The sequence below is a fragment of the Channa argus genome, chromosome 2 (assembly GCF_033026475.1).
Source record: "Channa argus isolate prfri chromosome 2, Channa argus male v1.0, whole genome shotgun sequence".
Taxonomy (NCBI): domain Eukaryota; kingdom Metazoa; phylum Chordata; class Actinopteri; order Anabantiformes; family Channidae; genus Channa; species Channa argus.
In genome coordinates, this window is record NC_090198.1 from 16,531,767 (window position 1) to 16,592,714 (window position 60,948).

Genomic DNA, 60,948 nt, shown 5'->3' on the forward strand with positions numbered 1-60,948 from the left:
GCAGTTCATAATGGCAGCGAGTTGTTCTGCAGTGCAGTCACTGTAGACCACACAGACACTGCCAAACAGGAAAATTGCATGCAGGTACAGTCCAGAAAATGGATTTTGAAGGTTCCATGTCAGCATCCATTTGAGCATTATAATACAATGCAGTAGGGATCAATGAACAACATACTGAAATGTGAGATAGAGATCGGAGTGCTATCCCTCAGCCAAGCGACCCCCTAACCTCTGACTTTTGTGACCTCCAGGTCCCTGTCACAAAGCTGGGATTCCTAGAGGGACGCTGAAACAGGGTGACAGTGGAGGATTCTCTGTGTTGCTGGTTGGGGTTGACTGAAGATGGAGAGCAGTCTGAAGACCAAGACGAGTGGCAGGATTACAAGATGACTCTCTTTAGTCCTCAGTGATGTTGCACATTTGCCGCACCATCTTCTCAAAACCATAATCCAACAAAGGACAATTTCATCCAGTCCAGGAAATGTTATGGAGGATGTCACTAAAAACAGAAGACTTGTTTGATTCTTGTTTGATTCCTTTTGTAGAGCCCCAACACATTTTCAAACTAACAGGAGTTTATGCAAATAGATGTATATAGCACATAAACGGCAATAAATAAAAATGTGTGCACCTTGGATGCATACAGTATGTCATCCTGTCATTGACTCAGAACAGTAAAGCATTGTAAAGATTTCCTATTGTCTATTGTCTGCCTTCTCTCCCGTTTCTCTATATACACATTTAGCAGTTTAAAACTAACAAATTATGCAACAAAGTTAAAAATGTATAATTTAATGACTTACATGCGCTCTCGATGATGAGTTGTCACAGTTGCGTCTCTTTCAGCAAGAATTTCGATTAAAGCCTCTGTAGTTCTAAAGCTGTAGTCTCTGTTGTATACCAAGGCCAGTGGTGCATCAAAGCTAAGCAAGAACTGGGAGCTTCTGTCACTTCCCATGGATGCCTCCCTGATTCTTGCAGACTGACTCTGTGCATCTTCCTCTGCCACAATGCACTCTGCTTAGATAAATGCCTCCTGCTGACCTCACTTGAGAGCAATTAGATCCCAACCAGTCAGCTGTCCGTGGCCGAGATGCAATAGAGATACACCCTCTGACTGCCTCTTGCAGTCACTCACACATCAGGCATGAGGGGGAGCTATAAACTCTTAGAACAACAGGCTCCCTTTGGAATGCGCTCCTAAATATTTTAAGAAGATTTGTAAGGACGCTCAGTCAGAACTTACTACAACCTCTTTTCCAAGAAAAATCTTGCAATTAAATAGATTTGTGCTGTGCAGGTTCAACACAGATCTCATAGTGAGTTATATTTACTTTAACTGCTGGTTAAGATATGTGCAATGACAATGCTTTCAAGAATTTCTTCCCTATGATTTTAAATGTAACTCTTAAGTAGTGTCACTGAGCTGCACTGAATCATTGGTAAAGGTTTATTGACTCGAGTAAAAAAAAAACGTCAAAGAAATCCTTTAAATCTTATTTTTATTGAGAACAGTGAGATAGCATTAGTGTGAAGCAGTAATTTATGGCTGGCAGGTATCCATCAAGAAGGAGAAAAACAGAACATGTAACTGCTCAGAAATAGTCATCTTTATGTCAAGGGTCATGCACTGTTTCACGTATTGTGTTTATATTTATGGTCACAAGTTATCACCGTACATACCTTGCCCCTCTTTGGACGCACTACTTCAAACATTTATATGGGGCCTAATGACATGCTCCATGAAGACGCCACTGTTGTGAGCCTGAAAGAGAATGACTTCTCAACTGGTGGTTGTAAAGACCTGGAGTGTCACTTGGCCCTGTTCTATTGCCCTTCTGTCCCCTCAGAAACAATTCATACGCTGGTCTTTTGAACGTATGGAAAAAAAAAAAAGAAAATTCACTCAACAGGTCACTTCAGCTATCCACCATATTACAAATACCAGGCAAATCTCAGGTTCACCTGCCCTTAGAGCACCCACTGCTGACAGCAAGGGAGAATAAACATTTTCCAAAGTGCACTGCAGTCAGAAAAACATTTTACCTGCAGTCAGTGCCTCAGAAGGGAATTCAGTTGGAGAGACTAATGTGAGCATCAGGTAATTACAACTAATTAGCACAAGGAGCATGCTTGTTGGAGCACAGCAGAGAACAAAGACAGAGAGATGAAGGAGGAAGGGAAAAAGAATGGTTACATGAGAAATTAGTCTGTGTAAGTAGTTTTGAAACAGTAGATTTACAGGACGGTAGTGAGACCACCCATGTTGTACAGCGTAGAGACTAAAAAGACAAGAGGCAAACCTGGAGGTGGCAGAGTAGAAGATGGTGTGATTTTCATGAGGAGTGAAAAGGGTGGATAATTTTAGGAATTATTATATTACAGGGACGGCACATGTAGGACCACTTGGAGACAAAGTGAGAGAAGCGAGACTTGGTGGCTTGAAGCTTTGGGCATGTGCACAGAAGGGACCCAGGGTATATTGGGAAAAGAATGTTTAGGATGGAGTTGTGAGAAGTTGTTGTGACAGAGAAAGATGCAGAGAACAGAATGAGATTTCACCAGCTGTGGCGACCCTAAAGGAAGCACCCAAAAGTAGAAGAAGTGTTCAAGTTGTTGAAAATGTCACATTAGTTAAGCCACCCTGTGTGTTTGGAAAACACAGAATTTTTCACTTGATTTTATTAAAATTGTCATTCTGAATTGTCGGAATCAAGAGTACATCTAAATATTTAAATATCTACAAAATTTGTTTAATACTTTTTAACCTTAGGTGTCCAACACTGTACAAGCATTTGTTAGTACAATTTCAATTACTATTTCTTGGACTTCTTTTTTTCTAAAGTAATCGATTTGCATGTTTCCCCCCATTGAGTGTTAAGAGTCATCCAGAGAAGAAGAGGGTTCCGTCATGCATCTACACGTTGCAGATGGCAGGGTCTTTATCTGTTGGGCATTAAGAGACACACATGGAGGTCAGTAACAGAACAAATCTTTAGATCTTCACATTGGTGGGTTTGATCCGCGAAGCCCTTATCAGTATCGCTACATTCTGACCCTCACCTACCAATGTGGCAGTCAGAATACTAGATATGCATACTAGATATGCAAGTGTTCATCCAGTGACCACTAGGCCGGCCCATGTAGGGATGGAAATCATTTCTAAGGAAACTACTTGAAATGCCAGCTTTGGTGCTGTAGTCATCCTGTGAAAATGTAAAATACTTGCTAGCTTAAAACATCATTTTGTTTGTTTTAATAAAAGTATTTGAAAATTTCGCATTCTACAAAGTATTTGCTGTCCCACTCCTAATTTTAGTCACGTGCATCCTATGAGCTTTGACAGGAATCAAACAGAGCTGGCTCTGAGACCAGAGGGCCCTGGTTAGGGAGGTGACTAAAAAACCAAGTGGTCATAGTCCTGTGCAGAGATGGGAGAAACTGCTAGAAGGATAACCACATCAGGTCTTTATAGTTGATTGACTGAACAGAAACCGATTTCAGTATTATGTGACAGACTAAAAAGAGTTTCTGGTACTGATGAGTACTGATGAGAATTAAACTCACTGGGCAGAACTCCTAGCACGGTCTGGCAAAGACGAGCCACTGCTCATCATCTGCCTGATTCCAACAGAAACCTCACATTCAATCTGATGAGAAGATCTGCTTAGAGAATGGGATAAACTGGCAGAATTAGAATATACATGTGTACGTACACACACACACACACACACACACACACACACACACACACATATATATATATATATATGTGTGTGTGTGTGTGTGTGTGTGTGTCTGTGTGTGTACGTATATATATATATATATATATATATATATATATATGTGTGTGTGTGTGTGTGTGTGTGTGTGTGCAGTAGTGTGTGTCTAGATCTACAGATGCTGTTGTTTGGTTGTTCACTGTCATTTAAGGATCATTTATTTATTTAAGGATTATTTTAAAAAAATAAGGATCAAAGGCCTATCTCTGTCTAGTTTACAGTAGCATAGGAAGTGCAGTGGCTTTGAGGCACTCTAGACCTGCGTGAGTTAGCCTCTTTATTTCTCTTTAAGGTCAGCTTTTCAATGACTGCACGCTTCTTTTCTCTCAACAACTACTTATCTCTTTCTCTTGTTCTCTTGCTCTGTCTGAGATATTTGCTGTTTTGACGAGTGGAGGTCGGCATTTAAAATCTTACAACTCCGTTTAATTGATTTGCATTGTTGAATGCTATGTTGACTGTTGTTGAAGCCAGTAAAGAGTCTGTGAGGGTTTAGATGATTGCAGTTTAACACGCAATCATGCAAGCTCACCATGAACTCAAATCCTGTTCCAACTCTAAAGTTAGAGGAACCTCCCATTCCACTCTCAGAGCATTGTTGTGTGTCTGCCTGCTTCATAAAGTAACAGTGACATTATTGTCTGACAAAATGTTTGTGTTATGTATAACCACTTAGTGTGTTAGCACATGAATCCAGAATTTATGATATTTTCCATTATTACTGCAGAGACATCTGCCTGCACACTGTGTCTGCTCTCATCACTCTAAAAGCATTCCTGGAGGGAGAAGAGCCTCTGTGTCTGTATGCATGTGTATGTTTTTTGCCCTCTCTTCTGGTGATATGCAATATGCTGGGAGAATGGATTATGTCTAAGGTCAGTCTGTTCTTAGCACTGTTGTAGACTGTTTGGGCTCAGCGTTTGCTTTCTAAATTCCACAATAATTGGGGATCTCTAGGGACCTTACAACTTTACCTCCAACTATAAATAACTGAAGCTTACAAACACACTGATGCAGTACTCCACTCAACACACACACACACACACACACACACACACACACAGACTGTCTCTCTCTCTCTCTCTCTCTCTTTCTCTCTCTCTCTCTCTCTCTCTTTCTACAAGAGCAGCATCCAAGTTAAAATCACTGGGTCAGAAATTCAATACCTCAGTCAATTATATGTATTGCTGTGCTTTAGCAGTCAATGCAATGTCTCTGCCAAGCCCAAATCTACTTCTGTCAATCATACAAAGCCTAGTCATAAGGCCGATGGATTAGAACAAAACTAAAAAGCGTCTTCATGAATAACAGAATCTGATCGAAGATGTATTTAGTAAAGCATTTTTCACAAGTTACAGTATCTTGCTGCACTAAAACAAAAGCATCAGGACTGTACTCGCCATTTAAAGTAGTGTATGAAGAAATGTAGTAAAGCTTTGTCTGTGACAGTGGGCTTTGTAGTACTCTTTTAAAACAAAATGCATTCACCCAGTGTCACACATACACGCAGTTCTGCCATTTGACAGGTCTTTCCCTGAAGCTGCTGAGTGCAGTAAAAGGTGACACATGGACCCACTTCTTGCTGTTTTTCCTATTTCCCGAATGCAAGAAAATGAAAAAACAGACTGAATATTTTTAGTCAAACTGAAGTTATCACCAAGCTGATTGCATGGTTTGCTTTTGAAATGTTGAGTTAGCCTGTACCTACTGGTTATGTAGCTACACTGGATCAGAGTGACCAATCTATACTGATTTGTCAGAAGATAAACTTCATAATGTTATAGGCAGTTTCAGTACATTCGGTATTATTGGCCTTGTTAGAGAATGTGAACCAGTGTTGTGCTTCACTGGGGAATACTCTAATCCTATCTAATGCAGGAACAGCTGGTAGGGATCACAGTCTTAACTGCTCACCATTTCTGTTCATGTATTAGAAAAAGAAAGCCTTGCTTATAAAAACACACTGTGCCTTAGAGGCTTTAAGGAGAAAGAGGTTTTAAAATAAGCACAAGCTGAGTCAGAACAGTTGATAGTTTATGTAGAAGCCTTAAATTCAGTTTGGATTTATTAAATCAAAATGTTTGCATGAAGAAAACATTCTGCACAGTAAATTCTGATTAGTCATCCTTAAAAAAAAAGCTTGCTAATCGATTGCCTTGAAAAAAAAAAAGTTGGAATTGTATTTCTACTCACAGTCCAAATGCTTATTAAGAGTTGTACACTTACAATTTAGTTTGCACAACTAAAAGAACAGTGTACAGTATTTACTTGTGGTGTTCTTGTCAGCATGGAGTACTCTGAATTATTATTTTAAACAGTGTACTGTTTGCTGTCTTTCAAACGACACACTTATTTAAGTTGGGCCACTAACGTGACATTACCTACAACTTGGAATGTCTGAGTGGCAGTCACTTTTACAGCAGTCTGATTTACTTGTTAAAACCTTGCAAACCCATTACCTTAAAAAGATTCAGAATTGGTTACGTGTGTAACTTTAGTGTTCCAAACTTCTGTCACACATAACTTTCTACTTTGATCACATTGTCTTCAGTGATGGTTTGTTAACCATGCGCATTCCTAATGTACGTGTAGTACTATTGTAACAATATGGAGGCACATTGCAATAGGAATATTGCATTAGATAGGAATTATGAGATACAGATCTCGTAAAAACGAGTTACAGAACTATGGATCTAATAATAAAGAGATCTGTATATCACATTTACGAGTTATGTTTCTCGTAATTACGAAATATGGGACTTATGAAATATGAGAACGTTTCAGAACCTGCCTTAAGTTAATCGAGTTTTTAGGACGTCTTCACTATCAGAGTAGTTCTGTGATAGTTTTCAGTGCTTCCAAAACTCTAGTTAAACAGAACTGTGGATTTAGCTTTTCAAAATGTCAAAAATGCAAACGTTTTAATGTATAATTTGTTGAGGAAAGATGAAAGTTGACTGAAGGTAAGAAGGAAAAGAAGAAAAAAAGTTGATAAAAGTTGAAGCTGAGAAGTTAAGAGTGTGTGTGATGTCACCCACTCTAGATTGACCAACATTCTGCAATACACACTAATGGAGAAATTGAAAACCTACCAAAAAGTACCTCAAACTAGTGATAGGAAGTCCGGCTCTTTTCAAAGATTTCGCTCTTTTGGCTTGAAACTGGTTTGAAACTGGCTCTCAATTTATATATGTATGATTCGGAGCCTTATAGTGGCTACAGTAGCTGAAGATTTGGCTGTAACCGATTGGAGGCAGCTCTTCTCGTTCACTTCAAAGAATCAGATCTTAGACCCGGCTCGTTGGCAAACAGCGCATCACTACCTCAAACTGAAACTGCAATAAAAGATATTAAAAAGCAGAATACAAGGTTGTCTTAGGTTAAAGGAAACCAGATGATCTGAACAAGTTATTTCTATTGTTGTTTAAAGTTGTTTCTATTTATAACTTCTAAATTAAAAAAAAAATCACATCATTTTGAAATCACCTAAGATGCCAAAATGCAAACCATGACATCACCAATTAAGTCACACATCCAGAATAGGACTACAATGACAATATGTCACATTACACTTTCTTATTATGACTTGCTTTTGTTTTAGTTTTTATTAAAAAATGTCATCTATTAATAGTTACAAGTTAGGAACTGTATCATACGTGGATTTTCCAAATATGTAACCATAATCACTTGCAGCAACCATGTGTTATGTAAAGATAAAGCAGCTTTTTTTAAAGAAATTTCTGAAATTAATATGTGAGATCCCATTCTGTACTGGGAGATTGTTGTCATGAGATACAGTTGCTTGCCTCTTTTTGACACAAGATACTTCCAGATGAATGTCTCGTATGTATATATGCCCCATGTCCTGTTTTTCTCACCTTTGTGTACATACTTGTTAAGTTAGGTGCTATCCAGCTGGGTTGCAGGTTGTTATAACAAAATAATATTTTAAACCCCCTGCACAATATGCTTTTAAAAACCCACTAACAAATAGCACGCCAATAAAATGCCACATCTGATCTAGGACCAGATTCAAACAGCAGGGTGTGATAATAACGATGTGTGAGGTTAAAACACACTAACGGTTGACATGATTAAAAGAGCCAGGTATGGGCCCCACTGCGCTAAATGGGGCAACTCATGAACCTGGCATGATTGGGCTGTTGAGGGCTGTGGGGGACAAAACTGTTTACACTGTATTTCTGTGTAAGTATTGGAATCCGAAAATAAAACATGCGCCTTCAATGTAGATTTGCTCAAAATAAGAACAAAATCAAACCCCCAGAATAAACAAGGAAAGTGAGTGCTCTGTGAATTGAGTCGTGGTGTGGTTTGGACTTGTTACAGACCTACAGTCAGCAGGAGAGGCCACTGAAGGAGGCACTCAGTGAAAACACCTCGGCCAGTCATACGGCGCACACTTCTCAAGTACACACACCTGCACATACTAATAAGCTGACCTTCACTCTTGTTACTGTGACGTTAATTAGTGAAAATAATAAACAGTGAAAAAGAACTTCTGATCAATATAAATCTCCATCATATGAAAGGCCAAATACAATTTCTTCTGAGGCACAGCTTGTTTTGGATCCATCTGAAGTCCTCCTTAATCTTCTAATAGCTACTGGCTTTAGTGGAGCCATAACCATAACACTGAGTCACTCAACTGTTCATTGGCTTCTGAGAGGAATGTCTATGTCATGTGTTATGACAGAAGTTAATAAGAGCCAGTTTTATGTGTTTTATTTTCATAACCCTTATTACCAAAGGCCGACAAGTTCATGGATTCATCAGTTATTTTGTATACACACACACACAAACACAAGCGCACACACACACACACACATACACACACACACACAGACACACACACACAGGAATTATCAAAACGTGGAGCAAAACAAATCTTTTAAGTTTACATCTATTGGTTTCAACACTAAACCTAATCTCATTAGTACTTATACATTTATTTATTTGCATTGATAAGCTTTCATTCATCATCAGTCACTCATTCAGAGTTTTGTTCAACAGGATCATATATGCAGATGTGACAGTGTTTGTTTTTGAATGTATACAAACACTGATGTGTGATGTGCCTACATGGTTGTATTTTGGACAAGTGAAGCAGTGCCTATCAGTCTCCACCATGCTTTTGCCTCTCTGTGTTTCACTATAAGAATGAACGTCTTTTTAAATGATGTAGTTTGGAGGAGCAGAACAGAGCTGGTGAACAGGAGATGATGTTGGAAACAGAACAGACACATTATCCCTGAGAATTTCTGATAGAAGTTAATTTGCCAGGAGCTTTCTTTCAGTCTCTTCTGATGGGCCTTGAGCTTAGGTGACGATGTATATCATGGCATCATACTGGGTTTTTCCATATTTAACTTGACTGTTATTCCATCCACTTTGTTTATTTCTGGCATTGTTCAGCATCAGTTGCTGGACATTATAAAAGCAAAAAGTCATGTATTCAGTTTTTAGTGTTTCTGTAAAGCTCTTTATCACCTGGAAAGTCAATATTTGCCACAAGGAGAAGAGGGTCTGTTTTTGTGGAGAACAGGGGGTGGGTAGAGGAAGGAACCTCTGTTGTGCGTGTGTATGTGTTTGGATGCCTGTGTTCAACAGAGCCCCATATGAGGCAACATGCATGCGAGACGCCAGGCCACAAGCCAGAGGAAATAACTTTTGTGAACAGTTAAGTCCTGAACTTATAACTAAAGGTGTCCTGCTGTCGTCTGCTTGAACAAAACTGCTAAACCTACAAGGGTGACATGTGTTTCTGTTTACCTGCAGCATCTGTTGAAGGGAATTAGTCATAAAAAGAACCCGAGACATTTAGTTGACTGCCATTCTGCTTAGTAACAAGGCACGCATAGTGAAAACAGTCAACACTATTAGGGAAACAAATGGTTTGTGCTGCTGCCTCACAGCTAGAAGGTCCAGAGTTTGTGTCCCTGACCGACTGTGGCCTTTCTGCGTGGAATTTAGCATGTTGTCCCTGTGCTTGCGTGGGTTACCTCTGGGTACTCAGGGTTCCTCCCACAGACCAAAGTTAGGTTAATTGGATACTCTAAATTGCTCGTAGGTGTGAATGGCTTTATGTCTGTGTATGTCTCTCTGAGATAGAATGGCGACCTGCCCAGGATATACCCTGCCCCCATTATAGCTAGCATAGGCCTTTCAAAGGTAAAAAAAAAATAAAAATGTAATTTGCCATTGTGGCCTAACTTTGATCTACTTTGGCTAGTGTGCCTTGTATTATAAGATCAGGAGTAATATTAAATCAAAAGTGCAACGTATACTCTTTTAGCAGAAAGCATATTTTAATCATATTTTTATTTTTTACAAAAATATTTATAGATCCCTTAACCTTTATTTCACCCACTACAAAAAGATATTTTCAAGATTACACCCCTGAATAGTCTGTGTTTCATGTTTTTGTTATTATCCAAACCGGACATTTTTTCCCTATTTGAGAACATGCCAGGCTGAAAAGTTGAAAACACTGAATAAATAGTCTAGGCCAAATGGAGGGATAGCATGAGTTTACAGATTAGTCCTTCCCATGGGGCAGAGGGGCCTGTTTTACAATGTGCTTTCACTCAGCTCATATCTTGAGTTGCGTGAGAGATTTCCATATCTCACACACTCTTGTAAATCACAGTTGAACAGTAGTAACTCAGAGAATGAAGTCCAAACACGTCTGCTTTTTATTTGGGCCCAGGGGTCCTGCCAACTGGGAGACCACCCCTCAGTGCAGTTACTGACCTCATCACTTCGTAGGTCTGTAGGAAGGCCCACCGACTGCCATTGCACTGGGAGGGACACCTGCCACCTCACCCCAGTGGGTGAGGTGGCAAGAAGTGTGGGGTGGAGGAAGCCTCACATAGTGGAAAATGTGAAAAAACACACACATTGATGACAAGCATACAGAAAAGAAAGGAATGTTGAAAAATTCAATAATCTTTATCTTTAATCTTGTCTGACACAAATGATGTAAATATATTTTACATTCTTAAAGACTGTAAAAGTTTAGAAGTTATAATTAACATCATTGAGAGGTCTTGTGCTGCATAATGTCTTTCATGAAAAATACAGCAATCTCGGGTGCACTGCGCAAACTTAATAATGCTGGCTCTATTTGATATTAATAATTTCACAGTTTCTGCAAGTCTAGACAGCTTAGCCCTCTGCTGGCGTTACTCAGCAATTGGGCTATAGTTCATTCTTTGAAGGTTAAACCAAGTTTCAAAGCCCCTCAATAAACTCATGGGCCACAGTGCACAAGATCGATGTTGCCAGACCTTCAGAAGTTTAGGAACCCTGCAAAGTTCATTATGGTGCTGGTAAAGCAAAAGGGCAACAGGATATACATTGGAATTTTAAATGGGACAGCTGCAGTTCACTTTGTGGAAGTCATATTCCATCGTTTTGCTGGTGCAAAAATTATGAATTCTCTATATCACCTCAGGCTGAACTCAGTGTGCTGAATCACCAATGATTGATTTAAAGAGGCTGACCATAACCCTATACCATGTATGCACAAATTTGTGATTATAACATAAACAGTCATTGTGCAATAACTCTTCAAAAGATAAGTGGTTGCTGAGTTGTTAACTTCAAAAATTGTGTTTCAATTGTTTTTTTTACTGAATAGGTTTTAAGTTTTTTGCGGAACAGTTTAAACCAGTATAAGACATAGTATATAAAGTATATTTAACATCAAAGACTTAACTTTCACGTGTTTTGATTATTAGGCAATATTTTGCATGTGTGTTGCAATGGTGATATAATTGCTTAGTAAACACTACAAAGATAGCAACAAGACATCTTTGTTGTAATTTTCTCCTCCGCTATCAAACATAGTTTTAAATGTTCCGTGCTAACCCCCCAAACAAACCAGAGATGTTGGTCTTAGCCTAGACATCCACACTTGGCTTCAAAAAATAGAAACAGCCCCTGCCATCAAATGGTTGCATGCCCACCAGGACCTCACATGGCTGATATGTCATTGATCTGACTGAGTCATTGGTGGTTTCATAACAAATTCCAAAGTAATGAAAGATATCACAAAGGCATTAAATATTTAATTTCATTTTTCCTGTTGTCCAGTAGTAACACCATGGTTGAATCATAAATTGATAGACAAGTCTAGGGTAGCTCCAAAACCACAATGATTGGTTGAGTAAATATAGTGCTGTGGTCAGGGGAAATCACACAGAAAAGCTATAAGGGTTGTGAGCAGACCTTGTTAAAGCAGCCAAAATAGTGCACGCAAGACTGTGAACTCTGTGTTTACTGATCCACAGACAACCTGCTACAGCTAACCTCATCATACTGACCTGGCTCACACATGTGAAGGTTTTATAAGGATGTACTCTAACACCTTTCTTGAAGCATTTCCATTGATGCAAAACTAATGACTGACTCTCTGTAGCTGACTGTATTACACTAAGACAGGCAGTAATAAAACTCACGCTCTGTCTGCAAGGCCATTGAGGGATCGGAGTCTTACATGAAAAAGCATGACAGAGTTTTCTAAGAACCTGAATAATCAGCTTATATTGGACCTAAGTAGGAACAGAGGGTGGTGGACTCATGTTTGTTTTCCATTTTCAGCTCGGGCACAGTTTCAGGCCACCTTGAAGGATCTGAAAACTATTATACGGAGCTGTTGGTCAAAAGTGCAGACTGTATAGGATATCCCAGTGGGCCTCAGAGAGAAAGAGAGAGAGATAGTGTGATGAGAATAAAGATGGAGCGGGAGAGAGAGATTGGGAAAGGAAGGTATCATGCATGACATATCGTGCAAGAAGGAGAGAAACTGAGACTAACAGAGGTTCAACACGCCTTCGTGTGTCGACATCTCAATTACAGCCCGCTCACCGTGTCATTCATGTGGATGTGTTTGGTTTCACAGAAACAAAGGCATCCTCGCAAAGTGATGTAATTCAGAATGGCCGTTTGTCCATCTGAAGTTACCTTCATGGTTGTCTGACGCACCACCTTTCACATGCAACAGCAGAAGTTAGAGACAGGCCTGCAGACAGGTCTTCCCCTGCTATTGTCTCTTCGACAAGCATTCACTGAACATGCATAAAGACAGGTCACGCACATGAAGACAACGTCAATCTTTCGCTCACATGGCTTTGAGTGAGCTGCGGATCGATGACTCTTAAATGGAGCCAGTAATAAATACAGGGGGGTGTAAATGTACACACTGATGCTCTACACTGTGTTTTGTAATTGCCAGTTTAAGATAATTTAACAATTAAAGAACAGTTCAATTGTATGTGCAGCTTTTATCTTACTTTGCCTACAAGCTTCTAAATGGAAAAACATATTGACTTTATGTAATTTCCAATAAATCGCTATTTCAGTACAAAATAAAAAAACCAACAAGTTAAGTAAAACTATGACAGAATGGAGTATGACAGATAGAGTCTCACATCCAATGGATATAAACTCACCTCTCACACACACATCTTTCTTTGGTATTTTTCTTTCTTTATTTATCTTTCACACTGAAAGGCATAATAATAAGATTAAACATAATAATTTACATGGACTTTTGTTATTTTATTTTATTTTTGATCCGTTTCAGGTTTATATATAGTAAATGTCGGGCACAGGGTTCTCTGTAGAGTCTTGTTGTTTGTAGACAATCACTTTTGCAGTGAACCTTGCTTTATGAGTTTCATAACAATGACATACAAAGCTTGTATAATAGTTTTTCATAAAATAAACATGATTTTTCATATCAAAGGAAATAATTGAAGTAGCTACGAAGAATTATTGAACTGAAAGGTACTGAAATTGTTATTTTGTTTAAAACCTGCAGGGAGAGATTTGGTCTGATTTTAAATGGAAGGTATTTCTGTAAAAGTGTCAGTATCTAAAAATAAACAGCTGACTTATTTCTACAGAAATGGAGAATATATTATGGCATAGGAATGGTATACTGTTCAAACGGTAAACCATTCAGTGCAGTACTGGCCAGATTAGTATTGTTTCTTTATGTTAGCTTTAGTAACAGATTATTTGCGAATGTTTTCAATTTCAATTGGCTATATTCTCTGGAAATCCTCCAAAAAGCAACGACACTGTCCAGGAAATCTCAAAGTAGTCCAGGTTGATTTCACAATGCAAATTATCCCCATTTAATGATAGGAGAATAGGATGATATCCTTTAAAATATTAGATCATTAAATGAGATCACCTTAAAGTAATCATCCTGACAGCAATCATGACAGATCCTCCACAGTCTAGCTCTGACTCTCACGCTAACACACTGATGTAAATTAAAACCTTCGCTGCTAAAAGGGTTTTTGTTTTTGAACACCATAGGTATAAACAACGTTCATCATTGGTATTGGTTCCGAGATTAAGCAGTAATAAAAACAGAAGAAACAAATGCACGATGTTAGTTAACTAAGTGACTCAATACTATAAATGAGAAATTCACATTGCATTTGACAAGGGATGATTCCCTCTCCCCTCAGAGTGCAGAGCAGTCTTCAATATGCTTTCATTCTTTTCTTTTTCATTGTTTGACCACCTGCAACTTGCATATGTCATGGTAGTGCCAGTTAAGACATAAAGTAAATGAATGCCAGACCTGTGCTTTTGGGTCTAGTGAGTTGTAAGGGGGACGTGTAATGGGAAAGCAGCACACTCCCTCTGCACTGTACACAACAGTCATTAGGCAACCCATCTGCTCAATGCTTGCATGCTAAGCTGTAATTTTCAGGCTCTGGTGTGTGTGTCTGGGTTGCTTTGTGTGTATGTGTGTGTGAGAGAGGCCAGTGGTGGTGGGCTTAGAGCAGAAGAGATGCTTGAGCATGTGTATCTGTTGTGTGTGTGTGTGTGTGTCTACTATTATCTGGATGTCATCATAACCACAGAAATCAGGGCCTGATAGTATCTTCCCCACCCCCTGCTCCTATCCTCATCCAGAGTCACGAGAGCCGAGGGTCCCCTTTGACTACACACACCCACTCACGCACACACACTGACGCTGGCACATAGACACTGCATCGTGCTCCCACATTTTGTAGGTAAACATCTCCAGATTTGTGAAGTGGGATGGAATTCCCGCCTTCGTGGGAAATGTGCCCAGAACCATTTGTAAACCCTCTTCACCGCCGCCTCCTAACTCTTTACAGATTGTAAAACTCTGGATTTCTATATTAGGTTACTCTGCTGAGGTTCTTGACCCTTCTTTCTGTGGGTCATAACACACACACACAAATAAGAAACCTCACAGGTTAGGTCACACGTATTCATTCCCATGGTGTTTCCACGCTACGCTATAGTCTGTTGCTTCTGTGTAAATATATGGTTAGCAGACTTCAACATAACATAGACAGTTTACATGTAGACAACACTGTGAATGATTTTACTGTAACATTTTGAATGTTACACATTAAGCCCGTGAGTTTACTCCAGGGGGAAAGTGTTTCCCTGTTTCCCTTTTACAAGCATAAAGCTCTAAAGTCACATAGACGCTTTGGCAGTCAGCCAGACTTTACTGTGGTCACGACTAAACCTGGGCCATATGCCTCATCTGAATCAGTAAAAAACTGGGATACGTGTAATAACATCTGCTTTGTTATACTTAGCACAAATCGTGCTCATAAATATGAAATATTTTGGCAACCTGAATTTCAGTTCATGAAGTGTCTGCACGCAAAGTGTCATCTGATGCAGTGCTGGCAGTTGTATCCTAAACAATTGCACCCTCCTAAGACACACCCCATGCTTTGGTCTCAGATTTAGCTTTTTCCCAAACTTTTCTCTGTTCTTTAGCTTTAACTTGGGTTCAAAGGCTCTGACTCACATTGAATGGCAGAACAATAAAAATACTGAATGCTTGGTATTTGTCGTTTTCCATCTATTCCTTGCGGGACTTCCGAAATTAATGTTATCCACACATTCATCTGCCGTGGTTTATGATGTTTTGATGAGGCTTTGATTGTGCTTCTTGTTAAATGTCTCTGTTTATTGTGATCTGCGATGATTGGACTTACTTCTGTGACTTAATATTTGCATAACTTACAGCAGTGGCCAGTATTTTGACAGCTATGTGGTCCACCTCTGCAGCAGCTTGGTTATCGTGTGTGAGTACTGATTTCATCAAGTGTGGGAAATGAAAGATCATAATGCATCATTCATCTCCGGGGAGGTTGCGCAACAGGGCCAGACATAACTTACATCCAGACACCAGTGCAGTACTATGAAAAGTGTGCTCTAACAGGCAGGAATGAATGTAAACAAGACTTAAGCCAATGAATGACCATCAATCCACAATGCAAAGTTTTTTCACCACGTAAATGCTCTCTGCCTTTCCTACTGTAGTAATATGATGCCAGTTAACATTAAGGGTACTCAGAGACAGATAAAGCACATCAAAGTAATCTTTCAGCATAGACCCTTGGTGGTGGATGAAATGTTATTCTTGGTGACTGACAGTGGAAAATCTCATATGTCACACTAGTAGTAGACCACCAGACTCAACTCAGAATACTGGTGGGGAAATAAACATTGTAGATCCTAATGGATGAATGTGAAGGCTTTTGACTGATCCCAGAGATGCTCATATACTTTAGCCGCAGACAACAGAACCTGCTTTGATAACGACAGACACATAAGGTTACATCAGCCTTTCTGCCAGGCACACACTGTACATTCAGTCACTCTGATGTGTGTGATTTTGCAATAGCTCTAAGCTGAGTTTTGACAATGCTTTGGGGTCTTTTATTGCTTTGTCCTTTTAAAGACCTTTCATTTTCCTCCGGTTTAACAGGCCCAAGGAAAGTTTGCAACACACAGGTTTGTGTGCAGTATTATTTAAAAAACAAAAGGTTGAAACATCTGTTGCAAAACTAAATGAGGTTTCACCCAGGATAAATTTTACTGTCTCCAATTTCTGCAGAATTTTACCAAAGAATTTTACAAACACCAGGGGCTGGATCACACAGAAGCAATTACTCATTGATCGTAGCCCTGTATTGATATTCAGTGGCACATTGGGAGTCAACTATTCTAGTACTATTTCGTCCAAACTAGTAACCAAACTAGTAATTTAACAACATTTTGCAGTATTTTGCTTTTGTTTAACTGCATTTATGTTTGCATAGTGACTCTAGTGCCTAAACCACTTTTTTTTTGCCAATTATTGTCATTATCTACTGAAAGTATTTAGGGCCATTAAAGAAAGGTTTTTCCATTGCCGTTTTACTATTGCTTCCTTATAGGTGCAAATAAAAATTGTAGATGTTAAAGTTGTTAAGTCAACTGTTACAAAAATGAAGAAAAGACAACAGGCCCTTATTTTGGACCAGTCCTTAAATAATTAATAGTTTAATTAAATAATTAAAAGTTTAAATTGTTTTTATTTGTAGTCAGATAATACAAAATCTGTCCGTATGAAGATAACCTGTATGCTAACGTACCAAGCTAACTGAATAATCCTGCTTGGTGCAGTATATCTTCACTTGCCTCTAGTTTGTGGAAGGCAGGTAGTAAATAATTAATAAATAGATACTTTTTTCAATAAACTTTGTTGAGTGCCATTATTTGTAGGCATGTACAGTATATTATATTTTGTTACCACTTCATATGAGATGTAAATTGTGAAATAAAGCACTTTTATAAAGCAGCTTAAATTATTTTTTCTAAATACATAGCTTTAATGAACCAAACTACATTTCTGACTTACTTACAAGCAAGGCTATTGCTCAAACAGGCTACAACACATGGTGGCATTACAAGCAAAACACAATTGGAACTGTACTGAAAGTCACAAAACATAAATTATTAATTACTAGTGTATGGAAACACAGAAGTCACAACACTAAAAACACAGGCAGGCAAACTGAATAACATCATCTCCTTACAAAACCACCTGTCAAGGAGTAGGATATATTAAGCAGCAAGAGAACAGTTAGTTATTAAGGTTTATGTGTTGGAAGTAGGAAACTTTGACAAGAATTTTGGCAAGAGCCAAATTGTCATGACTAGGCGACTAGTAATGTGTAATGGGCAAGCGAACATCAAAGCGTGAGGGTTGGACCATGGAGCAATGGTAGGATCAGTCCTATATGGGAGTCAGATCCATGGAAGCCCCACCTTGTAAATTACTGTGTGTTGCTGATGTCTGATGCCAGACACCAGAGGACACTTTCATGGGTCTTGTGGACTTCATACCTCATGGATTAGAGCTGTTTCGGTGGCAGAGGGGGACATACAGTACACAATGTTAGACAGTTGATTTTATTGTTGAGATCAATGTTTAATAACTAACCAACAACATAACCCTCAGCTTGCATTTATGCACCTGGTGAACCACACAGCTAGAGGTGAGGTGTTTTCATTCTTTATACAAAATGTAAAGTGTAAAACTACACTAAGGCTTGTAAGATGATCGCTGTAGGTTTTGGGTGGAAGGTTTTCCTATACCAAATTTAGCAATAGGTACAGTATTTGATCTACAATTACAATATGTGAAAGCTGAGGACACATGCAAGCCTTTCAACAGCAGAAGAGTTATGCACTAGTGCACTAGGTTTTATAACTCAACTTCTGACATACAGTTTCACAGCCATGGCTCCATTGAGCTTGACTGTCAGCTAAGGGCATAATTCACTCTGCTTTCTCAGAAAGGTCAGCTCCGTGACAACAGCGGGTAAGTTCATGGCTGCAGAAATATCCTGTGTACACAAGCATTATGTCTGCCAAAGAATTTGACACTGTCTCGTCTTAACGAAAGCATGTGAAGGGACAAATATTTCCTGTCAGACTGGCAATGAATGCCTTCCTTTTGCTTTGCATGAACATGAAGTTGGAAACCACCAACCCCATAGCCTCAGCTTTGGCATTTGAAATATGTAAGGCCATCTAAATATACCCAGCCTAATGCTTTGATTTTCTAAACCTAGCTCACAATGACAAGTGGTCCAAGAGAGTTGGAGAGGACTTAAAGCAAGAAAGGTGGAGAGGAACAGAGTCCCATCCAGCACTCTGCATCCTGGGCCTCACCTCAAAGCTGGACCTCTTATTAGTTCTTTTTATTTTCATCTGCAATAAAAATATAAACAGAAAGTTGTTATAAAACAACAGCAAACCGTTACCATTCTCCCCTGTACTTGAATCTTGGAATTTCATAAACCCTAAAACTGTGTAATCGTTGTGTAATCAATTCAAATTTTGGGAAGTTTAGTTGAAACTATATATGTATATGTCTGATGTTATATTTGTTCTATTTGATTTTTAATGGGTGTGTGGCCATCATTAAAAGAGTAGTTCAAAATAATAGTAAAATAAAAGTTGCTGTCATAGTTGCTGTGGCGGACCAATGAACAGCCCACTATAGCTGATTGTTGTAATTATTGTGTTGTTGGGAAGCATTTTTCTAACCCCATGCATCTGTAAAACATATTCGAACACCTTTAAACTGCAATTCTGCTAAAACACATACCACCGTACGGTAGCGTGTGGTGCAGAGCGGATGTGTGGAATGACTACAAAGGCTGTTTCAGGTTTTTGGAAGTTGGATATCATCTGTTATTACAGCCCCGCTTGGTAGAACTTGTTGCATAAAATTGAGACACGCTTCTACATACCTTGTAAAAATGAAAACACCAACCAACAAATAAATAAATAAAAAGAGAAAAACAAACCGGCTAGTCACGCATCTTGCACGAGTTGAGAAGTGAAAGAACTATGATGACCCTAGGCTAGGCAGCAAAAGTTTGGCAGCTGAGCAGGTTTTAAAGGCATTTAAAAGTTATGTGCATGCAGAGACACATATGATTAAGCATGTATTTACATTGTATTAGACCATATACAGTATTATAAGCAGAATATCTGTGTGAGACTGTGTGAATTAATGTGCCTGTATTACTAATGATCTAGAACGAAGTTGGCAGCAGTATAGTGGGGCTTACCACCCTCGTGTGAGCACTTTTGTGATGAGAGCCATTTGTGTAGGGTATGCAAGCAGGCAACCTGCTGAGAGAGTTACATGGGATATTTCTGCCAGATGCCATGCTGGAGGTATATTAAAGACTCCTCTCTCAAGTTTAAGAAACTGTCAAAAACGATAGAATTTGATCTCTATTAAGGTTGTTAGGTTCGACATAAAACCATTTTTGGCAACCAAAAATTAAACGGCTTTAAAACCTATTGTACACATTGATGGCAAAGGAATAATATCAGTGTACTATTTTTATCATGTGAGTCATAAAAGATTATCCGGAAGGAGAAAGGCTGCTTGGAGTTGTTTATAATACTTAATACCACATTTTGGGATCTCTAAATAAGGTTAGTAGGTTTACATGGCAAGGTTAAACATGATGAAACTTGGTTTATCGCACCATCCCTCTGAGTTATGTCCTATTGGTGCACAAGATAGAATTGTATGATTAAACTTGGGTCTGGGGCGTCGTCTTCAAGTACTGCCGAATTCTCCCACCACATCTGGGAAATGTGTTGACAGATCATTCAGTCTGTGCTCACAATGCTGTATTTCAGGTATGTGGACAACCCTAATGCCTTACAATTTAAAGAGATTTCATGTGCCTTCTGATGACAAATCAGGGTGTATTAGCATCGATTTGTCTCAGATCTTTTTTTGGCATTGTGCATTCCACCTAAGAAGTGCTCTTCATCCTATGTGTAGATGACAAAAGACACATAGGATGACACACTGCAATTAATGAAATGTTGACAGGCACTAAATACGCACCCCTAGTGCTACAATTATGCATCTCACGCATGTGACTACAGGGTGTTGATGTACTGTATTGTATTGCTACACATACACACACACACACACAAGTCCCCGGCCCAGTGTTGAGTTTGAAACTCGAAGAAAGCTACAGGTTGGCTTTATGTAAGTTAAACAATAACTCTGTCGTGCACAAATGAAATATAATGTGGCTAAGGAAAGTGTACTGTCTATGAAAAATTTGTATGCACATGTTTGCTTAAGTAATATGCTCTGGACACTCTTAATGCTCTAATAAGTCACTGTGAAAACATTCTTTACTGTAATATTGGTTGTAGTGATTCATACATGGATATTGTAAATATTATGGCTAAACTGACTTTGTAGGATGATGGAGTAGTTTTTCACTCACACTCATCAGCTTTTTGAAATAAACTTAAGACACATAACTCGATGACAAACAAGTTGATTGCACATATTTTCAGAAAGATAGTCTTCAGTAATAATATGTTCAAGATACAAGTTACATGGTTCAAGATGGAGTGGCCCTCTGAGGGAGCCCGGAAGAGTATGCTGCCAGTGGTCTGTCTGTGTGTCAGCCAAGACTGTTCATGAGTCACAAAATCTATTTGACATGAACCTGGCTTACTGAAATCTGACACACAACTTGAGTTTGTAGGATATTTGGAGTAGTGGAAATTGAAAGGTAAAGTAACCTACATTTACTTAACTAGTTTATAATACAAAAGCTATTAATATATTAGATTTAAAGCCCACAAAAACTTAGCCTACTATTCATGTATAAAGAAATTAATGTATAATAAATGCTGTACTTCTAAACAGTATTGTTATAGTTAGTTTTCTGAGCAAACAAATAATGATATAATGCAAAACATATAATTATTTAGTAAGATATCCTCATTTTTCCCTATTTATGGTCATGTAACCTTTGCTGTTGTTCTTTAATTAGCTTTGTAAAACCTTTCACACAACCACAGTGATTCTGAGTTCCCCATGAATGTGAGCATGAACGGTTTTGTTTCTATAACTGTTCCTATGCACTTAAATCTAAAAAAAAAAAAAAAAAAAGTCTTTCTGCAGTTTCTTTCATTTGCCTCTTATGAAATGTAAACACTTCTAATAGGAATTTTCTTTGATGTTTTCTGCTTGATCTAGGTTTTTGCTTGCCTTGTACTTCACTTGTAAGTCGCTTTGTATAAAAACATCTGCCAAATTACTAAATGTAAATGTAAATATATATTTGTGGCCCTGAGAGGTACTGATGACCTGTCCAGAGTGTACCCTGCTTCTTGCCCAGATGCGATAGGCTCTAGTATCCCCACAATTTATAAAGCAGGCGAAGCAGTTTTGTGAATGGATGAATGCATGACATGTAGGCTGTTTTACTTTTGGAATTTTAGATATATTTTCATCAAAAAACGTATGCTTATATTCTACTTGATTCTACTACTAAAAAGTATTCTATTTTTTAAATCTTGTAACAGAGTTAGCCAATTGTACACTGTGCTATTAATTTTACTTAAGTAAAAGATCTAATTAATCTTTCTACCACTGTCACAGTCCTTAATTTACAATTCATCAAACATTTTCTCAAACGTTACTAAATTAATACTTTACAGCATTATAGTATAGTTCATATTACACAAAGAAAGGCTATATAACTGATGTGGAAAATGATTTTGATGTAGCCGATTGAGATTGATTCTGGTACATTGAACTGGTAAAGTTTTATCCGCAATAATAATATTTTATGCTACAAACAGATGCAGTGGGGTAAAAGTATTTTTCCCACTACAACAACGAGGGCCCGCCGCTGATATAACATCCTTACCATGTAGCGTTAGTTATTCAGGTACCGGAGACGCTCCAATAGCGCCATCTACAGACCCTAACTGGTTCCTGCTTCTTTCCGCCCTGATACACCACTTCGGCGCTGCAAAACACAGCACAGGCCGGGGCTACTGTGTCTTTCTGAATAAGAACAAGAAATATCATCAAGATGTCCGACATGGAAGACGATTTTATGTGCGATGATGAAGAAGATTACGATCTGGTATTTGCATCTGAACCAACTTCCTTCGCTTTTGAACTTCAACCGTTTGTCCGCTGGGTGCTAACAGTGGGGGCTAGCTAACGGTAGCCATGTAGTTAGCTTCTTGGCTAAAGTCAAGCTGACGGCGGATGGCTATGTTAGCTTCCTAGTTAGCTAGGGATACATGGACTTGGCTTCTGTGCGGCTGGTTAATATTAACAAACTTTAAGTAGGTCGAGTGGTTATCATGTGATACATATATTTAATTGTCAATGGATTTAAGTTGCAGACTGGAAAACCAAGTCAGACGTTTATTTAAGAAGCCACGTATTAACGTTAGTTAACGTTGATGCTGGCTAGCTGCTAGGCTATACCTCGTATCCTAGGAATAACATAAGGATACAATGTAATATGTTCAGCTAGCAAAAATAACAAATAGGTTTTGTTAGAATATGTGTGAGTTCTGCCCGTGAACTGAATTTTGTGATTTGAACTCTGACACACTTGTATACCCAGGAATACTCAGAAGACAGTAATTCAGAGCCAAATGTGGACCTGGAGAACCAGTACTACAACTCCAAAGCCTTGAAGGAGGACGATCCTAAAGCAGCACTCAGCAGTTTCCAGAAGGTGGAGTGGTGCTCTATAAAACATAACTTGTTTTCTGCAACTGTATTTCAGTTATATAAATGTGCAGAATTGATATGCCAGTGCATGTGTGTAATAGGTACTGGAACTAGAAGGAGAGAAAGGAGAATGGGGATTCAAAGCACTGAAACAGATGATCAAGATCAATTTCAAGCTGGTATGCTATTTAATATGCACGGTAATTTGTTTAAACCTATCCCATATGAAATGCATTCTTGTGGTTTAATTTACTATGTGTATCACCCATGTAGACCAACTTTCCAGAGATGATGAACAGGTACAAGCAGCTTCTTACATACATCAGAAGTGCTGTCACCAGGAATTACTCAGAGAAGTCAATCAACTCAATTCTGGACTATATATCTACCTCCAAACAGGTATGAATATATGCTATGAGAGTTGTAGTGTGTGTGTGTGTGTGTGTGTGTATGTATGTATGTGTATATATATATATATATATATATGTGTCTAAGTTGTATATTTTGTGTCCTAAAATTTGGACTGCTGCAGTACTATGTATTAGAATTCTGTTTTAAACACTTTTTCCATCTGTTGATAGATGGACTTGCTACAGGAGTTCTACGAAACCACGTTGGAGGCTTTAAAAGATGCAAAAAATGACAGACTCTGGTTTAAAACTAACACAAAGGTATACTAAGGTTTCTACTGCTTCCAGTTAGTTTGATATAATCATTTGGTAGTAAATCAAATATTCAGAAGTACTTTATTTTTTGTTTCTCCCTTGCAGTTGGGAAAGCTGTACTTGGAAAGAGAAGAGTATGGAAAACTGCAGAAGATCCTTAGGCAACTTCACCAGTCATGTCAGGTAATTAGGTCCAATTTGAATGATTTCTTACTAATGACCTATCGGTCTCCTTTGTTTTATGCAAAATTGGCTTTTCTTGTAGATCTCAAGAAATACATTCTAGGTGCATAGTTTCTACGTTTGCGAATATCAGAATACAAAACACATGTCTTGAGTCAAAACAGCTCTTTTGCAAACCCATAGAAATCACTTTAATTAAACAGAACAGAAGCGTGTATATTTAATTACTATATTCACATGGTGCATTATATCTTAATAAGAATGTAATAGGTGGTTCTCTTTTTATACCTCAGACAGATGATGGTGAGGATGACCTAAAGAAAGGCACCCAGCTGTTGGAGATCTACGCTCTGGAAATTCAGATGTACACAGCACAAAAAAACAACAAGAAATTAAAAGCCCTGTATGAGCAGTCACTTCATATTAAATCTGCTATTCCTCACCCCCTCATAATGGGAGTTATCAGAGGTATGAAAGTGTACACCTCAGCTTAGTGCTAAATGTGACTGTCAGACCATGTACTGTCATAGCTGTTTGCTGAATGACCCTGCTCATTTGCTCCTGAACAGAGTGTGGTGGGAAGATGCATCTGAGAGAAGGAGAGTTTGAGAAAGCTCACACAGACTTCTTTGAGGCATTTAAAAACTATGATGAGTCTGGAAGCCCAAGAAGGACAACATGCCTGAAGTACCTTGTCCTAGCCAACATGCTGATGAAATCAGGAATAAACCCTTTTGACTCTCAAGAGGTATGAAAGCAGTTTTTTGTGTAACTTCAAGATTTGCTTATTGGTGGATACTATTTGTAATAATATGAACCAGGAGAGAACAAGACATTGCTTTCCCAGGACAGATTATGCCATTATTGATGGTGTCATGATTATGATGTTACTGTTATATTACTGATTTGAAAAAATTTAATCAAATTTGTTGAATGTATTTTTTGGAAAAGTTGTGCTTAATCAGTGGATGTTTAGTCATTTTATTTAACTGTCACACACAACTTTTCAAATTTAATTTTTCACAGGCTAAACCATACAAAAATGACCCTGAGATCCTAGCAATGACAAATTTAGTAAGGTAAGCATATTTTCAAGTATTTTGAGGGAAAGTTTGTTTACATCACAAGTTTTGGTACTCTAGTACTGGCCACTAATTCTTTCAGGTATAGAATTTTACTGTCATGCTTTACTTTGAGATCTATGTTACCATCGCATTCACAGATTTACTAAAAGTTTTCAGAAGCTTTAAGAGCACAAATGAATAAGAAATGATAGTGAGACAACCTCACTTGGCTTGGTTAATATGATTGAACTTTGGACTTGTTTTATGATTGAGCACACTGGACGTGGTGCTTTGATTGTACTTTTACTGTGTGTCTTTGTTAAAGAAAATGTTGTCTTTGGCTTTACATATTTCCATCGATCAGCCGTAACATTATGACCACCTGTGCAATTCAGTGCAATCCAATAAAGTGGCTCTGCCATGAATTCTACTTTTAAGAGGTTAATTTCTCAGTTTTAAGTTGAAACTTTTAGGTAGGACGGTGATAATTCTACGTTTTACTATGTTTATTTTTGAGGTCAAAGTGGGTAATGGAGTCATACTGGAGTGCATTATAAGAAGAGGTGGTTCTAATGTTTTGCATCATTCATCTTAAATAAGGTAACCAAAAGTTTCATTTTAAGTAGGGTGGCCAAAACAATTGAACCACCTCTTCTGGCATGGTTTTCTCTTTGGCCCAGGCGGTGTTAAATCTTTATTTTAGTATTAATTAATTATGTTCTAGTTACATGCTAGTTATTGTTCTCAGCTTTCAATATTTTATATAATTTCAACTTTGTGCAAAATGATACTTCAACAAGATTAATAATCATAATTTAAACCAGTTTCTAAAACAGTGGCCTGACAAGATTACTGTAACAGTATTTGTACAAACTATGGTTCATGACTATTGTCTTCCCCAAACTTATAAAGGTCTTCTGCTTCCCTTAACTCATGTTTACATAAATAACAGGCAGGGTCTCAGTTGCTCAGGTTCAATCCATATATTTACATTTTTATGGTATAAACAAGAAACTAAGCATGCACAGCCAAAACCATTTGTAAGAATAGTGTTTACATAAAAATGTAATATTTTGGAGTGTGTCTGACAGCTATCAGCATGAGAGTTATTGTATGAATCACAGAGATACAATGTATATAATATAACAACACGTTGTTTTTTTTTTCCAGCGCCTACCAGAACAATGACATCACCGAATTTGAGAAAATCTTGAAAACAAATCACAGTAACATAATGGATGACCCCTTCATTAGAGAGCACATAGAGGGTGAGGGGTGAACGTGATTTCAGTCCACATGCATTATAAATGTGTTGAAAAAACATTTTTTTCAAATGTAGCTGATCATGTGATGTGTTGCAGAGCTCCTGCGAAACATTAGAACTCAAGTACTTATAAAACTCATCAAGCCATACACAAGAATACATATCCCTTTCATTTCTAAGGTAAGTCAATGTGATCAAAAATGTCCTGTACTGTGACTTTATCAATTGTTTTTCCTCCTTAATCTTTAGATTGTAACTTGCACTGGTGCTCTTGTGACTTTAAATTGGTAAATTAAATGGTTTGTTTAAAATGATATTGTAAAAAATTAATCATACATGTCAAGGGAAAAAGTAAAATCTTATTGTACTGGTTTAGTGGGGTTAGCAGTTCAGTGGTAAAGGCAGATACCTTAAGGGCTTTGTTGACATGAGTTAATTAGCATATAATACAAATGAATAAAATATACTGTCTGTTATTAATCATACATGATGTAAGCCAAATATAGAAAAGCAACACAAAATATACTTTAAAAAAGTAGATGAGATCACCGGATGAAAACATATCTTATCTACATCTGTTTGTGGTTTTGTGTTATTTTAAAGCACACTATTTATTGCCATGGCATTTCTTTTTTCAGTAAATGACAAGAAAAAACATGCATATTAGTTTACATACTTGTATGGTAGACTCTTTTCCCAGGTGGTTTTTTGTCAACACACACTTGAATTCTGTGCAAAAAATGCTGGTTATGGTAGTTATGAAAAGCATGTACTGTAATGAGTTAATAAGGGTTTAAATGTTATGGTTGGTAAAGGTGGAGCTGATTTTAACCACTTTGTTTTTATTCATACTAAAGGATTGATTTTCTAAGAAACATGTATTAAAACCACTAATGTGCCTGATCAGAATACTTGACAGGTGGGAGAGTTAATTTTATCTTTTTCGTGTTTTAGGAGCTGAACATTGATGTGTGTGATGTGGAAAGTTTGCTGGTGCAGTGCATCTTGGATAAGTAAGTTTCTTTTCCAGGCGCATACCCGCTGAGATGATGGAATTAAAAAAATAGCTCTCTCTTCCTGTATCCAGTTCTGGTTCCTCATAGTTTACTATCCTTTGGCTCTAAAAGTGGGTCAGGAAGTCTGAATCTACCGTTTCTGTTTTATCCTTTACCTAATAGATTGTCAAATAGTTTATTTACTGTTGCCATCATGGTCTCATATTCAGTGGTCATTTTCTAATTAATACAACTCCACTTAAAAAATATTAAGTGTTTGTAATTTTAAAACTCAAAGCCGCAAGCATTGTCAACAGATTATGGTATTTTCATTAGTTGTTTTTATTACATTATCCCTGAACAATTAAATATATTGTCTTGGGTAGAGTCTAGCAACACTTTCAAAGCTTAACTATAAGCTTGACTATATTTATGGAATTACCTTTTTTTTTTTTTCTTTCAGCACTATCCACGGCCGAATTGACCAAGTTAACCAGCTATTAGAACTGGACTACCAAAAGAGAGGAGGGGCTCGCTACACAGCTTTAGACAAATGGACAAATCAGCTGAACTCTCTGAATCAAGCCATTGTTAGCAAGCTCACATGATGGCATGTAAAATCAAAGAGACAAGAAAAATGGCATGTTTGAATACATCCATAAAGTATGCTACTATGCTTCTTCAAGTAAATCCTCTGAGACAAGATACACAGCATGGGTTATGAGAAATCCACCAGTTTTAAAGGGACACCAAGAACCACAAGAACATGATCAAAGTGTGTTTTGTCATAATGAGAGGAACTCACCGACCCTTATTTTTGTTTTTCATGTTCTTGATTGGCAGATCCTTCCATGTGCAAAAACGCTTCAGTGGTTTAAAAAAGTCCAAATATGTTTGAAAACGTGTACACAGTATTTTAATGTATACTGTTGCCTGTTGATAATAAACAGATAAGTCTCAGCATTTAAAGGAGTTATGTGCCTCTGATTAGCCAACTGGGTGACAGACTTAATGTAACTGAATATGACTAAATTATTTTTTTCAACTGTTGCATTTAAGATATAAGATCTGTGTTACCGTCTGCAGTTAATTCTGTACACGCATGACGTAGTGCATTTCCTAGCCAGTAAAAGCTTTCTGGGCTTCAGGGGCTTCCGTTCCAGGTGACTCCCATTTCCATACTGACAGCATCGAAGTCACAGATAAAGGCTAATCTGTGGAGAGTGGCGCTAGTTGACGCAGTAGCGTCTAGCAACAGTAGTGCTGGGTTCTAGTTAGTGGAAATTGGGTGTGAGTCACCAACAAGCTTTCTGTGATAAGTATTTACAATGAAGTTAAAGAAGGTCACATCCTGACGTCCACATTGTGGTCAATGACGGTCTGTCTTGTTGTTGGGGACTGACATGGACGCTAGTGTCAATAAGGTACGATTTGTTTTAATATGATTTGGTTTTGTTCATGCTCTTGCTAATGGTTCATTCTTTGGAAAAGGGGGCATAACGTTATGTTTGGGTAGTCGAGGCCCGATGTTGTTAATATCAGTCTAAAATGCCGCTACTATTGCTTTGTTTTTATTAATACCATCTATGCTCTAATTAGACTTACGTTGGCAATATAAGTCATTTTCCACACTTCCGGACAGTATGTTTTGGTTTATCATGTCAAATCGCCAAAACAAAGTTTTGGGTATATGGCTTGGATGCTAGCTAACGTTTAAATAGCTAACGGGCACGTAGCTAATTTATTAAAAACAGCAGATAATACGTTTTACTTAATGTTGTGTGTCCCCATGCTTTTTTACAGTGTACAAAATGACTTAACCTTTTATAATTATTACCATTTTACCTTTGTAATATACGTTAAAATCATAAAGACGGCGTTAATTTGTAGCTTGGCTAGCTAACCAAAGCTAAACATCTCAGCTGTCATCTGACGGCGCTGGTCATTTTAATCAGAGCGACAGCTGGGCGATAGATGCAAGCTAGCAGTGTTTTTTCTAACTAAAAATCTTTGGTCACGATTCGGAGAGGCCAGGTGGGGAGTTTTTCTAGATAGAGGAATGTCAGGTTCTTCTGCATGTATGACATTCCTCTGACAGTGTTGACAATGCAGAAAGTTTAGTTTGGTGGCCAGTGCGAATTGCTATTGCCTCTGATTGCCATTTAACAATGGTGTCTCCAGGTCAAATGTGCCATATTTCCTGATCTGAAAAATGTGTAAATGATGTCGTGAAACTGATCCAATCTCTCTACATTCATTTGGAATCTCTTATAAGCTTTAAGGCATATGCTTTACTTCCTACATACCCCACCATGGCTGGTTGTGTATGAAAGCAAGTGGGATAAGGATAAATGCTTGCACAAATGGAGAGGCCTATGAGATCAGGAGCCTACAGTCTGATCACTCTGAGTTCTGTCATTTCCAGCAGATTCACATCTGGATGTGACCTCTTTGCGTTTTTCACAATTCTCTTTTTCACAATTCTCTCTTTCTCTTCTCACATTGACATATGCAAAGACACATGGCTGAGTAAAAATGAGACATGGAATCTCTGACGAGCTCAGTCTTCCTCAACTTTCTTTGCATTTCTCAACCAGTGTTCAGAATTTACTGTTCAACAGCCATGCACACGAGACCGTCCATGCTCTAGCTTGTTGTGTAATTAGCTTATCATGTAGCACTGTCCCTACTTTAGCTTCTCAAACCTAATCCTATACCAACACCTTATCAACCATACAGGTTCAAATGATACCTTAAACCCTAACAACCTAAACAGTCTGGCATAAAGGTTGCTATTATTCTGTGGGTGTTTTGATATTTAAAAAAATGTACAGAATTTATAGTTATAGTTCGGTCTTCCATTCTTAGTTGTCAGAACATTTTCTGTTGAGATTGGACGGGATCTATAGATTACCAAAGGAGAAGTGAGATAACCACCCACAGACAGTTGCAATAGGGGAAACAATAGTGGTCTGTGTGAAATCCACTGACTGCACTGATACTCTATTCATGCATCCCGACCACTGTTTCAGAGACGTGAGGGAGCATCTTTGTACTCTGAACCCTGTCACCTCTCCATATCCTTTTGTAGAATTGCATACCACTTTAGTAGGATCTCTTGGCAAGATGCCACCGGGATTTCAAATGAGGAGTGTCCAGCTGTGTGAAAGATGCTTCCGTAAAGAAATGCAATAGAAGCAACAATTTTTCTCACATGCAAAGTTACTGTAAACTTTGAAAATATAGTTTATTCTGTAGTTTTTCAGCTTTTAAAAATGCCATAATAGACTTTTTGTGATCTGGTGGATTATATGTACAATGTAAAATTGGGTTTCAATATTATACATAGTCGAAGGCTCAGAGCTTAAAGTGAATTTCTTTACATGCTTGCTGTAAGTGAAAAGCCCTGGTTTCAGTCAAGCCAGTGGCTTGGGTGTGATTATATTTGTTTTGCCCCCCCCCCTCTCCTATATGCCAGTTATACAAAGTTGAAACACAAACAAACAAATGCATAGTTCAATTGCTTTTCATAAGAGCCAAATGATCTACAACAGACACACAGGCTGCAAATCACCACCCCATACCCTGCCAACAACACAAATATCTCATGAAAAAGATGTTTTCTAGGGTGCGATCAAATTAATGAACATAACCTGATTCATTTTTGGCAACTGTAAACTTTTAGTTTGTTGTAGTTTGTTTTTTTTAGTACTTTTTAATTTATGTGACCTGAACTTTGAAGTAGCGCTTCCAATAATGTGGGTATGCATGTTTTAAATATTTGTTTTTCTTCTAGTTACTGATCATTCTCTTAAAAAAATGTTTATGGAATTTAATCTTTCCCTGAATGTTTAATTAAAAAGCCTTCATGAGAGACAGATAATGTAGATATGCATCAGCATTGTTCAGTAAGGATTTTAGAAAGGGTGAGTTGCATATAAATACAAACCAAATGACGCATGTAACAATCTGTCTTAGCTCAGTTTTGTTGTTCAGTCTTTTTGTTCAGAGTTTAGAAATATACTTTGTCTAAATTCTTGGGTCACTCTTATGTAATTTTTGAACTTAAGATATTTTCTTTTCTAGTTTTAAGGCCTAATGCATTTTTATTGATGTGTGTAAACACTCAAGACTGTAAACCAACTGAAACTGTATAAGGGAATGCACTGCCTTGTTATCATTAAAAAATTTATTGAGTTTGATTCTGCTGGCTTACTGTGAATGTTGCTTTCTCTGTCAGATAATCAGTTCCCAATAACTTCGTGTTTAGTGTTTTGAGAGTTAATGTTGGAGAGTTATTAGTCCTAGAAATCTTACACTCTAGAAAGATGGCTTAAAAACAATGTAATATTGTCTTAAATGAAATAAAGTAGGTGGGTCTTCATGAATATGTTAACGTGAATTGTTTCTACTTCTACAGCTATCCTATTTAATGCGTTAGATGGTTAAAAACAGCAGTAAAATAAGTGTTAAAATTTCCTTTTCCTAAATTGCCTGCCATACCTCAATGTGGCAGTAATGATGCATCATTACTCTCTGCAGGATGTGAAGCTTTCAGCTGAAGTGGAACCATTCATCCCACAGAAGAAAGCTCTTGAAGGATCCCAAGTCAGCATGAGTCTTCCTGGAGAGGTGGGCAGTGGAGGAGGGGGTGGAGGTATAGGGGCAGGCAATGGAGGAGTGGAAACTACTCCCATACCCAGCTACCTCATCACCTGCTACCCTTTTGTCCAGGAGAACCAACCCAACAGGTACATTCTCACAGTGGGGGGTCGGGGTCTTAATAGTGAAACTAGAGGAAGCCACACTAACACTATTTAACTCTGAATAATGATAGCAGTTTTGATAATCATGGATTTTGACAATGCTGTCAACTTTTGCAGAAATATTGCCGTTCTCCTTGCTATCATGGGAAGTTTGATATCTACATTTTTTTAATTCTTAACAGCAATCTTGAATTCCCTAATGTCAGAAAATCCCAAATGATGTGTCCCTACTGTTTGAAATAAAGAGACCATGACCGGATCCTTTAAACAGTATATTAAGATTATAAGAGCCATTACACTGCTCTGTCTATTTATGAATGGAAACCTCCCTAGAGTTGCAGAGTATACATGAAACCACAATCTGTTTTCAGTGGCTTTTTCTTTGTCCAGAGTGATCTTCTGTATTCTGCACACTTCCGTTATTTGCTTTCCTTCCCAAGTATTTGAATGCCAGGAAATGCCCGCTATAGTAGGTTCGCTGTGAAAATGTCAGCTGGATCCTTATCAGTGTTTCTGCATACAATGAACATACCCCCTAACAAACCAACCATCATGCAAATTACTGCAGAATCACATATATGAACAGATATTACCTTTTTAATCTTTAATGAATTGTCAGGAAAGTTTTTTTTTTTTATTTGTTTTTGTGCAACAAAATTGACACAGTCCTGTGTCCTTCTGGCTTCGATTCCCTATAATTGTGCACAGTGCACTCGTAGCTTGAAGTTAACCTACATTGACCTACATTTGTTTATCACATAGAGGCACAGCCCTTCTTTTAAGGTTTCATGTATCATTTTGTAGACTGTCATGTCGTATTTTGTATGTATTTTGTATTTGATTGTATGTGGAGCTCATTCTTGGTTCTTTTATGTACAAATAATAGAATCATTAGTTAATTAAAGTTAATTTATCTATTTCCACTCTGATGCTTTACAGGCAACATCCTATGTATAATGGAGGGGAGCTGCGCTGGCAGCAGCCTAACCCTACCCCTGGTGGTCCATACCTGGCCTACCCAATCTTGTCTTCCCCGCAGCCTCCTGTCTCCAATGACTATACTTACTACCAGATTATGCCTGCTCCATGCCCACCTGTGATGGGCTTCTACCAGCCCTTTCCTGGCACATATGCTGGTCCTGTGCAAGCTGGAGTTGTCAACCCTGTTTCAGCAGATGTTGGTGAAAGACCACTACCTTTGGGCCCAGCATATGGGATAGCCACACAAAGGGGGAGGGGTATGGTCCGACCAAATGTTCTCCCAAAGGTACAGGAGGTCAAAAGCCTTAGCCTTGATATTCCCATTAATGTCACATAACACAGTATTACTAAAACAGATCCTTCCTTGTCAGTTTATTCAGTCCCTTTTTTCTTTTTTTCTACAGCAACAGTTGGGGGTGTGTCAGACTCCAAGGGGTCGTCGGCCTCCAACCAGAAATGTAGCTGTGCAAAAGGAAGTGTGTACCTTGGGACCTGATGGTAGGACCAAAACAGTTTTGCTGGTTGATGCAGCACAGCAGACTGGTAAGAAACAAACAAACAAAAAAACTAAAGATATTAAGTTTCTGCCATGCAGTGTTTATACAGTTTCACTGACATTTCTAGTTAGGCTCATGAGCAACGTCAGAGATGTTCTTTAACCTTGTGACTGACAGGAAGCTCAGACTCAAAACATTTCAGGGTTTGTTAAATTTAGCTGCATTGCCTGTTAACAAAATTCTTTCCTGTCAATGAGGAAGTGGGACACAATGGAAGTAAGAGTGGTGTCTGGTCTTACAGGTTGATGTTGATGATGATGATGATGTTTGAGCATAACTTCTGAAAGAACTGGAATGCAGAGGTTCCAGTTGGAAAGGTTTAACATGTTTGTAGCTCATGATGTCACAATTAATGTTCTTGATAGCAATAGAGCCTGTATATATTGTCACTCCAAGTAAGGTTGGCCACATTTTTATTCATGAAGTCTCATGCTAATAGTAGCAGTTGGATTCCACTTTGTAACACTATGTAAGAAGTTGAAGTTTTCTGGTATCATGTCTTCAGATTCCCCAGCTGAGGTGTCAGGGAGATGTGCTGCTGAGCGGGCAAGTCCCCTGCTGTGGAAGAACCGAACAAAGAGAAGACGGGCATCCCATCCAGCTGAAAGTTACAATGAGCAGGGTGCCAGTGAGGCAGATATCGACAGTGACAGCGGCTATTGTAGCCCCAAACACAACCAGGCAACTGGGGCAACACAAGGAACAGCAGAAAACATAGCAGTACCTACGGTATATTAGCTAGTTAACATCAGCTCTAGACCCGACAGGCTTATGAGGAATTTGTTTTAATTCAATAATGGGAAACTCAGTGAATATAAGCATATAAGCAATATATGCACATAACATTAAGAAGTAGTAATTTGAGCATTGTTACAGTGAATGAGACAGATTCACTATTGTGACACTTTTTGAAGGATTTGATTTTAATTCTTAAAATGTGATATATTTTTTTTTTAATTTATTTATTTTTTTAAATAAGATGGTGTGTCTTAACAAATAGTGTAGTGATGAAGTTGTAAGACTTTTCATATCGACCCTGGATTAGGAGAGGGATATTAAAAAAAAAAAAGAGTGAAATTACTAAGTTTGACAGCAGCTCCGCCATGAGTCCTACTTTTACAAGGTTATAATTTCTCAGGTTTTAGGTTTCAAACTATCTGAAAGGTGATACTTCTATTGAATGAGGTGCAGAATTAAATGAATTATGGACTATTAGCAAGTTGTCCTCAAACAACATTTAATTGGTTGCTTTTAAATAACCTCCCCTGAGGTGAGTCATCACAAATAGTTGACATTGTACAGGAAGAAATATGAGAGGAATTTTGTTATAGAAGAAGTGAGAATGTTTTAGATTTTGCATGTACCGAGGTGAATGAACAGTTAATATAGGGGTGAAGGATTCAGACTTCAGAAAATGTGTTTTCATTTCATCGAAAGTCTTGATATTTATCTTTAACTAAGCCTGCTAGATTGCACTTGGCTAATGCCAAGCTTGAGTTATAGCTGGAAAAAAAAACATTTAAATCGATGAAGTAGGCTATTACTGTTTTTAGAAACATAGGTCAAGAATTGTTTGATTCTGATATTTAGTGGACCTGTGTACAGCCTGGCAATTAAAGGTATTTAACCAGATGATTTATTTTTTTATAATATATATTAGATACCTTTTTTTTTTTTTTTTTTGCAGAACTAGTACATTTGTTTTGTTATTGAAGCCTAATACATAACCTATGTTTGTGTGTGAGCTACAGGTAGAAAATTATTACATTATAGGGCGAAATCTCTCTGGGCAAGACACTGAACCCCTAACAGCCCATTCCCCTCCCCAGCTGTGCAGTGCCGGTCCAAGCCCGGTAGAAATTGGGGAGGGTTGCGTCAGGAAGGGCATCCGGCGTAAAAACTGTGCCAAATCAACATGCGGACAAAAAAAAAAAAAATAAAATAAAAAAAAAAAGGTATAGTGATAGACATCATAGATGTACAACTAGTACATAATAAAACATTTCAGACTCTACTCATGTACCACAGCAACTATTGGGGGAAAGGTATAATGGAGCTTTACCTCTGCAGACAGTGTTTGTTTTTTGTTTTTTTGTGTGTTAAATCATGTTCTATTATCAACATGCATAGATGTTTTATCATGTTTTTTTTTTTTTCTTTTTCCTCTATCCTCTCCATATTGCCCATTGCGTAGGGAGTAGAAGCTGGCGTAATGACAGGCAAGTATATTAATGAAGTGTTAGAAAAACCTTTCCTTACCTCACATCTTCATACCATGCTTTGATAGCCATAATATATATGTACTATGTATAATATGTTAAAAATTTACCTGAGTTATTTTTTTTTCTGTAGCAAGTACCTGGGTAAATGTCGCCTCTCAAGCTACTCCAAAGTCCTGGGGGGAAAAGAATGGCCAGTTTCACAGAGCAGACCAGAGGAAGAATCCTGAACAGAGAAATATCTCACAGGTAATGTAGAATTCATGAGACCAAATGCAGACTAAAGGGCAGCTGTTTGTCAGGTAGACAACTCAAGAGATTTAGTTTTGTAATAAAACCTTTGTTTGTGTGTGTCGGAGAAATATATAACATGTATTTCTCAACTTTGCCATCAACAATCTTCAGATGTCTGTCTTTGACGCTCTACTAAAGCTAATACTGTGCATCCAGAAAGTATTCACACACTCCTAACTTTTCCCACTTAACCTAACTTAACTTTATGTTACAGCCTTAGACCAAAATGGATCAAATTCAATATTTCCCTCAAAATTCTACAAACGATACCCCATAATGGCAACATGAAAAAAGTTTGTTTGAAATCTTGGAAATTGATTAAAAATAAAAAACAAAATAATCACATGAACAGAAGTCTTTATTGTCTTTGCAATGTCACTCAAAATTGAGCTCTGGTGCATCCTGTTTCCGCTGATCATCCTTGAGATGTTTCTACAGCTTGATTTTAGTCCACCTGTTGGGAAATTCAGGTGATTGGACATGATTTGGAAAGGCATACATCTGTCCATATAAGTTCCCAAAGTTAACAATGCTTGTCAGAGCACAAACCAAGCCATGAAGTCCAAGGAATTGTCTGTAGACCTGCGAGACAGGATTGAGGCACAGATCTGGGTAAGGGTCCAGAAAAAAATTCTGCACCATTGAAGGTCCCAGCAAGCACAGTGGCCTCCATCGTCAGTAAATTGAAGCTGTTTGGAACCACCAGGACTCTTCCTAGAGCAGGCCGACCTGCTAAACTCAGCGATTGAGAGAGAAGGGCCTTAGTCGGGGAGGTGACCAAGAACCCAATGGTCACTCTGAAAGAGCTCCAACATTTCTCTGAGGAGAGAGGAGAACCTTCCAGAAGAACAACCATCTCTGCAATGCTCCACCAATTTGGCCTGTATGGTAGAGTGGCCAGATGGAAACCACTGCTCAGTAAAAGGCACACGACAGCCCCCCTGAAAGACTCTCAGTCCATTAGAAACAAAATTCTCTGGTCTGATAAAACAAAGATTGAACTCTTTGGCCTGAATGCGAAGTATCATGTCTGGAAACCAGGCACTGCTCACCACCAGGCCAATACCATCCTACAGTAAAGCATGGTGATGGCAGCATCACGCTGTGGGGATGTTTTTTATATGTACATGTGACCCTTTTTTAAATTCAGGAAAATAATGAATTTAATCTATTGTGCAATAAGGCTGAAAAATAACAATGTGGAAAAACTTAAATGCTGTGAATACTTTCTAGATGTCCTGTAATTCACTTAGTTATTACTAGAATAGATTAACTGATTAATGAACAACAAATACTAATCTGTTTGGCTCTAACGCCCTCACTGCCCTATTGGCAGCTTCTGTAGCAAACAAACCTACACCTGTCTCATTTAAGGCCTTCTTGAAGCCCTCCTACTACTAGGAGAAAATAGAAACTTCCATTATTTGTGCTGATGCATGCATATGTGTACACACACACACACACACACACACACACACACACACACACACACACACACACACTGTTGTGTTGCCATAGATACAATAAGCTGTGGGCTTCAACTTGGCCTAATGTTTAGCCTATATGTTTACATTTTGGATCATTAAATATGCTGAATTAGCTTTTAACGATTCATTTTTTTTTTGTGCCAATGGACATTCATAGAAAAACTTGAAACTGGTGATTCTGAGGCACGTTCTAAGCCTTGGAAGTATTGCTTCCGATTAAACGGCATTGTTCTATATGCTGCAAATGGAACTTAACTTCTCAAGATGTTACTATAAAGCAAAGTCTGCTAAATTATCTATTGACATTTCTGTTAACCTTTTGGAAGTATTGAAAACTGAACTTCTGTGATACTGACTTCCTTTAAAACCTGATTTTATTTAAGGCAGGTTCTAAAATGTTCTCATATTTAGGAGAAGTCTTAATCACAAAATCCAAATCTTGTATTTACAAGCACACAGAGTAAATCTTGTAATTAACAGAAACGTAACTCAAAATTATGAAATAATATCTTGAAAAATTCACTATAATTGGTGGTAAAAGAGCTTTCTTTGGATACTGGAAGAACAAAACTCATACATCAATGGTGTTATAGAGACAGTGGTATAGACAATAAAAAAACCTTGCACTTAAAAGACAGAGTTAAACAGTTGGTGTAAAATTTCATGAGAAAGAAAAATATTACAGGGTGCAGTGATGCAGACCCTCTTGTGCTGGTTGTGTAAATTAATTTGCAAGCTTTTGTTATGGTCGCTCACCACTTTTCCTAACAGGTTCCACCCAACAGTTTGAGTACAACTACACATAGGATGGTAGTATTATTGAATATTAAGGGGAACTTCATCTGAGTTTTTTGTTCTTTGTCCATCTCTGCCTTTTAGGATTTCCACAGTGGCTATCCTGGGCGAGTGTCCAACCAATTGGAACAAAGGCTACCACCGGCCGTGACCACTGGAACGGAGCTCACTCCAGAGCCCCTCTATTTTGAGGTGAGAGGAGGTTGCTTTTCAATTTCTTTATCTCAAATACTCAGTACAGCACTGTTTCCATCACACTGGTTATAGATTTACTTTGGGTAGATTTTGTTGTTGTGCTAAAATGTTTTATACTTGTTTTGTCAGGATGAAGATGAGTTCCCAGATCTCCCTACTGGAGGGGGTGTCCAGCGCAGCAACAAATCAGAATCTAGTTCAGCCCAGACACATACGCAACCTAAATTACCCAAAAACCTGGTAAGGGAAATCAGTTACTCAGGGCTCCTTTTTTTTTAAAAAAAAAAAAAGAAAAAAGAAATTGGCATTTCATCTGATGAGCTAATAGGGTGTAAATCTATTTTTCCTTGTAAGTTTGATGTGTATCTACATACACAGTCCCATCTTCAAAAAAACGGTATCCAATTTGTAATATGATTAACTGTACTTCAGTGATACAGTGTGTGTTTGTTTTGATATTTTTACTGTAATTAATTTTAAATTTGTTTCCTAAAACTTTCACATGTTAAAATCTGATTCTAAATCAATACTTTTAGTGCAGCATTTTATAATCTTAAATTAATAGTAATGTATGCTGTATTCCCAGCAAATAAATAAATAAATGCACATACTGATGATGAAGGTGATGTAGTTGTGTTAGTCAAATCTTTTACTACCTTATCAAAAACTGTTTGTGTGTCCACAACTATCACAGCTGGATAATCTGCCAGAAAACTCTCCAATCAACATTGTGCAGACACCCATCCCCATTACCACCTCTGTTCCCAAGAGAGCCAAGAGCCAGAGGAAGAAGGCTCTGGCCGCTGCCTTAGCTACTGCACAGGAGTACTCTGAAATCAGCATGGAACAGAAGAAATTACAGGTATAAACCTGTTTTCTGTGTTCTGGTCAAGAAGGGTTGGGTCACTTGTAATCACTTGTTAATGTGCTTTGGTGCCTTGTTTCATTAGTCATGGTCCTCAGCGCTGCCTGCTCAGTGATTACCATTTTGATCGTCAGGTGTATTAGGCTAGTTCGGTGACAATACCTCATTCTGCCTTTCTTTCCTTGCCTGGCAGGAGGCGTTTACCAAAGCAGCTGGGAAAAAGAGCAAAAGCTCTGTTGAGCTGGATCTGGGAGACATGCTGGCAGCTTTGGAGAAACATCAGCAGGCAATGAAGGCCAGGCAGCTCACAAATACCAAACCACTGTCTTTTACAGGTATCTATAAAATCCACAAGTAGCATAAATAATTAGATTAATTAAAACATCTGGTCATACAGTAGCACTGCATTATTTTTTATTAAATTAATATTGAGATTAGGTCAATAACCTTCAGTCAGTTTTTCAAGCTTGTAGTTTTATCATTGTTAAGAATATTTAGCTTAATTGTTCTTTGGAATTTGTCATCATATATTGTCCAGATCACGACATAGAATTTACTTAGGAAAGTTTTCTTTTGTCCTTTTCTTTAGTTGGAACAACCACTCCATTCCACAGCTCAATTAATGTGCCGTCCCTGTTGAAGGGACCTCAGCAGCCATACTCAACCCCACATAACACCCTGGATTCCACTGCACCCCGTATCAAGCGAGGAAAGGAGAGAGAAATCCCCAAAGTCAAACGGCCAACAGCCCTAAAAAAGGTTTATGTTTAAAAAATAAAGTCAATTATTTAGCAGAGGAGCAAGGAAGATGCAATCTAAAAAAATTGAATTGATAAAAGGAACAATAAAAATGCCTATGTTATAACCTTTTGTATTGTTTTTGTGTTTTTGTAGATTATCTTGAAAGAACGTGAAGGAAAGAAAGGGAAGACTAGTGTAGAACAAGAGTCTTCAGGTCAGGAGGAGCATGGGGATGAGTGTTTACATTTTACTGATGATCTTTCACGAGAGCCTGCTTCCCAAGAAGGTGAGTGCAGGTCATTATAAAATTGTGAGCACTGTTATATTGACACATTTTAATTATTTCTATAGTTTCCAATTATTATTTCTGGTCTGCTGTTTGTTCTTTAGAGAATGGTCTGAGTATGCCCAGTGATGCATCCCTTTCTCCGGCCAGTCAGAACTCTCCATATAGTATCACCCCAGTTTCCCAGGGTTCTCCTGCCAGCTCTGGCATTGGAAGTCCAATGGCTTCAAATGCTATCACCAAGATCCATAGCCGACGTTTCAGAGAGTAAGTGCCACATAGACTGAGAAATAGGAAGTTGAAGAGGACAGACCATCGACCGCATTGGAATCTCTTAAAAATGCATGGTGTGGTAACAGAAAAATAGTAGCCAAACAAATATTTATCCCACTCAAAACTGTTAGACCTTTGGCTGTGAGAAGCATACTTCAAAGTTAGCGGGTGTTTTTAAGGGGGGAACTGTACAATCAAGAATTGTAGAGTGGCACAGATGCCTTGCACATTGTCCCTTCTCAGCAAAATTGTATGCAAGTGATCACAAACAGAGCATTGTCCCTCTGTCTTCTCTGCTGTAGGCCTATTGTTAGAGAAGCCCACCCTTGTCTAACAGATTTTGCATTTAAAGCCTCCAAAAGACCTCTGTAGCCAAACTCCTCCCCTCAGCTTTGACTATCAGGACACTTGTTTCTCAGACCATGCCGTGTCGGTTTCTGACAGATATTTCCCTAAACCCCAAAGCTACTAGAAGTATGCATGTTATCCTCTCTGATTCAGAAATCTTCAGAAATGATCTTATCTGATTCAGATGGCAACAAAGTTTAAGTTGTACCCAGAAACAAATTGATATCTTTGCATGAGAATCATTCTAAGGGAAACAACAAGGACCAAAAATGGCTTAAAGAAAGAATTATTTACCACACATTATTTTCTGAATGAATTTCTGGAAAACTGTAAAAATAAATGCTTATCACAATTTTCAAAATTTTGTAAATGTAAAAACACTATGCATATTTCACTTAATTGTTGCACTGAGAAAAAAGAACAAACCAGGGTGCAACCACGCAATATTTGACATTGTTCTTGAAGAAATACTTAAATTATCAAATGTCAGTGTTCTTCCCTGTGCATTGATCGGTTAGTTAATTTTTGATTTGAGTTCTAAAGCTATTTTGCATCATTAATTGTACAACTGAATGTTGTTGGTGCACATCATTAACATGCTTAGAACATGCATTACTCATTCACTACTTTTCCTCTGCCCTTTCATCTTTTTTCCTTCTAAAGGTACTGTAACCAAGTGCTAAGTAAGGAGATCGATGAGAGCGTGACTCTGCTGTTACAGGAACTGGTTCGCTTCCAGGAACGAGTCTACCAGAAGGACCCTACCAAGGCCAAATCCAAGCGTCGCTTGGTCATGGGTCTCAGAGAGGTCACAAAGCACATGAAGTTGCATAAGATTAAGTGTGTCATCATCTCTCCTAACTGTGAGAAGATTCAGGCCAAAGGTGAAGAATTTTGCCATATAGTCTTTCATTACATTGTAATGTGCATTGTCTCTCTTTTAACAGATTAACGAGTTAAAGCATCTATAATAAATATTTTTAGAATAACAAACCAAGTGACAATGTAACAGCATTGCCATTTTTATCTGCTGCTACACTGAGCTAATTTACTTGTCCAGCCACGTACGTACTTTGATCACTTTGATCAAGACTGGAGTTTGCCTTGTGTGACAACCTCAATCCTTCTGGGAGAATATACTGTGGACAGAGGAGACAAAAGTAGAGCTTTTTGGTGAAGGACATCATGGCACTGTTTACAGACAAAGAAATGAGGCCTTCAAAGAAAAGATTATAGTCCCTACAGTCAAACATGGTGGACGTCCAAAGATGTTTTGGGGTTGCATTGCTCCTTCTGGCACTGGATGCCTTGACTGTGTGAACAGTATCATGAAATCTGATGATTACCTAAGAATTTTAGGGCGCAACATAGTGACCAGTATCAGAAAGCCACGTCTCCACCCGAGGTCATGGGTCTTCCAGCAGGACTATGACCCGAAATACACTTTAAAAAGCACTCAGAAATGGTTACAAACAAAGCTGCAGAGTTCTGAAATGGCCAGCAATGAGTTCAGATCTGAATCCCATAGAACACCTGAGGAGAGATTTCAAAACAGCAGTTGGGAGAAGGCATCTTTCAAATCTGAATGACCTGGAGCAGTTTGCAAAAGAAGAGTGGTCCAAAAGTCCAGTAGAGAGGTGTAAGAAACTCATTCATGGTTACAGTAGGCGTAACCCGTGAGTTCAGGGTCATTGTCCGCATTTTTACACCGGATGCCCTTCTTGACGGAACCCTCCCCAATTTCTACTGGGCTTGGACCGGTACTGCACAGCTGGGGATGGGAATGGGCTGTTAGGGGTTCAGTGTCTTGCCCAGAGACCCTTCGACATATAGCCAGGACTGGGGATCGAACCACTAACCCTGTGGTCCGTGGACAGCTGCCTTACCAACTGAGCTTTCCAAAGGGGGGGGGGGCTGCCAAATATTATGTTAAAGGTGCCAATCATTTTGTCCAGTGCATTTTTTTTGGGTTCTGTGTGGAATTGTATTAGATTAGAATTTTTTTCGTTTTTTTGTTGTTGTTGTTGTTCCAGTCCACAAAAAACAATAAGCACGTGAATAACAAAACCTTTGCAACTTATATTTGTTTGTACAGTAGGTACACATTTTTGCACCTCCTAAGCCCAGCTTGGACATTTTTATAACACTGTTGTTATTCCTGTTCATCTCTGTCGGAAAATCTGATACATTTAAAACACTTTCTCATTTTTTTTTTTTTTCTTTTTATTTACTGTGTTGCAGGTGGTCTGGATGAAGCCTTATACAATGTAATCGCCATGGCTCGGGAGCAGGAGATCCCATTTGTGTTTGCTCTGGGCAGAAAAGCTCTTGGACGATGTGTCAACAAACTAGTACCAGTCAGTGTTGTTGGCATTTTTAACTATTCTGGAGCTGAGGTAAGGTGCTACCCTCCAGTAAAAACCTTCAGCTGTAATATTTTTTTTATTCAATAAATAGCCTTGTAAATTATCTAACTTAACATCGGGTGAAATAATTCTTTAATATAATAAACACCGATGTTAATATAACACAGGATCACCTTATGTTCCTAACCTGGTTTAAATACCTCCTTCAGGGTCTCTTCAACCGTTTAGTGTCTCTGACAGAAGAGGCTAGGAAGGCATACAAAGACATGGTTTCAGCCCTGGAGCAGGAGCAGGCTGAGGAGGCTCTGAAAAATGACAAGAAAGTCCCACATCACATGGGGCATTCCCGTAACCACTCTGCTGCTTCTGCTATTTCGTTCTGCTCAATCTTCTCTGAGCCAATCTCAGAGGTCAATGAAAAAGAGTATGGTAAGCTCCCTCATTTCAGTCTCTCTGCCTTTTATCTTCGTAACGGTTACCATAACTCAACTTCTAGATAACCTCACCTGGATGACTGAAAATCTTCACATACGTTTAGCCACATCCTTTACTTGATTAAAAGTACCAGTTACTGTTGATATTGATGCATTAATGTTAAGCAACTCTTTTACTGTAGTAAACTATAGAGGCATACAGTTTCCTACCTGGTGGTTAAGCCCATACCTGAGGCCCTCCAGACATGAGTACTGTAGTAGAAAAGATGTCTCTATGCTCCCCTCAGAAACATTTTAAACAAAGGACAAGGGGCCCCAAATCATTGAATATATTAATAAATTGCAAAGTGATTAGTAACCATAGCTATAAATGGACTAAAACATACAATATTATCACCGCTCTGATTACTCTGAAAGGTACAGAAAAAAATGGAAATACTAAAGAAAATATTAAACTTATCCACGCTACTAGAAGAAAATGAAGCACAACAATTTCTTTGATTCCTCCAGAGACCAACTGGAGGAGTATGGTGGAGACTTCAGATGGCCTGGATACTGTGGAGGCTGAGCCACTTCGCCCTACACCTTCCACAACAGCCCAGAGAGACTGTGAGACCCTGACATCCACCTTGAACTCTGCCCCAGGCTCCAATTCCAGGGCAGGGCCTCCGACACAGGGTACTGGTGAGAGAGATGAGGTCCGCGTTGATGACCGGCTGGAGCTGGCTTCTCAACAGAGCACAGAGACGGGCTCATTGGATGGGAGCTGCAGGGGCCCACTGAACTCCTCCATCACCTCCACCACTTCCACCCTGGTCCCTGGAATGTTGGAAGAGGCTGAGGAGGAGGAAGAAGAGGAGGAGGACTACACTCCTGAACCTATTTCTGTAGAGGTGCCCACCCTCAGCAGCCGCATTGAGTCTTGGGTGTCAAAGACCCTGGAGAACCTGCAGCTGGGAAAGAGCCAAGAAAGTACTGAAGAGGATGAAGAGGAAGACAATGAAGAGGAGGGAGGGCAGAGTGATGAGGAAGAGGATCTTGATTCAGCGGGCATCACAGAGACAAGAAATGAGGTCAAGGAACAAGTTGAAGTTAACAAAGTCACAGTTTGAAATCTCATCTCTTCCTGCTCATCCTTAAGCTCACACACACTGTCTGTTGCTCTCATATGTCCCTCTTCACAGCAACCAGCAGCTTTTCTCCTTTATCTCTAACCCCTGACACTAAACATAATCTCAGGTATCCAACCAACTGACTACCATTCACACACAGCCCATTAACACGTTGCAGAGAAACTGACCAACTTAGAAATACACAGGGTTGCAGACCAAACTATATCTAACAGATTGAGAGAAAAATATTTCGCTGCAACACTTTCACGTCTTCACCCCTTAACCTGCTACACTTGAATTCAAAGGGTAGTTTTTTTTATTTTCCTCCTCTGCATTTGAACTCTTTGAGTCAGGGATATTTCTCGGAGAAGAGATGAGCACCAAAAACATTGAACGTAGCTCACAGAGAAGGAAGGTTGCAGTCTTTACCTTCCATTCTTCTTTATTCAGAGATATCCAGTACCGCTCTAAGTATTTGTGCGTCTGGGTTTTTCAGACGCATAGTTTTGCATTTATTTGCTGTGTTCATTAGCTTTATCTTTATAAATACTGTGTATATTTTGTTTTGTTTTTTCTTTTCCTTTTCCGTTGATATTTAGCTTTCCTTACAGAATATTAGTGTCAGGGGTTCAGTTTTTCTACCAAACACACTCCTGCCCACAAATCTTGAGTCATTTTTACTGTTAAAATTATAAGTGTTCTGTTCAGTTCTTTATGCAGATGATTCAAATGATCCAACGTCTGGGGAGCAAAACAAGCTCTGAGTGTAAAATCTTGTCTAGATGGTTCTACTACACAATGTAATAATTTGTCATATTGGTCTTGCCTAGTGTGATAAATGTTTGGGGTTATCTTCCTCTGACAGGAATTGTCTTGAGTTCCCAGATGCTGTTTGTGACTCATAAAATGTGTTCCTCTATCATTCTCTCTGGTGGTGTTCTGATTAGTTGAATAAATCAGGTTAACAAGGCCATGTTTACTGGTAAGAAATATCAACTTTTAACTGTGCCCAAATTACCCACCCCCCACACCCCAAAAAAAAGAACAAACAACCCCAAAAACAACATAGTTGCATACAGGTTAAATGATACTTTTTAGGATCTAGATGAGCTCCATAGAGGTTTTGTTGGGACTCAGCTACAACTGCCAGTCTAAAGTCCACTGAGAAGCTCCCTCACTGGGGCATAATTACCACTGTAATTAAACAGGTCATGTTCATACTAATAAACCAATGTGAATAGAAATGTTGATGGTTTTTTTTTTTTTTTTTTTTTTTTTTTTTGCATTGTATTAAAAAAATACAATCATCCTTTTTAAAGCCATTTATTAACAGTTGGAATCCAATTTTAATAATGGTATTTCATAGTAAATCATAGTGAGATTTCAGCTTGTCTGTGTGATGCAGTGTGTAACTGCACTGTGTTGGGCTGTTTGCAATGTGAAGCCCTGAGATGGGAAATGGCAGTGTACTGAAGATCATACTTGGGGATTTTGAAAGTATTAATAGTCTGGAAAAGGTACGCTGCGTGTGTAGGCTTTTATGTTGCTATGACTTCATCAAAGTGTGTGAAGTATGTAATTGACAGCAAGTGTCTTTTTGCACTATGTAAATACAGTACTAGTTAAGGTCTTGTAACTAATGTGAACAAAAAAAAAAAACGGTTTAATGAAGTGCTTTTTCCAGCGTGTTCCTCGTCTTTATATTAATATTTAAGTCTCCATCAGACTGTGCATCACTAGCAACATTGTTACAGCCTGTTTCTCATAATGTTATCACTCTTAACCTATATGGACTGATAATTAACATCATTAAAATGTTGTTATAAGTAAATTATTTGATGTCTTGTCTTGTGTCCATTTTGATTAGCAAGTAAACAGTTTGCAGAGCAGAAATTGAATCTGTGATCAGTTAGACAATTGATTAATGATTTCAGTTGGCCTTTGTAGCAAAAATGTCTGAAGTTTTTTGTTTCCAGGTCTTGAAAATGAGAGCATTCCATACATGGCTTGTACAATAAATGGCAGTAAATTGTATAACAGACATTTTTTTTCCATAATTTCATAGACAACAATTCATTGACTAATCTTACACTACAGTTGCACTTTTACAAAGTCACCACTAGGCAGAGACAAAGCATATCTGTTATTGTTTTATCCGGCTTATGTACACATATTAGGTGGTCCAGTTATCTGAAAGTTATTTCTTTTGAACTTAATTTTCCATTACATTCTCTAATTTCCTATATTCCAGTCCTCTGTGTTTTATACGGTTTTCTGTTATTCAAAAATAATCTTATAAGGAGTAAGCCCACTATGTGAAACAGTGTTTATTCGGCATTTCAGCTGGTGTATTGTTCTGATTACAGTCAAATGAAACGCAAATATTTCAGTGTAATCCCCTTCCTTGTGTATTCATACAGTTCATTTTATTATTTCATGCTTTACTTCCACTATGCAATGTGATTTGGTGTGTAAATCAAGTCTCTGTGAGTTATTCTGTTTATTTTAATCTATGTGTTCTGAAACCGAGAGGACATACTTTAAGTGGGGAAAGCCAAACCAGTATTAATAACGCACTTCAGCATCATCTCTGGTTATGTTAGAGAGGACTAGAGCACTCATGTACTGGGTTGGCTCTGCTTCAGTGAGTGTGTGAGTGCAGCATGAGTCACCCAACTTGCCTGTGATTGGATGGTAGTTTATGGGTGAGGGAGGGGGAGAAAGCCTTAGGGGCTGTCTGTCAATCTTTCCTCTGGTCCATTCACACATTCATCTGCATGCTCTGTCACAGAGAGACAGAGGAAGTGAGCGAGAGCCTCTCATTCATAAAAGAGAAAGTTCATTCATAAAAGCTGCACAATTCCGCTGTACCTCAGAAAGAAAGACGGAGACGAGGAAAGTTAATTTCGAGGTGAAGCAGAGCTGGACCCTGGGCAACTGACTGAGAAAGTGGATGGGACTGTACTTAGAATGATTAAAGCAGAGCAGACTGGATTTTAGACTACTCAGGACATCCCCAATTCCACGGTGGTGAGTTGAATCTAGTGAATCTAATAATCTGAGATCTCATTAAGCCAGATGAATTCCCAAAGGTCAGCTGATTAGCGATTGCCCCCCCCCCAAAAAAACAACTTATGTCATTTTATGCCTTTGCTTTTTTTCTGCTATGCCAGTCTGTTTTATCGAGACAAATCTCTGCATAATCACTGGAAACTAACATAACTGTTTGATTCCTGGCAGATTTTCCTTTCCTTTTTTCATTTTACTTTGTCAGAGAACAGTGTTCTCCTTTGTCCAGTTATCTGATTATGAGAGAGCAAACCTTACCCAGGTCCAAACCACATACGGGACTCTTACCAGGTACAGTAGGTTGTCCCTTTTCTAGTTATTACAGATATAATCGGTACAATGAACATCACTGCATTCCTGTTTGTAATATTTTCCCCTCTACAGGCATGCTGAAGCGCACCAAGTACACTCGTCTCCGCAATGATTCGCTAACATCTCTAGAGGATCGGCCCCCAGGAATGCTTTCCCTCAAGAGGGATCTTTGCCTAGTTTCTGATTTTGGGCAACTGGATCCTGTGATGCCTTCACACCATGGGCTGTCAACCCTGAGGGACTTTATCCCCCGTGTGGCAAACATCCGTTTGCAAAGTCCTATTTCCATGCTGGGCCTGAGGAGACAGACAAACACAGATGGGGACGTAGCCACTGATGGTCACACTGACACACCTTTGTCCAGAAAAGAATGGGGCTCAGGACCTAATCAGAGAATTTCCTGCCAATCTGCTCTTAATGTGCCCTCATCCAATGGCCAAAACCTAAGTCACTCAGCCCTGTGCTGCACAAAAAGACCAATCACCCTGCATCGGATCACCAGTCTCCACTGGACACCTGGCTGTCCTCCTTGCTCAAAGATAGCTCTGAGCTGTTTGAAGACATGCTCTGCAGTTGATGATGCAGTGGTGGGGACGGCAAACACAGAGGTTCACCATCACATCAAGGTACCTGTCACCAAATGTTAGTTACTTATAGTGCATGACAACAATCCGCTGTGTGCAAAATCTGATGGTTGTGTCAGAGACTGCAACTAAAGTATCTAGGAGCTTCCTTGCCCAACAAATCTTAATGTTTGTAAAAAGTATTCATGTGTTTAACTACATTACAAAAGCTTTGTCGCTTTACACTGTTGCAAAGAATTGAACACTGTTCAATTTCTACCTGTGCCAACAAACACAAACGTGAACAAACTGTGGGAGATAGTCTGTCTCACTGTGCTCTATCCTCACTATCAAACTCACTTTTATACATACACCCCCTCCCTCTCAGATAAAGCTTCCTGTGTAGGCAGTAGTGACTCATCCAGTCTCTCAGCTCCTCTCTAGATCTGCTCTTCTTGTGTGTGTCTGTGTGTGTATGTATGTGTGTGTGAGAGAGTGAGTGCATGAATATATCCAATATCAGCAGAACCCATGCTGTCCTAAAACCGGAGGTATGTCCACATGGGTGATTAGGAGCAGGGCATGTGAGCTTACCATTGCTGGAAATGAGAACTGTCTGGTGGTGTAAAAAAGTACACACATACATTATAATCCCACTCACTCACCCCACCCACACATATGCACACACACGTATTGATTGCATTCTGGTCTCCAGCAATGGACTTACTCATCCTGCCTCCAGCCTATGGGTTTTTCTCTGCTGAAACTCATGGCCAATAGAAGTGGGACTGGCCAAAGTGTATCCAAGCACATGGCCTAAATGTTGTCCGGTTGCAATAACCGCCCCTTCATCCTCTTCACATAAAGGACACAGCACACCCCAGAGCAATATCACTAAAATGTTGAATCCCAGTCTCAGGGATAGAACAATGTCACTTATCTCACAAACTTCAAATTCACCCTTCAACCATGTGGGTAGAAATTAGATTGAGGAGTATAATACAATGAAATGAGTAACTAGTGTTTTGTTGTGTTTTCCAAGTACATAGGGAGTGTGGAGGTGACCCAGTCTATGAGAACCCTCGACTTTGATACAAGAATTCAAGTCACACGGTAGGAGGTCGTCCCACTGTCACCACCATTACACAGAATAAAACTGCAGTATGTAGGAATGAGTGGCTGTTTATTGTTTACACAAAGAAGAAACAGAAAAGTGGTGCTTTACTCCGACTCACTACATATATTCAATATGCATTTTCCAATCAAGGCATGTGGCTGATTTCAAAATGTATAAAGGAAGGGAAATCAGATTAAACATATAATGTTTCATGAACTGGAAATTTTTCCTCATCATTTGATACTGACATCCCAACACAGGATGCAAACGACTGATACACACAGCAGCCCTCTGTCCACAACGCTACTGAATAATGGGGCAGAAAATCCAATTAGATGAATTTCCTCCTAATGATCTCTGATAGCCTTATTAAGGAAGAGAGACAGAAGAGAGATCTCAATCCCTTACATAGAACTTGTTTTTAAGGAGAAGCACTTCCTGGAAAACAAGCCTTTCCAGACATTGGGATGTTGTGTGCGGGTGTTTTTATATCTTGAATTCAGTCTAAACGACTGCAAACCTTTGAAGAATTATAAACAGATCCACAGTTCTTATACATTAAAACTTAATAATATAACATAATTTTGACATAAGTTGACTGGTATCTAATGTAGCTCTGTGTTATTTATAGTTTTAGTACGTGCAGGTGAAGCGTTATCTGAGGTTTACTGAAATTCACTATCCCTTCCTGAATGGTATACTTGGCAACTGCTTGTAATGCTGCCACTGTACTCAAATTCTTTACTTAGGTGAAAGTGAAAATGCTCTAAACCTATATTTTTAATAATACTGATGATGGTAATTATGGCAAAACATGTACAGTAATCAATAAAAGAAGGATCAAAGATCACTATTTAAAGGAGGCTCATTGCAGACACAACTTTGCCTGGTGTTAACTTTGTGGTTGACACTTTTCACCATGGGTATCCTGATCACAGCTTCACCATGGGTACACTGATCACCGTTTCACCATGGGTACACTGACAGGTCTATGGATCCACAACAAACTGCATGGACTGTTCGTTCTGGCACCTGTCATCTATGGCCAGCATAACAGTTTTCCCCTGCTGACCTTTGTCCACCACAGCAATAAAACCACCTAATGATATTAATGTTCTGGCCACTTGGTGTAAACAGATTGTGAAAGCAGGATTTCACCAGAAAAACAATATGTTTACATTAACATAAATAACTCAAAGCAATGATAGCAGACCATATGGTCTGTACAGTTTATACAGTATACAGTCTAAACTGAGATATGTTTTCATGAGTAAAATCTCAATTTGAGGAAAAAAAAGCAAATCTAAAAAAGAACTGGTAACTACAACTTCCTAATACAAGGAGTGGAGTAAAAGTGCAACATTTCCATCCTAAATGTAGTAGAATACTGTATGTGGTGTACAAGCATTAAAAAGGTATCTGCATGTGTGTGTGTATGTGTACATTTTTATAATCTGTGTGTGTGTTTGGGTCTGCAGCGAGGCAATCAGCAGACTTTGTGAAAAGACGTCAACCAAGACATCAATGACAACTAAAAGGGTAAGGTACACACGGGCTTGCACATGCACTCTAAAATACACACACGCACACACACACACAGCAACTGATTTTTGTTGTCATCAGCCTGTGTGCAAGGGACTGCCAGCTGTTCTGGGTCAAATCAACCTGCGGTTTTCTGGAAGTAGGATCATCCTCACTGTCTCCACAGACAGCGTGACTCTGATCGCAGCTTCCTCCTATCAGGTGGCAGCCTAACCATGCTTCACCAAATTATAGCGATATGAATTATTGAGGCATGAAGGGAACAATGGTTCTGCTTTGGTTTGTATTTTTTTTCTTCTCTTCCTCAGAAGATTGCCTACCACCCCATGCAGGCCATTTCCTTTGCTTCTGGAGGAGACTCGGTACGTTTATATTCTCAAATGGTTTCACATGTACAAACCCGTTTATGTCCAGATACTGTAGGGACACACCCAGAGATGCATGTGCAGAGACACACATACAGTGTCTTATAATTTAATATTAGTAGATTATTATCAGTTTCACATTGCACTGGAAAATAAATAAGGTACATAAACACAAATAGAATTTACCATAATAATAATAAATGCAATGTTCAAAATCTTTTATTTATATAAAATTCTTATATTTGATTTGCTATTCCTTTAATGAATATACACATACTTTATTATGTGACCACTTAGGAGTAACACATGATGAAATGACTTAGCACAACCACCAAAGCCAGGATATGCTTTATATCCATTGAATGATTTTTTTTACTTTTAACTATTAACGATTTTCCTTCCCTTTCCTTCCATGCCCATGCTATTTCCACAAGCTCAATGAACTTCTTAACTAACACAAACGTTTGAACTCACTTCTCCAGCTCCAACAAAGTGTCAAAATAAATGCTTTTTACGCAGTGTCATATTTCATTGCCATGGCCAAAGAATTGTGAATAGAAGAAGATTTCTCTGTAGAAAAATCCCCAGCGAAGCTGCGGATGGGATTATAGCTCACCATTTAATTAATTAGTTAAAATAATCTTGTAATGTGCACTAAGCCTCAGCTCAGTTGGCCTGGACACATGAAAGATAGAGCGAGCAATTAAAATCAATCTGCCACAGAGGCTTTATGGTGCAACATATTCAGCTGACTCTGTTAGTATCAGAGAGTGAACTCATAAAACACAGAATGGTCATTAACTGAAAATGTCTTCGGTTTTCAATGTACGTCACTAGTGTGCTTCCACCAAGTATTGAAAGGCCGATTACATATTTTAAAATCTGTATTCATGGGCAATAAGATGTGTCCTTGCTCAGCTCAACTCAGATTATTCTGCTGCAGTCTGTTGTGGTCTGGTATAGTAGCTTCTAGTGTCTAATGTCATCAAACTTTAGACGGTGATGTTGTCTTACTGACTCTGTCTTAATGGTTCATGCCGCTGTCATACTGCAGGGACTGTACTGGCTATTTGTGGCCACAGAGGCTGCTGTTGATTAAATGTTTTTCTCACTTTAAATGGTGCTTTTTAATTTTCTCTAAATTGATTTTAAAGGACATGGAAGATTACATTGCCTATGTTGCCAAGGACCTTGCCAATCGGAGAGGTATGTTTTGTGCTCCTCCCAGTACATGTTGTGAGCTGGGCTTACAGTGGATTTTCTGACTTCTCTATGTAAACTCATGTATCCTCTCTCCTCCTCTATCTGTCAGCATGTCACATCCTGGAGTGTCCCCAGGGTGGGGCCAGTGAGGTTATCCACAGCATTGGTCAGGCCTTCGAGACTCGTTTCCGCGAACTTCTTAGTCAAACTCCATCGTTCCTCTCCACCAAACCTAGGTTGTCCATCTGTCTTTGTCTGTCAATGTCTTGTTTATCAATATGTCACGTCATGCTGGCCAGTGACTCTTTAGTAAACAGCACTGTCTTCTGAAATGGAAATGTAGAACCTGTGGGATTTGATCGAGGGTAGGGTACATTAGGGTCATTTGGTTTTTCATCTTTGCATATTTCTAGAGGTCAGAAAAATTGTTTAATGATTGGTTGATTAAATAAAAAAAATTCAAATTAAATTAAATAAATTAATTAAATTATTTTCATTAATTGTTTAAGTCCAATTATTGTTCCAGCAAAATTGCTAGTTCTAGCTTTTGGGTATATATGTTGATGCTAAAATTATTACCATAATATTCAAGAAAATAATAAAAACAATAATAATGAAATAAGAAAATAATCATTCACTGAAAGCATCAGAGAGGTGAAGATCAGGTTACTTTTTACACACAGGTCAGCAATGACAATCTGTCACAAATGGAGAACAGACCAACAGGCCAAGCCAGGAGGTGAAGTGAGAGAGCACCATGACTACCACAATGTGATCCCAGAAAAGACACCACCCTCTGGTGGAATGGAGGAACTGCAGATCACGAAGGAGGAGAAACAGGATGCCAACTCCGGGGGGGTAAGAGTTTGTTGTAACACCAAAATACAGACAAAACTTAATACAATGTCAATTGAGCTTGAATGTGTGTTTTGGCTGTAAAAACAACACAAAAACACAACTTAAACACTAACCTGTTGTTTTATGTTTTCAACCACATCTCATGGCCTTTTTCATCCGATAAATGACAAGAAGTGGCTGCATTCAGCCCATGGATATGTCCATGTTTAATTTGTCATATCCCATTGTTATTATTATTTATTTCACACTAGTGGAGCTATAAATATTACTGTGGTTTCTTTTGTGGGGCAATATATTTTAGTGGCAGACTAAAATTGTTTTTTCTGTGATAGCCAAAAGATAATGCAATTCTAATTACAAAACAAAAATCACATCATTAAAACTAAATATGAGCCAGACAAGGAAACACATTACATAAACATTTATAGGCTGTGTTTATTCTGGATAAGTTCATGCACTAATGCTTACACAGTTACATGTTGTCTTTGCTGCACACTAACCTAAAGCAGAAGTGCTTCTCACTCACTTAAAAAAATTATTTAGCTAGTTCAGGAACTGAGTCAGTAACTTTCCTGTCATTATGAAGACATGTGCTTTGAGCTATCACTGCACACATAAACATGCCAAGATTTCTTTTGTGTATGACTCATCTAGTGCCGTTGCAGGTTTGTTCACCTCGGCCTGTTTCACTGTATGAAAACTGCTCCATCACAGATGAAACTCCAGCTTCACCTGCAGGTACAAAACATCAGTGTTGTCTATGGAAATGCAAATGATAAAGTGCAGGATTAGGATTAACCAACTCTTATGTTAGTCAAAGTAAAACTGTAAGCCTGACTTAGTAAAACTTGAACCAAAGAGGAATGTTAGTTTAAACCACAACTGAAAACTGTGTAGGGAAGACGAGAATGCAGCCTGAAAGGAGATGCAGCCTGAAAGAATCAGTGATGACATGAGTAGGCTGCTGTATCACCGGTATATCCTGCAGCAGTTTTAAATAAAAAGAAAATTTGAAGAAAAAGAAACATTTAAAAAAACAACGCTGTAGTATAGGAAAGGATGGTTCCAGTAATATCTGATGACTGCTCCAACCTTTCTGTTGATGTCATTCGATTATTTGCAGATGCTGAGGCACCTTAAAACATTCAGAATTGCCCTGACCTTCAGATGAGTTTGTTTGAGGTCAAGAGTGCATCTCGTATAATCCTAGTTTTCAGTTAAACGTAGCTGGAGTTACACGTCAGCCATTGTATTCCTCCCCTGTTTTATCTCCAGCAGGCTCAGCTGAATCTGATGTTAGTGTTGTTCAAACTAATCCTCTCTCTGAGACCAAGATCCAAGACCTGGTCCAGGAGGAAGGCTGGTTCCACGGCAGGTGGGCAATCGAACCTCTACTGACTATCTGTAAATCACCCTTTCCTTTCTCAGTAAATTTGTGTCTTTCATTTCAGGTTAGGAAGAAGACAGGCAGAGTCACTTCTCACCAGCAGTGGGGATTTCCTGGTGAGGGAGAGCAGCTCTGCCTCTGGTCAGTATGTACTCAGTGGTATGGAGGGAGCCACCGTGCGGCACCTACTACTCATCGATCCACATGGACAGGTAAAGGTGCGGCATTGGACTTTCAAATGCACATGCACAATCATTACCATACATTTCAACCCGATGTCTGCTTCTCTGTGTGTTCAGGTGCGGACCCGTGATCAGGTGTTTGTGAGTGTAGGTCATCTGGTGCGTTTCCACATGGAGAATCAGACACCTCTAATTTCTGGAAGATGTGAGCTGCATTTGAAACAACCAATCCTACAAAGTCACTGACACATATTTTAAACCCAAAAATGTCTGTGGTGGCAACTGGATGTGTATGTACCACAAATTCACACTTTCTTGATGACTTAGAAGCTTCACAGACACACACTGGCAGACTGTCACATGCATACTTGTGGCACTCAGCTCTTCAGCAGCTGAGGCACAATGTGCTTAAGCAGAAGCTAACATGTGAGACAGCATTTCCCAGAAAATTATGTTATTTGTCCATTACCATGTGTAGAGTAAATTCTTTGGGTTTTTTACTTGAAATTTAGCTTGTGCACATTGTGCCCCGCCCTATGTTGAGAACAGGCGCTGGCCTGCAGAACATCCTGTCCCTCTCTCAGGCTGAATTTGCTGGTGTTTACTTACAGTCTAAGCACAATTACTGGTGTCAGGAGGAAATTCCCAGAAAGTTGGCAGACTTTCAGAAACATTTTTTACATGCAAAATATGTCTTGTGTTCATTTGTTTGGATTTGTTATTGTTTCGTGTCTCCATTTCCCATAATTAACTTTTGAAAACATGTAATTTTCCTATTTATAAGATTCAAAATATGTAAATGCTGTTAGTAACACAAATCTATAGAGTCGGATTTGGAATTTAGTCTTAAAAAAACTCACAAAAATGCTGATAGCAATGTTTTTGTTCTGCATTAGGTGAAATAAAATACATCTTTGGTGCTCTTATAGTGCTTTTTAGTTTCTGGACACTGTAATTTCTTGATTTCTTTCTACGTGGACAATTTGCTTCACACATGCACTTGATTAACTAACATGAGGTGCAGTCGTCACTTCACATACTCCAAAGAGAGCCCTGCATTGAAAAAGACATATTACACAGAGTAAAAGGTGTCATGTCGATAGCTTATCTGTGGTTTGTCTCATTATCTGGGCACCTGACACCCACCCTAAGTTTTTGGACAGACAAAAACAAATACCAGCAAAAAATAACCATAACACACAGTATATGAGCATGATATGAGCACAATTTCTTCTATTAACAGAACAGCTGATATCAAAACGACTGGAAACACATCAAAAAAATAATCACCATCTTTACTGGTCAGATCATTTTTTTTCAAAATCAACAATGCTAAATGTTTGCCATATCTAACTCATTATTGTGTATGCATCCAATATGTAAATATTTTATGCTTTTCTTAGTCCTACATGATTTCTGACAAAACAAGACATTTGAGGATATTACTGTACCTATTTGGTATTTTATATTTGCAAAACGATAACCTACTAATGATATTAATAATAAAACAATGCCTCAATGTCTCGTAAAGAAAAAAGGAAAAAGAAAAACCATTTAACTCCCTGGATTATTTAAGCCACAAGATGGTGCCATCAACCTTTATGAGAGCTTGTTCACTTTCAGGCTATACAAAAATATGTGCTTTTGATTGGTCAGATACTCTTTGGCTAGACTTCTAAAATTCTCCATTTTGTTTACGTGGTCATTTTTCCACAAATTTCTATCATGTTCATTTGCAAATACGTATGTGTTCAACCTACTGGCTGAAACTACAATGACATGCTACATTTCTCTAGTTATTTCAGTGTACATGAAATAGATGAGTGCCTGCAAAGAGAAGTGAAAATGACTGGTAGTAAACAGCCTATAATAATTGCTGCCATACTTTCCCCCAGGTTTCATCAGCTTGTCACTCTATGATTTTGCTGAAGTAAAAGATGACTATGTGCTGAAAGTATGCAGTGGCCCTGGATGTCCTCTGAGAGGGTTGGAGGGTCTCACTCACATTAATCACTTTCAGCAAAGCTTGTTAGGCTGAGATCAGGGAACCACTGGTCCACTGCTGAGAACTGATACAAAACAGGATAAACACTGATAGGGTATCTAAAGAAAAACAAAACTTAAAGCATTTATGTTCAGATAATTCTGTCAGATGCAATCAGAGAACTAGCTTTTGGATGTGCCAAGGAGGAGGCTGGTTTGTTACAAAGAACAGGAAATCAACATGCTTAAAGTTATTTCTGCTAGTTCCTCCACACTTTCTGAACAATTTGAAAATGGTAATGACGTCTGCATCTTTCCTGATTCACTCAACTGAAAGTGTGTCTCTCTTAGCTAACCAACTTTCCTGCTTCTATTATATCTCTCTGGATTTTCTCTGAGTCACACAGACCTCACCCAAAACGACTCAATGTGAACAACAATGACCAAGAATGATGCCATTCTCCCAGACCTTAGGCTGCTGATGTTCACATTCTGTCAAATCTTTGAGCTCACAGTCTGACCTCTGACCCCTCATGAATATCAAAGCAGCAGCTGGAATCCTGTGTGGTGTTAACGTATTCACAGTTTTGAGAGGGAGTCCAGTTTTGAGCAAATATAATATATAATTTTGGCAGTTTTATGAAATATAAATATTGTTTCACTGCCTGAAGTGTCTTTTAATTGCTTGCATCAGTCTAGATTTATTTTAACTATATTATCAATTTGGTTTTGCTTTATTCTGGTCTAGTATGTGGATTAAAGACCCTTGATGTATCCCCTCTTCCATCCATCCATCTGTTACTGCTTACTTTGTTCTGTCTATGCCAGCTATCACTGGGCAAGAGGTGGGGTACACCCTGGACAGGTTGCCAGTCTATCTCAGGAGCATTGGAGAGACAGACAACCGTTCACAATCGCATTCAAACCTACGGGCAATTTAGAATCTCCAATTAACCTAACGTGCGTGTCTTTGGACTGTGGGAGGAAACCGGAGTACCTGGAGAAAACCCATGCGAGTACAGTAAGAACTCCACACAAGCAGCACTGACTAAAACTTCAGTGAAGATCCACAGAACTGGAAAGCTTGGGATCCTTCATAGAATAAACTTGAGTGCTGATGAGCCTAAGGGCATTAACTTTAAACATACAAACACACACACATTGCACATATGAAAAAGTATTCCCAGACCCTGAAGCGCCTTAATGGAACAATTAAAGTCATAAAAAGTGCCTAGAGTACGAGAGTATGAAATTGTTCCTTGTTTCAATGTTATCAGAGTCACACAGAGTTCAAATCTGGGAGGAAACAAAACAAGACTTGGCCACTGACTGGGCTGTGTTGCAGCACTTACTGGCATGCCAAAATCTACACGTATGTTTCTCCAGAGACGGTGCAAAGGAGGAGACACGTGAGTCGTGTGAGGTTCACAAACAAATGCACACAAACAAAGAGACCAACTGGTTTTAGTGCCTGGTTCTGTTTCCTGTTTCCACAAGTCAGGAACCAGCGAGGGCATGCTGTGGAGAGGACCGAGCCAAGACTCTGCATTAAATGAGTTTACAGTGAGTTGCTGTTGGCTAGAGTCAGTGCAGAATAGACAAGTGTGTGTGTAACCCCTACAGTGATCAGCCCGCTCCTCAGCAGTGTTCTGCTTGAGCTTTTACCTCCATCTGCTCTCAGGCCTCAGCCTTCTACCCTGGCTTAGCAAGGCGGCTTGTCTCTGAAGCTCTGATGGGTGTGTGGACTGTCGGCTGTTGGCAGGCTTTTCTAAACGGAAACACACACACTCACACAAACACACACACACACATGCTCAACACACTTGTCCTTAAGCACAAACGCCCCGGAGTTTCTTTGCCTCTTCCAAATCTTCATCTTTCCACTCTCTCTTTATCATTGCCTGTTTGGAAACTAGGTCAGTGTCATGCTATATGCCTCTGCTTCAAGTATAATGTGTGTGTGTGTGTGTGTGTGTGTGTGTGTGTGTGTGTGTGTGTGTGTGTGTGTGTGTGTGTGTATGCTCATGTTCAGTTAGCAGCCATGCTTATCTGCCACTTGGCTTAAGAACTTCCTTGAAAATGTTTGTTTTCATGGTCTGTGCTGGTGGATTGAAATCCAGGCTCCATTTGTGTGTGGGTGTGTGTGTGTGTGTGTGTGTGTGACATGATGATTATGGGGGGGGGATTCCAGGATTCTTGCATGAAGCAGCAGACAGATGTGGGAGACTAGAATCAAAACTTTTCTGTTGGCTAAATTCAAAAGACAACTTTTCCTTCAGTCTTGGTCTCATTTTACTCTCCATTCCTCTGCTGTTCCCTCATGCTTTGGCCAGCAGCTCACACTTCTCCCCTGGATTTCAAGCTGAGGTTGAGATCAAAACTTGGATCCCACCAAACACCAGGGGGATGATTCAGTGAATCTTTGTCATGCTGGACTTTTTTAGTGGTCTAAGAGACCTTGGGCTTCTTTAGCAGCTTAATATCATTTTTCACCATGATACTTCAAGAAATTCCCTAAGTTTATGAAAATTCCATATAAATATATTTTTGATGTTTCAGATGCTGCAGAAAGTCACGCACTACATTTATTTATGGTCTCAGACACTACACCTGAAGAACATGAATAAACTAAATAGATTTTCTCTATACATGTTAATAGTACTTTGTGTCCAACACCACTCCCAAATTCCCCCAAAAGTAAAATTTTAATTTCTGTAATTGTGTTTTTTTTTGTTCATATTATGGTGTTTGATTCTTCTGGGGTCTAAGTGAACCTGAACATCACTCTGGCACTCAAAATAGCAAGCTGCTAAGTGCTAACATGCTTTACGTTTACTTATAATAAGATTGAATTCTCTACTTTGGTTTAAACGAATCTCAGAACAGTTCTGTTTTCGTTGTTGTTCCCTTTGTTTTGTTATTTAAGGAAACTGTACAGCTCTACTTGAACTGCCAGTCTCACGTGTTATTTCTAATTTTGATCACAAGGTAGCAGTATTGAGTAGACTTGTCGTAGACTTGCCATGAGTGGAGAAGCCAGGGTGCTGGATGTCCATCGTGTAAAGTAAAAAAGCAAATATTTTCTTAAACTACGTATTGGTGACCACATTTAAGTTGTTATTTTTTATTTGTTTCTTTATCTAGATAGCTTTGATTTTGATAGGACTGATTATGTGTCATGGAAAGTTCTGGCACATGTTGTCGACAACTGTTCAGTTATATGGAAAGGGAACGGCAGAGTGCAAAAGCAAACATGCTATTGTACTCTTTTTTTTTTTACTCTA

At 38.7% G+C, this 60,948-nt stretch overlaps 4 protein-coding genes across 9 annotated transcripts in view; 3 read left to right on the top strand and 1 right to left on the bottom strand.

Annotated features, from left to right (window-relative positions):
* Window positions 1-1,097, bottom strand: part of fgf7 (fibroblast growth factor 7) — a 4,914-nt gene extending 3,817 nt beyond the window's left edge. The window contains exons 1-2 of the mRNA XM_067495906.1: window positions 804-1,097; window positions 1-499 (exon numbers count right to left, since the gene is read on the bottom strand). The exon at window positions 1-499 is cut by the window's left edge and continues 148 nt beyond it. Of these exons, the coding sequence (XP_067352007.1) occupies window positions 1-138 (138 nt within the window). The 5' untranslated portion in view covers window positions 139-499; window positions 804-1,097. The remainder of the gene's footprint in view (window positions 500-803) is intronic.
* Window positions 1,098-22,428: 21,331 nt separating this feature from the next.
* Window positions 22,429-28,327, top strand: cops2 (COP9 signalosome subunit 2). Its single transcript, XM_067495907.1, has 13 exons — window positions 22,429-22,588; window positions 23,084-23,197; window positions 23,295-23,372; window positions 23,467-23,592; window positions 23,775-23,864; window positions 23,964-24,041; window positions 24,335-24,509; window positions 24,611-24,789; window positions 25,068-25,120; window positions 26,276-26,373; window positions 26,467-26,549; window positions 27,324-27,382; window positions 27,828-28,327. Exons 1-13 carry the CDS (start codon window positions 22,535-22,537, stop codon window positions 27,970-27,972), a joined length of 1,332 nt encoding a protein of 443 aa, XP_067352008.1. The 5' UTR covers window positions 22,429-22,534; the 3' UTR covers window positions 27,973-28,327.
* A 207-nt stretch (window positions 28,328-28,534) lies between these two features.
* secisbp2l (SECIS binding protein 2-like) lies at window positions 28,535-46,914 on the top strand. The gene is made up of 18 exons (XM_067495908.1): window positions 28,535-28,788; window positions 31,907-32,115; window positions 33,070-33,397; window positions 33,516-33,654; window positions 34,174-34,397; window positions 35,863-35,891; window positions 36,025-36,136; window positions 38,548-38,655; window positions 38,788-38,898; window positions 39,353-39,520; window positions 39,717-39,858; window positions 40,113-40,282; window positions 40,418-40,550; window positions 40,655-40,817; window positions 41,835-42,055; window positions 43,413-43,567; window positions 43,747-43,966; window positions 44,482-46,914. The coding sequence occupies exons 1-18, from the start codon at window positions 28,768-28,770 to the stop codon at window positions 45,081-45,083; spliced, it is 3,255 nt and encodes a 1,084-aa protein (XP_067352009.1). The 5' UTR covers window positions 28,535-28,767; the 3' UTR covers window positions 45,084-46,914.
* Window positions 46,915-47,855: 941 nt separating this feature from the next.
* On the top strand, window positions 47,856-57,197 carry LOC137120151 (SHC-transforming protein 1-like). Of its 6 annotated transcripts, none has more exons than XM_067495912.1 (14): window positions 47,856-48,113; window positions 48,382-48,443; window positions 48,537-49,090; window positions 50,070-50,140; window positions 51,623-51,683; window positions 51,768-51,887; window positions 51,995-52,048; window positions 53,206-53,257; window positions 53,364-53,490; window positions 53,938-54,112; window positions 54,778-54,850; window positions 55,388-55,487; window positions 55,564-55,711; window positions 55,799-57,197. In XM_067495912.1, exons 2-14 carry the CDS (start codon window positions 48,392-48,394, stop codon window positions 55,925-55,927), a joined length of 1,716 nt encoding a protein of 571 aa, XP_067352013.1. In that variant the 5' UTR covers window positions 47,856-48,113; window positions 48,382-48,391; the 3' UTR covers window positions 55,928-57,197. The 6 variants fall into 6 exon arrangements, with proteins under 6 accessions (XP_067352013.1, XP_067352014.1, XP_067352015.1 ...); XM_067495913.1 differs by having other exon boundaries at window positions 48,324-48,443; window positions 55,391-55,487; window positions 55,799-57,196; XM_067495914.1 differs by having other exon boundaries at window positions 48,324-48,443; window positions 51,998-52,048; window positions 55,799-57,196.
* The last annotated feature ends 3,751 nt before the right edge of the window (window positions 57,198-60,948 follow it).

Excerpts from the sequence above, each read along its gene's own strand:
- cops2 (XM_067495907.1), top strand. The coding sequence starts at position 22,535 with ATGTCCGACATGGAAGACGATTTTATGTGCGATGATGAAGAAGATTAC. Across the intron at positions 23,373-23,466 it reads TCAAGATCAATTTCAAGCTG|ACCAACTTTCCAGAGATGAT; the intron begins GTATGCTATTTA and ends TCACCCATGTAG. Across the intron at positions 23,865-23,963 it reads GGTTTAAAACTAACACAAAG|TTGGGAAAGCTGTACTTGGA; the intron begins GTATACTAAGGT and ends TCTCCCTTGCAG.
- LOC137120151 (XM_067495912.1), top strand. The coding sequence starts at position 48,392 with ATGAGAGAGCAAACCTTACCCAGGTCCAAACCACATACGGGACTCTTA. Across the intron at positions 53,258-53,363 it reads GGACCTTGCCAATCGGAGAG|CATGTCACATCCTGGAGTGT; the intron begins GTATGTTTTGTG and ends TCTATCTGTCAG. Across the intron at positions 55,488-55,563 it reads GAAGGCTGGTTCCACGGCAG|GTTAGGAAGAAGACAGGCAG; the intron begins GTGGGCAATCGA and ends CTTTCATTTCAG.
- secisbp2l (XM_067495908.1), top strand. The coding sequence starts at position 28,768 with ATGGACGCTAGTGTCAATAAG. Across the intron at positions 32,116-33,069 it reads CAGGAGAACCAACCCAACAG|GCAACATCCTATGTATAATG; the intron begins GTACATTCTCAC and ends GATGCTTTACAG. Across the intron at positions 43,967-44,481 it reads GGTCAATGAAAAAGAGTATG|AGACCAACTGGAGGAGTATG; the intron begins GTAAGCTCCCTC and ends TGATTCCTCCAG.